Source organism: Cryptomeria japonica, chromosome 2, assembly GCF_030272615.1.
Source record: "Cryptomeria japonica chromosome 2, Sugi_1.0, whole genome shotgun sequence".
NCBI lineage: Eukaryota > Viridiplantae > Streptophyta > Pinopsida > Cupressales > Cupressaceae > Cryptomeria > Cryptomeria japonica.
Window position 1 is genome coordinate 152523411 of NC_081406.1, and position 72089 is coordinate 152595499.

Sequence of the window (72089 nt, forward strand, 5' to 3'; positions counted from 1 at the left end):
AAGTGAGTAGTTGCCAACCGGCAAGCTTATGACCAGTGTACATTAAGGATGAGAAAGATGTTGAGCTCTTGATTGTGATGAAGAGGCAGAGTGTTTTCTAAATCACATCAACAAAGGAGGAGAAGGATGTATAAGTCACCAGTATGTTGTGTGGTGCAAAACAATAGGACTCCCATCAGATAGAGATGCAGTCACCATGTGAAGAGATGACTGACAACAAGTGTGCCCCAAATGGATCACATGTGCCTGTTTGAAGATATGTTGCACAAACAAGGAAGCCACATGAATGCATTCTAGGATGCAGATGACAAGGATACACTGCCACCAGTAAGTGGCACTTATCTCCTATTATGCATAGTGTGTATGATAGTTCTGTGAGATAAGGAAGAAGAGGCAAAGACAGGTGATTGAAGGCTCACATTGGATCTACCAGTGAAACAAAAGGATGCCCCAGATGCATGAGATCAGGAATATGCACCGGATCAGCCCAGTAGAGAATGATGAGTTGTCGTTACATAGATTGAAGGATATTTTTGTCACTTTGACAAGCATGTTGATAGCAGAACCGATCTAGTGGTGAAGAAAGGTGTTACCACAGATGCAGAAAGATGATTTGTGATGGGTTTGTCACTTTTAAAAACTGGTTGAGATATGGTCTGGGCTGATGAAGAAGAAGGCAAAGTTTAGCAACTACAGACATAGGACAATGGATAGAATGAAGATGGAGTCAGCTAAAGGTTGTTGACATGGTGTCATCAAGGTGTTTACCGGTAAGTATGCCCACTGGTAATGTTGACAAATTGCAGATGCAGAAGGCTCCCATTTGATGAAGGTGATCATGAGGTAGGTTGGCACATGTGCTAACCGGTTTTGGTGCTCACTGGAAGAGAAGCAAAGTTCAAGGTTGAAGGCAAACTGGTTAGGGTATAATCAGTAGGGCCTATGAACCGGTAGATGAACCCGGTTGTGTGGTTGGTTGATGATCTTATCTAGACCGATATAGAAGACATAGCAAAGGTGGATGCCGACAAAGGATGTCGTGTGGAGTTGAAGTGGCAAGCTCACAGAGGTCAATGATGTGCCGTGTCAGTGAGGTAGCTGGCGGTTGGTTGACATTAAATGTTGACTGTAATAATCACATAGGAGTTGCAGAGGCTTTGCGGCTTGATGCAAACCGAAGATCCGAGTGATGCCATGATCGATGAAAAATATTCTACTATAGATCAGATTTGGTAAAGGCAACTGCAAGATCACTAAATGTGATTGACAGAAGTAGGTCAAGGAATAGGGTCGTGTTTGCTAAATAGAGAAAACGTGTGGAATGCACGTTAATGGCCATGATGTGCAGGTAGTTGTCTTGGAGATCAGATCGAATGAAATCTGATTGAATTCGATGTGCCTCGTGATCAGTGGAAGAAACCCTAAAGGTGCCAAGTTCAAACTCACATCTTGGCAGGAAAATCTGGCTATAAGAATGCGAGCCAAAGATATTGTTTGGGCTACTGAATGAGGGATTGTTGTTGCATGTGAGAAGAAATCACTCAAGTAATCAACGAGTATCAGAAGAGAGACTGAGTGTGAGAGAGTCTAGGGTTGAAGAGTTCAACCAGCAACAATGAGGTAACCGGTAGTGAAGAGTTGTAGAAAAGTGTAGATTAGGCAAGCAAAGAACCAGCAAAAGATAGTACCAGTGGAGGGAAACAAAGAAGTTGAGAGAAGAGAGAACCAGTAGAGAAAATCGACAAAGAGAGAACCGGTAGAGAAGGAGAAGAGGTTGAACCGATAAGGTTGTAGCAGTAAGAGGGTGAGGTAGAGAACCAACAATGAACTGGACAAGAGATCCAGTAGTGAGATTTGCAAAAGTGTTACAAAATCCATTTGTAACAAGGTTATTAATTTGTAAATGATTATGTTTTGTTTTCACTGAGTTGTAGCTCGGTGCAGGGGTTGTAGCTCCTTGAGTTGGTGCCCTAAAATTAGGGGTTGTAGGTCCTTGGTTTGGTGCCCTAAATTAGGGGTTGGTGCTCCTTGGGTTGGTGCCCTAAAATCAGGGGTTGGTGCTCCTTGGGTTGGTGCCCTAAACATTGTAATCAGAGATTCATTGCGAGGTTGGATTGGAGCAGTAGTCTCCAACAACATTTCTCACCAAGGTTTTTCCCATCTTGGGTTTTCCTTGTATATGCTAGTCTTATGTGATGTCCCTTTATGTGTGAATGTATTTGTGACTAGTCTCCCCACTAACCAGTAAGTCTACATTGAGTCAGATCTGATAACCGGTATACACACATAGGATAGTTAAAGGGAAAAGATTGAGAACCACTGATTCACCCCCCTCTCGGTGGTACATTGTGTCTAACACCTTAGATAATAACCAAAATGTCCATTGAATCTTCATGCATCGATCTAAGTTTTTGAGCTTCTACCTTTTGTATTACTTCAGTCTTTTTCAAATCAAGCTTAATGCCCTCAATAGAGACATGATTCCCAAGACAACCTCTTGTTCAATCATAATGTGATATTGTTATGACCAAGGGATAACCCGTATTGTTCACATCATATGAGGAATCTATCTAAAATTTGAAGCACCTTTTCAATTGTGTTGCCATGAATCATAAATTCATCTATGTGTAGACGTCTATATAATGATTAACAAGTTCAAAAAAGATGGCTAACATTTCTCTTTGAAAAGTGGCTAGAGTATTGCATTGCCCAAAAGGAAGGAATTGATATGCGGAGGTCCTCCATGGGCATGTGAAGGTAGTTTTATGATAATATTGTAGAGCCATTTATATTTGATTCTAACGACTAAACCCATCTAAAATGAGAAGTACATTTTTGTGGCTAGATTATCAAGTACTTGGTCAATGAATGATAAATGAAAATACTTTCTATAGGTTTCCTTGTTAAGCTCTCCTAATCCACATGTACTCTCTATTTCCACCTTTTTCTGGTACAACCAAAAGGGATGAAACCCATTTACTTTTAATGATTGGATATATGAACCTTATTTGTCGAATTTTTTCAATTTATCTTAATTATCTCTCAAAGTGTAGGGTTAGTCCTATGTTGTGGTTGGCAAAACAATTTGACACATTCTCAGTAAAAATTTGATGAGTGCAAATGTTTGGATGTGTCCTCCCTAATGTCCTTAAATCCAAGAAAAATCAATAATCTACTTATGAACCCTTTGGCTAATTTTTCTCTTTCAAAATATGGAAGAACATTCCATTCGCATCCCTCCCCTCTTATGAGGCCTTTGGTGAAGTTAAGTTTCAAATCACCCTTATTGTCTTGGCTTTGTTGTTGGTTTTGGGTTCTTTCCAAAATCAATTTCTGGTTCCATGCTCTTGTCAAAAGCATGTGTCGGTCTTCATTGTCCCCTTTGTTTTGTTGTTTTCTTCCTCCTTTCTTTAGATTTGTTTTGCTCACCTTTTGGATTGATGTGTAATTGAGTTTGGACTCTTCTTGTATTTTCCTGTTCATACTTCCAATCAAAAGTATTTACATCAATCAAAACAACTCATGCTTCAACATTTTGTATACATTTTTATGAGGCCAATTACAATTACAACATTTGATAAATTTCATTGTTCTTATGGTTCTACATTAATCACATTCTAAATCAAATTTTCCCTTCTTGTTATAGGTCATGAGGTACTCAAAACAAATATAGAATACAACTTTACATCTGCTAATTGCATTCTTTTTAAAATTCCTTTAGAAATGACACCTAACAAATTCATTTTGAGCGAATCTCCTATGATTGAAGTATGCATGAGATGTTGTTTCTTTCTTTCTTTTAGTCTAACACTTTACATGCATTATAGTTATTCATATGCCATCTAGAAGATCCCATTTTGGTGCAAACAGTGGGGTTGTCTGGCAAGGCATGGCTTAAATCACACACTCTAAGCTTACACTTCTAGGCTTAAAAGTGTTAAACACTCAGAGTTGACTGACACATTCTAGGCTTAATATGTTACTTAAGGTGTGTGGTCACACTAAGAATAGACTTGTAGACTTAAAAATGTTAAACGCTCAAAATTGACTAACATTATCTAGACTTAATATATTACTTAAGTATGTAATTTAAAACTGACTATCTGACAAAAGCCGAAAGGTTCCACTTTACACCCTCAAATAACATTTAACTTGAACGTTTATAGAGTTCTTCCAATATATCTGTTTCAAATCCATCGATAAAGAATAACCCAAAAAGAAAGAAGACAAAGCATACCTAAGATTTCACAGCAAGTCAGAGGACTCGGGCTTTCAAATTTTTACTTGACTTAGAAAGTAGTGAACTCAAATGATAAAAATATCAATCCTGAGATTGTGGTGAAACACTCACAATTATGGTTATGGTTGAGTGATACCCATTACAGAAATCTCTGTCATTTTGAAATCAAAATGGACAAAATAAAGTAGGCTAGCTTCTACATAAATGAATGGATGGCAATTATAATTTGTCTGATGACCAGACTTATAATAGATAATGCACTGCATGCCAGCTAATTCCTACAAGTCTGAAGTCTTATCAGACTTATAATAGATGATGAAGATGACTTTATGATGAATATATATCACATATGATAAAAGGACAAACAGCTGAAAGCTGCTTGTATGCAGGCCACATTTCAACCATTTTATTTTGTGTTGTTTTCTTTTCAGAATGAGAGCAAAACCAGGCTTTTCCTTTGGACACATGCCACATAAAAGCAAAAGCATTACATTTGTTGAAAAGTTTCAGTGTTTGTATAATAATTAAAGGTGGGATTTATATGAATTCTTGTTTTCTTTTCTAAATATGTTTTGAGCTTGGAATAAATCTACACCTACTCTACGCCAGTTATCTGAGCCATTTTAGTGAGCATCACTTTTTTCTGTCAGAAAATGTAGGTAGTAAACTGCTACAGCATGATCTTGTTTGGAGTTTCTACAGTGAGTTATCACAATCATCCTACACATAATTTAACTCTTTTATATATTCTGTGGAGTTTCTACAGTCAGTGGTGAAAAGAAATGAGCAGGCAAAAAGTTAATATGCCTTTAATAATGACTTGCCACCTACTTTGATGTAGTCATTTGGCCTAAAGATAACATGGCTATTTTTAATGGAAATAAATAAATGTATGGGTGTGAATGACAGGTTACAGAAGTATTTCTTTAAAAAGAATGGTGATGTCAAATTGCCAAAAGATAAAGAAGAAGATATACAGAAGACGAAGGTTTATTGAAATATTTTCACATCATTTGAAAATATCTGGTTTAGGGTTTCAAATTGATCACTTAATAAAAGGGTTGTAGTTTAATTGGTCCAGTACAATTGGTAATAGTACATTCTTTGGTTATGTGATTCATTAAGATTGAAATCTCTAGAGGTATGATATAGAAGATGAGGTCGGCATTTTTTGTAGAATGGATATTTCAGTCCTTAACTCTTAAGCAAAGAGGTATCAACATAAGTTTGTGCTTCCATATCAAATGGCAAAATGGACTTGTCACTAATATAAAACCATCCATTAAAGAAACGAACATGTAATATAAAGCAGTTAAAGTGACTTGGGTTCAACCTCTGACTTTAAACAAACCATATGTTTTATGTTAGGATAGGCGGCATTAACCTTGTATTCCTAGGTCATTCTCTTTTGCCTACATGTTCCTTTGAAAGTGTTCTAGGGTAAATAAGAGTTCAAATATTTAATATTTATTTTTTATAAAAATTGTAATTGCATTCCAAAGAGGTAGACATGTCCATGATAGTTTGAAAGCATTTTGGAGGAATATTCCATTATGGCATGCACTTCAAGAGTGGGGGCATTTTGTCTTGCATGTCAATGCATGTTGATTATTGTCATTTTCATGTTCTAAGTGGAGCACCCAAGTGTGCATGTTACGTTTGTAGAACCAGCAGAGCCATTAGAGAGTAATGGTTTTAGGGTTTTATAGTTTTGATTGGCTATGGGCTAGGTGCCCATGTGAGAGCCCTTTGATATTAATTATTATTTTACTATATTTATTGGTTGCTGATTATGTTAGTGTGGGTTTCTATAGGTGGCTTTTGCCTCTTGTTTTGGGATACTATAGTGCTTTTCCCTCCCATAAATATCTATAAATTGGAGTCTTGCGATATTAGTTTCATAGTTGAGTTGCAAATCCAAGTGTTGATGAATTGCTTAGAAAAGTGAAGTGAAGAGTATTATTGTACAAGTCTATTTGAAGACTAATAATATTCTTTCCCTCTTTCTTGTCTAGATTTTTTTTCTCAAATTGGTTTCTCCACATAAATATGATGTTATCTTTGATATTGTTGTTTATACTTTTATTTTGAATGTGCAATCACTATAATCATCATATTGGTTTAATCTTGAATCTCTATTTGTAAATGTGCAATCACTTTGCATAAGTTAATATTACAATTTACTTCACCATGCTTTTCAACATATAGGGCTTTCTTATACATATGTTTTTGTTTTACTAATATACAAAATTGTATGTTTGCATGGCTTTGTTGTGAATATATATTTATTTTATCAATGTCGCCTATATTTGTTATAAAGTGAGTACGCGGGTGGGTAATTTCTTGCACATGTTTGGAGAAGATTTTGAGGGGAGTAGTATCTTATTTTTAACTTGTATATTATAAATGTTACTATTGCATATGGTTGAATGGATGCATGATTGTTTTTGGTATATATTTTTATGTTTTAGTAAGAGTTTAAGTCCTATTTTAATAAGAGGACTTCCTAAAATGGTTTCCAAGGGTATATGCTATCTTATGTGAACTTTTTCATTCTACTTATTTTCATTTTTTATATTTTCCTTACACACTAAGATACTCTATTTTCCATTTGAGATTAGGGCTACGATACTTGTGGATGCATACAAATGATTAATTAATTTCTAGTTTTAAACCAAAAAAGAATGGACAAAAACTACCTTAGAATGAGATTGATCACTCAAATAATGGGCAATAGTATATGACCACCCTTGGATCTCTTGTCCCCAAGAAATGAACCCACTTGAAAAATGGAAGCTCAAAAGCCAAAAACTCTTTTTATTCTATATTTTGTTTATGCCATGACAAATTAAATAATTCTACTTGGGCCAAATACATGTTCCTCATGGAATTTACATACTTTGGTACCTAATGAAAGTGGTGATTCTACCATAATTTTTCTAATTCATGTTAAGGTTTGCATAGTTTCACCAAGACTCACAAAGATGTCTCATTCCATCCTTTGTCATACCTTTTACATCATAATATCTCATTTTTGTAGCATAGCCCACCAAAAAGTGTTAAACCTTCTTTCCTAGCTCTTTGAAAATACTCTAATAAACATAAAACACTATGATTATAATGGTATAGTCGATATTTAGCTTGATATTTTTGCCAGAGTGTCAAGTTTCACATTTTACTCTTGGAGATGAAACAATTTAATTTTATTTAGAATATCTATTCTTTGTCTATGGTTGGCAATTTGGGGTGGCCACACATTTTTTAAAGAATGACCCTTAGGAGTTAATATGGATCTATGTATCCAAATATGGAGTTGTGTGTTTCGGGTGCATGTATTTCTCTATCTTGACATTTATTTCCAACCCACATACAATGTGTAAATTTTATCATGATATATGTGCTTATTATAGAATACATTTATAAAATTATTACTTCACATAAAAATATGCCTAGTTTACATTTACATTTCATGTTCTATTTTCCTTCTCCTAGAATTCTTTGCATAATTAAATGCAACCAATTATAGGGGAAATATATTGGCACTAACATTCCTATGTTGAGATTTTGGGTAGTGTCATTTGCTACATAGAGACTCAACACCATGACCAAATGGATCTTCATCTCATGAAAACTTACAACCTCATGCACCTTGGTTATTCCATGACCACCAGGCATGGTGGAGCGTTTACTATTTTCTCAAGCCATTTCTATGTGCTCTTTTTCTCATTTGGAAGAACGTATTCATGCATGCACATATTGACAAATGATCATCTTTGTGAATTTGGACTTATTCCCTATAAATTTAACCTTATCTTATCCACATATGCACACATTTTGATGTATTCATCTAGACCATACATTAATGATCCCTATTCATGCACCTATGTTAGTAAATCTATTAACCATCCTAATTTGATTATTTTCACTCTCAAGTTATTTGTATAGACACATTGGTCTATTTCGGTCTCATATATTAATCACTTGAATTTTAAAATTTAAAGATTCAAATTCAAATTTAGCCAACTCTTGACCATTCCACTCACCATTATGATTGAGTAAAGATACCTTTTGAAAGTAAATGTGCTTGTAAAGGGAATTCATGTGCATCTAATTCAAATTTTGGGGTATTTTACTATCCTCTCTATCTTAAAGAACAAAACTTTTGATATTGGTACACTAAAAGAGAATCTAGTTCTACATATTCATCATAGAAGCACTTGCATTGCTAAGACTTGTCTATAATTATTTACATAATCTTTCTAGTGGTTGATATTGGAGAACATGTCCCTAGTGACTAGCATATATCATGAAAGGATTGTGATATAGTGGGAATGAAATGATGCCTCTAATAGCAATGACCGACCCACTTAATATGTTGACACTATTAGTTTGGTCCTGAGGTGTGGAAGAAAAAATATGCCTATAGAAACCTTTACTCTTCTCTCAAATGATGCATTTTACAATAATGTATTAACTATTGGCCCATGGTCAAATTATCTAGACTTACCAAAAATGAGGTAGGGTACTATAGAGGGATATAACATCCACCTCTAGATGTAATGAGACATTCATAGGTTTTGGGTTCTTTCCAAAACCGATTTCTGGTTCCATGCTCCTGTCAAAAGAATTTGCTAATCTTTGTTGTTCCCTTTGTTTTGTTGGTTTCCATCTCTTCTTCAGATACGTTTTGCTGGCCTTTTGAGTTGTGTGTAATTGAGTCTGGACCCTTCCTGTGATGTTTTGTTTATAAGTCCAATCAAAAGCATTTACATTAATCAAAACAACTCATACTTCAACATTTTGCATACATTTTTACAGAGCAATTGCAACTACAACATTAATCCATGCTCTATTTCAAATTTGCCCTTAGTAGGTCATGAGGTAGAATTCAACCTTACATCAACCAATTGCATCTTCTTGAAAACTCCTTTAGAAAAATCACCTAACAAAATCATTTTGAGCGAATCTCCTATATTTGGAGTATCCATGAGATGTTGTTTCTTTCTTTCATTTAGTTAAACAGTTTACATGCATTATAATTATTCATGTGCCATCCATCTAGAAGAAGATCCCATTTTGGTGACAGTGGGGTTGTCTGGCAAAGGCTGAGAGGTTCCACTTTACATCCTCAAATTCCATACATCTGTTTCAAATCCTGCAACTATGACATGCCATAGATCTTGTTTTCTAACAGAGATGTTTTGGCCTCGGAATAAATCTACACCTACTTTACGCCACTTATCTGAGCCATTTTAGTGAGCACCACTTTTTACTGTCAGAAAATGAATGTTGTAAACTGCTAAAGCATGATCTTGTTTGGAATCTCTACAGTGAGTTATCACAATCATCAGTACACATAATTTAACTTTTATACATTCTGTAGAATTTCTAGTCAGTGGTGGTGAGAAATGAGCAGGCAAAATGTTGATATGTCTTTAATCATGACTGCTCACCTGCTTTGATGTAGTCGTTTGGCCAAAAGATAAGATGGCTGTTCTTTAATGGATATAAATGTGTGGGTGTGATTGAGAGGTTACAGAAGTATGTCTTTAAAAAGAATGAGTGATTTGATCTTACGGTCTGCAGGTGAAATGTCAATTACCAAAAAGATAAAAGAAGAAGATATTCTGAAGACGAAGATTTATTGAAACGTTTTTATCCTCAAATTAGGTAAATTAATATCAGTTAGTTTAGGGCTTCAAAATGATCGCTGATTAAAGGGTTATAATTTAATTAGTCGATTACAATTGGTGAAAGTGATAGTATATTATGTGGTCACTACGATTAAAATCTCTAGAGATGTGATATAAAGGATGAGGTAGGTAATTTTTATGAAATGGATAGCATCAATCCTTAACTCTTAGTCAAAGAGATATTAGAATTTGTACTTCCATATCAAATACCAAAATGGACTTGTCAATAATATAAAACACTCCATTAAAGAAAAGAACATGTAATATAAAGCAGTTATAAGCGGCTTGAGTGCAACCTCTGACTTTAAACAGGCCATATGTTTTATGTTAGAATAGGTGAGATTAACCTTGCATTCCTAAGTCATTCTCCTGTGCCTCCATGTTCCTTTGAAAGTGTTCTAGGGTAAAATGAGAGTTAAAATATTTAATATTTAATATTTATTTCTTATAAAAAATTGTAATTGCATTCCAAAGAGGTAGACATGTCGATGGTAGTTTGAAAGCATTTTGGAGGAATATTCCATTATGGCATCCACTTCAAGAGTGGGCACATCTCGTCTTGCATGTCAATGCAGGTTGATTATTATCATTTTCATGTTCTAAGTGGAGCACCCAAGTGTGCATGTTGTTGCATGTTATGTTTGTAGAACCGTTAGAGCCATTAGAGAGTAATGGTATTAGGGATTTATAGATTTAATTGGCTATGGGCTAGGTGCCCATGTGACAACCATTTGATGTTAATTATTATTTTACTATATTTATTGGTTTCCCATTGTGTTAGGTGTGGGTTTCTATAGGTGGCTTTTACCTCTTGGTTTGGGATACTATAGTGGTTTTCCCTCCCATAAATATCTATAAATTGGAGTCGTGAGATAGTAGTTTCATAGTTGAGTTGTAGGTATCCAAGTGTTGACGAAGTGAAGAGTATTATTGTACAAGTCTATTTGAAGACAAATAATATTATTTCCTTCTTTCACGTCTAGAGTTTTTTTCTCAAATTGGTTTCTCCACATAAATATGATGTTGTCATTTTGTAGTTTTATTTTGAATGTGCAATCACTATAATCATCATATTGGATTAATATTGAATCTCTATTTGCAAATGTGCAATCACTTTGCATAATTTAATATTACAATTTAGTTCACCTTGCTTTTCAACATATAGGGCTTTCTTATACATATGTTTTTGTTTTACCAATACACAAAATTGCATGTTTGCATGGCTTTGTTGTGAATATATATTTATTTTATCAATGTTGCCTATATTTGTTATAAAATGAGTATGTAGGTGAGTAGTTTCTTGCACATGTTTGGAGAAGATTTTGAGGGGTGTAGTATCTTGTTTTCAAGTTGTATATTGATAAAGGTTACTATTACACAAGGTTGAAAGGATGCATGATTGTATTTGGTATATATTTTTATGTTTTATTTAGAGTGTAAGTCCTATTTTAATAATGGGTCTTTCACAAAATGGTTTATAAGGGTATATGTTGTCTTATGTTCTTTTTCATTCTACTTATTTTCATGTTTACATTTTCCTTACACACTAAGATATACAATTTTCCATTTGAGATTAGGGTTACAATACTTGAGCATGCACCAAAAATGATTAATTAATTTCTAGTTTTAAACAAGAAAGAATGGACAAAAACTACGAGAGAAAAAGATTGATCACTCAAATAATGGGCAATAGTATATGACCACCCTTGGATCTCTTATTCCCAAGAATTGAAACCACTTGAAAAATGGAAGCTCGAAAGAGAAAAACTCTTTTTATTCTATATTTTGTTTATGATATGATAAATTCTTTAATTCTACTTGGGGCAAATACACGTTCCTCATGGAATTTACATAGTTTGGTATCTAATGAAAGTGGTGATTCTGCCATAATTTTTCTAATTCATGTTTTAAAGGTTGTATATTTTCACCAAGACACACAAAGATGTCTCATTCCATCCTTTATCATCCATTTTCCTTCCTAATATCTCCTTTTTGTAGCATAACCCACCAAAAAGTGTTAAACCTTTTTTCCTAGCTCTTTGAAAATACTCTAATAAACATGAAACAATGTGATTATAATGGTATAGTCGATATTCAACTTGATTTTTCTACCAGAGTTAAAAGTTTCACTCTTTGAGATGAAACCAATTAATTTTATTTAGAATATCTATTCTTTGTCTATGGTTGACAATTTGGGGTAGCCACACAATTTTAAAAGAATGATCCTAGGAGTTAATATGGATCTATTTATCATATGGAGTTATGTGTTTTGGGCACATGCATTTCTCTATCTTGACATTTATTTCCAACTCACATACAATGTGTATAATTTATCATGATATACATGATTATAGAATACATTTATAAAAAATTTACTTTACATAAAAAGTATACCTAGTTTACATTTAGATTTCATGTTCTATTTTCCTTCTCCTGGAATTCTTTGCATCTTTAAATGCAACCAATTGTAGGAGAAATATATTGGCACTGGCATTCCTATGTTGAGATTTTGGGTAGTGTCATTTTCTACAAAGAGAACCAACACCATGATCACATGGATCTCTATGTCATGAAAACTTACAACCTCATGCACCTTGTTATCCCATGACCACCAACCATGATACCAACCATGGGGGATCATTTACCATTTTGTCAAGCCATTTCCTATTTACACACGTAGGTCATTTTCTATTTGCTTTTTTACTCATTTGGGAGAATGTATTAATGTATGCACATATTGACAAATGATCATCTTTGTAAATTTGGGCTTATTCCCAATAAATTTAACCTTATCTTATCCACATATGCACACATTTTGATGCATTCATCTAGACCATACATTAATGATCCCTATTCATGCACCTATGCTAGTAAATCTATTAACCATCTTAATTTGATTATTTCCACTCTCAAGTTATTTGTATAGACACATGGTCAATCTCATTGTCATAAATGGATCACTTGGATTTAAAAATTTTAAATCAAATTCAAATTTAGCCAACTCTTGACCATTATACTTACCATTATGACTAAGTAAACATACCTTTTGAAATTAAATGTGCTTGTAAAAGGAATTCATGTGCATCTAATTTACATTTTGGGGTGTTTTATTATCCTCTCTCATCCTAAGGAACAAAACTTTTGATGTTGGTGTACTAAAAGAGAATCTAGTTCTACATATTCATCATAGGAGCATTTGCATTGCTAAGACTTGTCTTTAATTATTTACATAATCTTTCTAGTGGTTGATATTAGAGAACATGTCCCTAGTGACTACCATAATGCAATGTATCATGGAAGGATTGCGATATCTAGGGAATGAAATGATGCCTCTAATAGCATTCACCCACCCACTTGAACATGTTGACACTATTAGCTTGGTCCTATGAGGTGTGGAAAAAAAAAATATGCCTATTGAAACCTTCTCTCTTCTCTCAAATGATGCATTTTATAATAATGTATTAACTATTGACCCATGATCAAATTATCTAGACTTGACCAAAAATGAGATAGGGTACTATAGAGGTATATAACATCCACCTCTAGATGCAATGAGACATTTGCAAGTTTTGGGTTCTTTCCAAAGCCAATTTCTGGTTCCATGCTCATGTCAAAAGCATTTACCAGTCTTTGTTGTCCCCTTTCTTTTGTTGGTTTGGACCATCTCTTCTTCAGACATGTTTTGCTGGTTTTTTGGATTATGTGTAATTAAGTCTAGGCCCTTCCTGTGTTTTTTTATTCATAACTCCAATCAAAATTATTTACCTTAATCAAAACAACTCATACTTCAACATTTTGCATACATTTTTACCAGGGTAATTGCAACTAGAACATTTGATAAATTCCATTGTTCTTTCTGTTTCCACGTTAATGCACATTCTATTTCAAATTTGCTCTTATTGTTACGGGTCATGAGGTACTCAAAACAATTATAGAATTCAACGTTACATCTCCCAATCGCATCTTCTTGAAAACTCCTTTAGAAAATTCACCTAGCAAATTCATTTTGAGCGAATCTCCTACATTTGGGGTATCCATGAGATGTTCCTTTCTTTCATTTAGTTAATACAAAAAGGGGTAAAAATTTATTCAATCAAAAAAAGAGATACAAAACAAGTAAGGCCATATGCCCAACAAAAAAAGGAACATTACACAACCGTATAAATTTCCACTAAATAAACACTTTACACGCATTATAATTATTCATGTGCCATCTAAAAGAAGATTCCATTTTGGTGCAAAGTGGGGTTGTCTGCCAAAGGCTGAGAGATTTCATTTTACACCCTCAAATAACATTTAACTTGAAAGTTTCTAAGTTCTTCCAAAACATTTGTTTCAAATCCTGCAACTATTACATTCTATATTTCATCATGTTCCGAACCAAAAAAGAAAGAAGACAAGCATACCTAAGATTTTACAGCACTTCAGAGGACTGGGGCTTTCAAATTGTTACTTGACTTGGAAAGTAGTGAACTCAAATGTTAAAAATAAGTGGAAAAAATATCAATCCTGAGATTGTGGTGAAACACTCATAATTATGATTGAGTGATACCCATTACAGAAATCTTTGTCATTGTCAAATCAAAATGAACAGAATATACCCATTACAGAAATATTTGTCAGTCAAATCAAAATGGAATGGACAGAATAAACTAAATGCATGGATGACAATTATAATTTGTGTCATGACCAGACTTATAATAGATGATGCACTGCATGCCAGCATACTCCTACAAGTCTGAAGTCTTATCAGACTTATAATAGATGATGAAGATGACTATATGATGAATATATATCACATATGATAAAAGACAAACTCAGGCCACATTTCAAACATTAAATAATGTGCATACAAGTGTTGTTTTCTTTTCAGTGAATGAGAGCAAAACCAGGGTTTTCCTTTGGACACATGCCACCTAAAAGCAGAAGTAGTACATTTGTTGAAATGTTTCAGTGTTTTTATAATGATTAAAGGTGAGATTCATATGAATTATTGTTTTTTAACAAAGATGTTTTGAGCTTGGAATAAATCTACACCACTTATCTTAGCTATTTTAGTGAGCACTACTTTCTTTTGTCAGAAAAGATTGTAAACTGCTACAGCATGGTATTGTTTGGAGTTTCTACAGTGAGTTATCACAATCATCAGGACACATAATTTAACTTTTATATATATTGTGTGGAGTTTCTACAGTCAGTGGTGAAAAGAAATGATCTGGCAAAAAGTTGATATGTCTTTAATCATGACTGCCAACCTACTTTGATGTAGTCATTTGGTCAAAGGACAAAAAAAAAAAAACATGGCTGTTTTTAATGGATATAAATATGTGGGTGTGAATGACAGGTTACAGAAGTATGTCTTTAAGAGAATCGGTGATTTGATCTAATGGTCTGCAGGTGAAATGCCAATTACCAAAAGACGAAGAATATATACGGAAGTGGAATTGAAATATTTTAATATTTTTTGATTTTTTTCTTCTGTGGGTAAGTATCCGTTAGTTTAGGATGATTTGGATTCTCCACCTCCTTCCACTGCTACTGTTTTAGTTGTTCAGGCTTTTTTTAATGTTTATGACATTGTAAGTTGTTTTGAACCTGTATAAAACCCGTATACAGAATCATTTACATTGGTTGAACTAAAAGAGGGGTAATAATTTACATTGGTTACAATGCACATACTCATAATATCATTAGAATTTTTATTTATTTTGTTATTAGTGGTTATATTTTTTTTTTTTATTGTAGAGGTTTAGTAAGGGTATAAAACCATAACAATAACTTAGAGCTTGGGCCATCTTTATCACTCGAATAACTTCTTTAGAAAATATTGCCCCTTGTTTCTATTATTTTAATTTGATCTTTCAAAATCATTTATGTGGAAAATGGATAGGAGGTAGAGATTCATAGAATGCATTAGAATAGAGAGAAATTTTGCAAACGAGAATGAAATATAGAAAAATTCAATCTTATGTAAATACTGTAAAAATATAAATGTATGTCATGTTGTAAAGGATGATGAGTTTTAGGCACTCCAACATAAACGTCATTTGTCTATCTAGATATTACACTTTATCACACCATGAAAAGTCTCATAGATGACAATGATCATTTTGTTGTGAAGGGTGAGGAGAAGGTTTTGGGAATCCAATATGAATATCAAATATCCACCAAGTATGTTCAACCTATGCAAAAGAATCAAGACCAACGTTAGAAGAAGAATGTTGAGTGTAGCCAATCTTCTTCATAGAGTCCATGCTCATGTCCTCCCCTTCCCTTCTCCACTCTAAGAGAGGGAGATCCTCATTTATAATTCACCCTAAAAATGAAGTGAAATACATAGTCATTGATTTACAAAGATTCTAAGGATGATATTTCAAAGCATGTTAGTTGTCGTCATTGCCCACCTACCTATATGTTTAGGAGGGGTGCCTCTTATTAGATTATTGTACTTGTTTAAAAAGCTCACTACAAATCATTTTTTCTTAATATGATATAGGGGAGAGGACCCAGTAGTTGTGCACTCTAACTTCGTGATGCTCAAAATCTTAGGTGGAAATTTCAAATCACTCCCAATCTTTTACAGCAGCTTACTTGGCAAATCCCTTGCTTATAAGTAAGGTTTCAGAGCCACATCATCAAATATGATGCCACATCAGCATGCTTTTTGCCAAGGTGTCCAAAACAGTCCCAAAAAAGGTGAGACCAATAGTCGTGCAAAAGAGGCCCCCATACTTGTACTGAAACATATCGATCCTGAGATTGTGATGAAACATTCATGATTATGATTGAGTGATACCCATTACAGAAATCTTTGACATTGTCGAATCAAAATGAACAAAATAAACTAAATGCATGGATGGATGACAATTATAATTTGTCTCATAACCAGACTTATACATCAGACTTATACATGATACAGTGCATGCCAACTAATCCCTGGAAGTCTAAAGTCTTACAAAGACTTATAGATAATGAAGAGGACTTTATGATGAGCATATACCACATATGATAAAAAGGACAAAGAGCTGAAAGCTGCTTGTATGCAGGCGACATTTCTAACATTAAATTATGTTCATGCAAGTGTTGTTTTATTTTCAGTGAATGAGAGGAAGACATGGCTTTTCCTTTGGACCCATGCTGCCACACAAAAGCAAAAGCAGTACGTTTGTTGAAAAGTTTCAGTGTTTGCATAATAATTAAAGGTGAGATTCATATGAATTATTGCTTTTTAACAAAGATTTTTTACCTTGGAATAAATCTACACCTACTCTACACCACTTATCTGGCTCATTTTAGTGAGCACCACTTTCTTCTGTCAGAAAATGAAGGTTGTAAACTGCTAAAGCATGATATTGTTTGGAATTTCTAGTGAGTTATCACAATCATCAGTACACATAATTTAACTTTTATATATTCTGTGGAGTTTGGTGTAAAAAGAAATGAGCAGGCAAAAATTTAATATGTATTTAATCATGACTGCCCACCTACTTTGATGTATTCATTTGGCCAAAAGTTAACATGGGTATTCTTAATGGATATAACTAAATGATAGGTTACAGAAGTATGTGAGGCTTTTAAAATGATCATAGAAATTTGATGTTTGGGTTAGTATATCTAAAACTTTTCATCTATATTTCTTTATATATATATTTGAATTTTCTTTTATTCTTATATAAAAATTACATTTTCAGAAGGTAAGGATTCAAAGAAATGTATTAGAATAGAGAATGAGAAATTTTGTAAATAAGAATAAAACAAAGAAAAGTATAATCTTATGTAAATAGTGTACAATTGTAAATGTATCTCATATTATAAAGGGTGAGGAATTTACGATTCTCTAATGTTAACATCAAATGTCTATCTATATATTACACTCTGTTACAACATGAAACTCAAATATGGGAACGATACTTTTGTAGTCAAGGGTGAAGAGAAGGTGTGGATTCCAATTTGGACATCAAATGTCCACCAAGTATGCTCAACCTATGCAAGAGAATCAAGACCAATATTAGAAGAAAAATGTTGAGTGTAACCAAACTTCATCATAAAGCCCCTGCTCATGTCCTCCCCTCCTCTTCTACACTCTAAAATAGATCGTTCACCTTAAAAAGGAAGTGGAATGCATAGTCATTGGTTTACAAAAGATTCAAAGGATGAGATTATGGAGCAGGCTATCTATAACAATCACCCATCTATGCATATTTTTATTAAGGGGGCTTTTTATTAGATTATTATATTTATTTAAGAAAGCTGTTATAAATAATCTTTTATTAACATTTTATATGATCTACTAAAAATAGTAAAGAATATGTTTTGTTAAATTGAAGTGTAGTGGAGAGCATTTTTTATGATCTATTAGGAAAGCTTACCCACAAGTGCCAAATATGGAATCTAGTATCTTGATTCATTCAGCATGGAGTTTAAAAGATGCATACTTAGCTAATGCAGTCCTCACTTGATAATTTTTACTCAACTAGATTTGAAGTAGGGGCTTGTTGACAACAATCAGTAATAGAGTCAAGGGGTGATGTCGCTTGCAAAGTTTGGGTATAGTAGCTTAAGAACACTCCTTATAATGATATAAGATGGGATTGAGGGTAGCACCCTTTGATGCTAAGAAAAATTAACCTCTAAAAATATATTGGGATGAAAGAGGCTCTAGAATGTATTTGAAAAAATTATGAGTGAATAGAACACAAAAAAAAGTTGAATTTCTTTAAAAGAAAGACAAAGGAGAACTAGAGGAGCTGTCAAGGGAAATTTTCTTGAAAATTACTTCCCTAAGGAAAAACAAAATATTTATGATGCCATAATAGGGACCACCAAAGGAAACCCCACTCAAAAAATCCAAGCGAATTCACTTCTAAGCAAAGTGAAACATATATTGTTTTAGCACGGCCCTCTAAAGAGAAACCCACTTGGAAAGGGTCAAGTAAATTTGCTTTCAAGAAAGAGAGTTAAAAAGTGTCCCAAGGATAAAATGTACTTAAAATATTTTTGTCCAAGGCAAAGTCATAAACACTCGATCAACTCAAGAAGAGTCTAGTTGAAAGCAAGCAAACAAAAATAGTATTAGAGTTAAGTTCATACAAGAAAGCCTACTCTACAGAAAAGTTGAAACAAGAGAATCTAAGTCCATGACCAACCCTTGTATTATTGTTGTTTGAAGGATTTCTTGTTGGGTTTCTTTCTCAAAGCTTTTGATACAGGGTATATGTATGTGTACATACATACATACATACATACATACAGACACACACACACACACACACACACACACACACACACACACACACACACACACATATACATACGTACGTACACACACACATGCATATATCACAAAAGAAATGAGAGATTAAGTGTAACTACCTAAAAAAGATAGGAGTTATATTGATGAAAGATGACCCTAATTGTAGAAGAGTAGGAGGATTTTTTGCGGGATGACAAATTCTAGATGGGGTGATGATTGCTACTGAGGTCATTAACTCTATGACAATGTCTTTAAAGGAAAGATTGTGTCAATCAAACTCCACATGGCTAAGGCCTATGATAGGGTTAAGTGGCAATTCTTGTAGAAAATGTTTATAGCCTTTAGATTTCATAATGATTGGGTGAATTGGATTATATGTTGTGTTACTTCTATTTCTTTTTCCATCATTGTTAATAGTGAGCCATGCATTTAACTTATTTGGAGCTTCTAGGAGCTTTCACCAAGGGGATCCTCTATTTCCCTGCTTGTTTATTCTTATGGCAAAGGGTTCAGGGGGATTCATTAAGTCTCAAGTTGATTCAAGGCTAGAATTGGGGTAATGAAATTCAAAATGAATCCCATCTACAGTTCATGGATGATAATGTTTTAATGGGTGTTGTATGAATCCATGAAGCTAAGAATTTCTAAAGAACTTTAGATATTTGTTTGGTTGCTTCAAGACAAAAGGTCAATGAGCATAAATCTTCTATCTATTTTTTAATATTCCTCGGATTATTCAACTAAGAAATTGCTAATATTTTGAGATTTCAAGTTGGATCCCTCCAATTGATTTATCTTGGTGTTCCTATTGTAGTGGGCAATCATCTTAGAGGGTATTGGCAAGCATTGTTGGATAAGTTACATTTGCGAGTACATCATTGGACTCATAGATGGCTCTCCACGACTAGCAGGGTGACACTTTTGCAATCAATGATTCAGGCTCTTCCTATTTATAGGAGCTTTATATGGGTGGCCCTTCTATATTTCATTAAGGAATTTGATGTTCTTTCCCAACAATTCCTATTGAGTGGTAATTTGCTTCCCTCTAAGTGGAGTTTAGTTAACTGGGAGTCAGTTTGTTGATCGAAGCAAGAAGGTGGGCTTGGTCTTCGGTCAATGGCTTTGAATAGGCAATTTCTCACTACTAAATTATATTGGTGATGGTGCACAAGACAGGATTAGCTCTGGACTAGAATACTTATTACTAAGTATCTAAACGAGGTTGATAGGCTATATCTTACATGTTGTCACCTAGAAGGGAAGGGTTCAATGATTTGGCAAACTATGAAGACTAGGGCACAACTTAAAAAATAAGGACTCTTTTGGATTTGTAACAAGGGCTCAACAACTTTCTTTTCGTTGGACTCTTGGGATGGTCACCCTCTAATCCTTTCAATGTATCCACACTTATAGGCCCTTTGTGATAGTTTTATTGCAATTGGCTAGTGTAAGGTGGTAGATTATAAGACTGTTTGGTATTTGGGGGAGTTGGAGGTTCGTAGATGGAAAGATCCTCAAGAATGACCACCTAGATGGACATATGGAGATTGATAGCAGTTAGCTTGAATTCTTGCTAATACAGTTCATTTACAAGGGATGATATATTGGCATGGGGTCATGATTTGATAGGGAAGTACTCAATGGTTGCAAGGTACTTGGAGCTTGTTAGAGGAATTTATGGTAGAGTACAAGTTCCATGGTGGAAACAGGTGTGGAATAAATTTTCTTGGCCCAAACAAAATTTTTTCTTGTGACTACTTGTTCAAAATCGATGTCTTACTTGGGGTAATTTGTGCAAGTGTGGTTTCCAAGGTCCGTCCATTTGTGTAATGTGTCTTAATAGTGAAGAATGTGCTCCTCATCTTTTCTTTCAATGTCCTTTCTCTCAAGAGATTTCGCATCTATGGTGCAGACTCTAGAGTCAAGCTTGTTTGCATGCCTCTTCATTGGTAGACTTTTGGGATAGGTTGGGTCAACCTCCAATTAATCTTCAGGTAGCCTAAGTTATTGGGCCTAGTTTTATTTTATGTCATCTTTGGTTGGAAAAGAATAGTAGGATCTTTCAAGGAGTGAAGTTAGTTGTCCAACAAGTGTACTGCAAAATTGTTTGCAAAGTTCAAGAGACTATTTCGAGTAAGTGTGATCTATCTACTATAGTGGATCCTAGTGATGTGGATATTTCTAGAAGGTTGAGTTTCTCTGCTCAAGGGACTGGTACTTCTATTAATGAGCGACGTGGACAACCAAGGTGGAAGATTAATCGTGTGGAAATGGCTTCCTCCTCCTTAAAGGAATTCTCAAGATGAATATTGATGGATCATCTAGGGGGAATCATGGGCATGCTAGTGTTGGTGGTGTTGGTAGAGGCAGTGTTGGGAAGTTCAATTCTTCTTTTCCATATATAAAGGTTTCCAAATAAATAACTTCATGGAGGCTCTTGCTATCTTGTATGTCATGGAGAGAGGAAAGTACTCTGTGATGGAAATGGATTATTTGTGAATCTGATTCACTATTGTTAGTGAATATGTTGAATGAGTTGCAATTGGATGTTGCTAACTAGCATTTAGTTTTGGTTAATAGGCAAATTCTCAGCCTAGGTGGGTCTTTTGACTCTATTACCTTTTTTCACATTCCTCAAGAGTGGAATAGAGTTTTGGTCAAATGGGGCGTCTGGACGATTGCAGGGTTGGATGTTGCAGATAGTGAACATTTGCATTTGGGTTTATCTCCTATGTTTGAGCAATTAGTTGGGGAGGATAAGGCTGAATAATTGGTTGTTATTTGTTGGCTTTGTTGGACCGTTGGCCAATTTTGTTCTTGTATTTTTTTTCTATGATTAATAAATTTTTATCCCTTTTGTGAAAAAGAAAACAAGATAAAATGATGTGTAAAGTAGAGAGATGGGGAAAACGACGTTCTTTACTTTTGGGCTTCTATGCAGATTAATTTGTTGGAGAGCAGTCAAGTTTTGGAAGAAGGTGTGTTGCCATTTGACCATCCCACCAGATCAGCCGACGGTGCCAAGGCAAGTATAGCTGAACATGACTCAGATGTGCTTGATACTTTATTACTGGAAAACTATACTATCAAAGTTCTAGACAATGATTTGGTTTTACCTGTAAATTTGTCAATGTCTGAGGAGAAAATACTCAGATGTGCTTGATACTTTATTCCTACACTCTTGAACTTTACAGCAGCAATATTGGAGTTCGGCACATCAGTGAGGGCGTGGTTGTATGGCAAGTTCATACATATCATGTGTACCCCCTTGGAAACTGGGTGGAAAACTTGAAGCCCTCCAATGACCTAAAGCTGAGGGTTGTAAAAGGGGCATGTGTACAGTCATTAGTTGAGGCGCAAAAATAAGACTTAAAACCACATAGAAAGATTTGAAATCCATATGGGAAATGGCTGGTGAGTGAAATCAAAGTAGAGATAAGAGAGGTTGGTGAAATTTCAAGAGAGGATATAATTTTATTTCTGAGCTCAGACATGTTAAGGTGTTGTAAAGTTAATTTGGTGAGAGATGCAACATTCTCTATCATACTATCATGTTTCATTCTTAAATTCACAAGTTTGATGTAACTGATATGAAATTAGTGATAGTGAATGTTCATCTCTCACCAAATTTATTCACTTGGCATGTCTTCGTTGTAGGTCTTCTCTTGGAAACTTAAACTCCCAGTTCCTTCTCTACTTTGATTATAATGATTTCACTAATCAGCCATTTCCCATCTGATTTCAAATCTTACATCTTTGGTTCTCCTCTCACTTTACAATTGCAATTTCCATGATTCGAGATGTGTACAGTTATTGTTAGAGGCAGAGGACTTTGGATAGTCAGGTTTTGATGGAAAAACATCAAAGACAATTCCGTGTCTTTTTTTTTGATGTACTTCTTCTTCCATTTTGAATAAATTTTTACCCCTCTTTATTGTCAAAATTGACGCTGACTATGAACCCATTAACATTGAGTGCTGGTTTGATGCAATGAAAGAAAAAATGCCACACTGTTGCACTGGCTGATGTGGATTGTAACAGGGACGAGTTTGCCAAGTTGCACACATTTCTGACTTTGAGTCTCGTGACTCCAAATAAAAGGGAACATGTTCGTGGGTTGAGAGACTCTGTCGCCTGTTATTCCAAAATGGGTTTCCACCTGTGTATGTAATGAAATTGGATAATGCAGTCATTGAGTTATTTCCCGTGAAACCAGGTAAATCCCATTGACATATCTAATATTATGTTGTTTATGTTTGTTTGTTTTAATTATTTGCTCCCTAGTTAGCACAAGTCCACTATACAAAAATGCATGTAGATCATTTAGGGCATACTTTCGACAGATGCTTGTGATGTTGATCTTAGGTACAGTTCTGTTTTAGTAGGTTACCTAAGTCTTGGACCAGTTCATCAGTTGTTTGTTCAAGATGCTTCTGATGTTTGCTTTGGTGCAATTTTTATTTTAATTTGTTGAAGATTTGCATCATTCACGGCCTCAGAAGATAAACAATGATGAATGAAGTGGATTCCTTATCTTAAGTTTTTATCCACAGCTATAACACCTTCAAATTTGTCTACTGCTAACAGACTCTTAACATTTTTGAAATGTCAGCAAAGCATGTATAGCTGCAATTTATTACTAGGGCTTCTAATATGATGTTTCACTCCTGGTGTAGTTGGGATATGGATCCTCCTCGTTTTTACTCAGTCTACAACTTAGAAATCAGCTCATCTGTGTCACCTTCAAAGATTCTGAGTTTTAGATGAAGATAGATCCCATATAGCATGAAATGGAACAAAAAACAAGAAATATGTCACTATGATTCTTTTATGAAGTACAATGGGCTTTTTAGTTTGTTCTAGGAATTTTATCGAAAACTTGTCACATGTCAATGTCAGTAGATTTCCACAATCTATTAGTCTAAATCTGTGTATGCTTCTGGATTCAATTGTGTGAGTTTTTTTGCATCAACGTTTTGAATCACACTCTCTGATCCATCATCAGGATGATAGTAGAGAGCACAAAGATAATTTTTCTTCTGATGATGGATCACAGAGTGTGATTTGAAATGTTGATGCAAAAAAACTCACACAATCGAATTCAGAAGCATACACAGATTTTGTCACATGTCCTCATGTTACTAGCACATTTAACATTAATTTGATATTTTTTCTTGTTATCGTTCTCTAGTACAGTTTGGAAAGTGACAACTGAAAAATAAACTATTAAACAATTTGCAGCTCAAATATATTGCAAATTAACATCAAATAGGTGAACAACAATGAGAATGGAAATCTTTTGTTTAAGTGTGTAAAAATATAAAAATTTAAATACATTTTCTATATTATAATCAATTCACAATAACATAAAGCTATCTGCGAACATCAACACCAAAATCAACTGTTGGTATGGTGGAAAGGACTTAGAAAATATAATAATAGATTTTGCACTCTCCTGGTCTATGAAACTCTTTTCCTTACTCTTTCACACAAAATCAGAGGAGCCTTACCTGTGAAAAACTTACAAGAAACTTTGACAAAGTGCATTTGACATGCATTTCCCTGAGTTTTTCACAGAATGGTTTTGAAATAGTTTCATGTATATGTATCTTTCTTTTGGGCTAGTTTTTACTCTGGGAGGAAAAATATAGAGCACTAGCAAACTGAAAATATTTAGCTTTGGGTTAGGTTAATGCAATTTACTCATTGTTATTTTGCATTTCATCGCCACTATAACATTTGAAAAAAATTCATTATTCTTTGTGTTTCTATAGTAGTTCACATTCTATTTCAAGTTGTCTTTATTAATAAAGAACTTATATATGCTGTTGGGTTGCGGGTCCTTCTTGTAATTAATAAATTTTTTACCTCTCTTTTATTCAAAACAACTCATGTACTCTAACCGTGCTTTGACATTTTCTATAAATTTCAACCAAAGCAATTGCAACTACAACATTTGATAAATTCCACTATTTTTTGTGTTTATATAATAGCCCATGTTGTATTTTAAAGTTACCCTTGTTGATCAACATCTTGTACTTTGACTTTTGTATACATTTCTACAGGGGTAAATGTAACTACCCTATTTGATAAATTCCATTGTTCTTTATGTTTCTACCAGGGAAGATAGACATAAATGCAATGCGGATGACAATTATAATTTGTCTCATGACCAGACTTATAATACATGATGCAGTGCATGCCAACTAATTCCTACAATTCTAAAGTCTAACCAGACTTAAAGATAATGAAGAGGACTCTATGATGAATATATGTCACATATGATGAAAGGACAAACAGCTGAAAGCTGCTTGTATGCAGGTGACATTTCAACCATTTAATTATGTTCATGCAAGTGTTGTTTTCTTTGGACACATCCTGCCACACAAAAGCAAAAGCAGTACAATTGTTGAAATGTTTCAGTGTTTGAATAATAATTAAAGGTGAGATTCATATCAATTACTGTTTTTTAACAAAGATGTTTTTACTTTGGAATAAATCTACACCTACTCTACACCAGTTATCTGGGCCATTTTAGTGAGCACCACTTTCTTTGTGTCAGAAAATGAAGGTAGTAAACTGCTACCGCATGATATTGTTTGGAATTTCTGCAGTGAGTTATCACAATCATCAGTACACATAATTTAAATTTTATATATTCTGTGGAGTTTGGTGTAAAAAGAAATGAGCAGGCAAAAAGTTAACATTTCTTCTACTTTGATGTAGTCACTTGGCCGAAAGTTAACATGGGTGTTCTTAATGGAAGTGAATGTATGGGTTTGATTGAATGACAGGTTACATAAATATGTCTTTAAAAGAATGGGTGATTTGATCTAACGGTCTGCAGATGAAATGTCAATTACCAAAAGACATGAATATGATATACGGATTGGAATGTTTTCACATGTTTTGAAATTTTTTTCAAGTTGGATAAGTTAATAGGGGAAGAGCGCCATTTATCGTCATAGCTAATTTCGTGCACCCATAGATCTTAAACAGTATATCAGATTTTGAATTATTTTTTTTGGTTATCTTCGTATGCGACTTACTGCTTAAAGCTATTGATCTGGCTTCTAGGTAGTGTTGATGTGTCTTTTGTACACATACGAACACAGATAAAATACCTAAAGGTACCTTATCCTCTCTTGAACAAAGTTTCCCGACTGCTGAAGATTTCGCCGAAGGATCAATTGAGGCAACTCCAAGGTTCTTGTATGTAGGTTCTCTACGTGTGGATAAGCTTCTCGTGGTATGATGTGATTTTGCTGGAATCACAAGGGAACTTACGTTTGACTGCCTAAACGTTTGATTTGCTTTGGATATTGCTGGAACGTGAGATTTTACTGGCCATTGATTTTGAAAAAAAAAAGGAAAAATGAGAAAGGTTGAAACGGGATCTATTTCTAATACTAAGAATGTAAGAGGAATGAATGACCTTTGATGAAATTCTAACTAAGTCTTGCTTTGACATCCTGTTGGTGTAAATAATTATTCATCATGGATATTATTACACTTACTTAAGTTTACTTAGGATAATGCATTTCATAGTAGTTTGGATATGAGACACTTGGTGTTTGTGCCACATTGGGATAGTGTGTGTAGGAGAAATTCCACCTTTTATGGTGTTGATCTTGTTATTACACTATCATATCCACTTATTGTGGAGTGATAATTCCACCTTCGGTGGGTGATCCACCTCATGTGGAATATTATATTATTTCTCCTACCTACCCACACCTATTTCCTACCTACCCTTGTTTCTTATTGAGCCACATGTCATGTTTGTGTGCTCATACATATCCCTAGCCTTGCCTATATAAGCAGGTTCATCTACATTGTAAAGAACTATTGAACAACTATTGAATCATTGTTGTTGATCATTTCTATTGATGAGAATACAGTTTATTCTTGTCCCATATTATGTCTCTATTTTGTACATTTCATTGACCTCTTGATCTTGGCAAAATCCAACATGGTATCAGAGCCATTGGGGCTTCATTGATTCGTCTTGAAGAGGCATTATTGCGACGTCAAGAGGCAGATCTGAGGAGCAGCATCTTTTGGAGGCGTCATAGACCAGATCCGACCCCGCCATTGCGTCCAAAAGGCCGTTTCCATGAATTTTGGTTATAAAGTCGGCCTATTTTGGTGATAAATTTTTTTTTTCCCAATTTTGCTTATATCGTACAGATTTTCGGAATATTATTATATTTTTCGAAAAAAAAAAATTCCTTTTTCAGAAATTTTTTTTCAAAAATCAAAAAATCAAAAAAAAATTGGAAAAAATCAAAAAAAAAAAAGGTTTTTGGGGGGTCCGCATACCCCCCCCCCGTGCCGAACGTACCTGTGCTCCGCAGGTTGCAGGTCTGACCGCTTCGTACCTGCGCTGCGTCTCTGTCGCCACACGTACTCTCTGTTGCCGTTGTCCAAGCCGCCGTCGAGCCTCACACCGACCGTACTCTGCCCACAGCTCCGCTCGCGGCCGACCCCACGCCGCTCCGGTGCCGCCCGCGTCGCAGTCCAGGCACCACCACTGGCACGACTCCCACAGACCGAGACCCACACTGGCTCCCGCGTCGCAGTCCAGTCAACAAGACCGGAGGACCGCGCCCGCCACGTGGCAGGCGGCCACTGGCCCGCGGATAAAACACATTCGTACGGTCACCACATCATCGCGCCCAGTCACCGTGCCACATAAGCATCCGTACAGTACACAGTCAACTTTTCAGTACTTTCGTACAGTGACACGCAGGCCATCCGTACACACAGTCATCTACCACGTGTTTTATCCAGTCAGCGAATCCGTACAGTACGAAATACACAGTCACTTGGCCACGTCATCCGTCCGTACAGTACGGATGCCCAGTCAGCAAAGGGCGAAGTTTTTGCGACGGTCATACGGCCGTCAAATTTAACCCAGTGACTCGCTGACGTCAGCGCCACATCAGCAGGGTTTGAAATTTTTTGGACCCCCTCTCATTGAGCATTTTGATTTTGCAGTTCAACTTCAAATGGCCATAACTTGCTCATTTTTGCTCCTTTTTGGGTGCAATTTTTTTTGAAATGGCCTAGAATTTCGTGCTCTCCGTAGTGGTGAAGAAATTTTTTGATTTTGATGCACGGATTTTTTCAAAAAATGTAGTTTTTGGTGACTGTACCTGAGTAATCCCAGTTTTTGCAACTTCAGAGGCTTCATTTGAGGTCATACGACCTCCTTTTCAGGTGTCATTTTTTTTGAAAGTGCGTATTTTTTCGTTTACTTTCACATGATGCTATCAAATTGATGCCATTGTAAGTAGAAATTGTACTTTCAGATTTTGGCCATTTTTGGCTCTCTTGGTACTTGCATATTTGCTTGAATCTTGGTTAGATTCATTGCACTATTGATTGAAGTCTCTTGTATCTCATTTGAGAAGTTGTAAAATTTGCATCATAAGTCCACTTTGCCTTGTTTTGCAAGTGGCTCATTGTAATCGCACTAAGTATAAAGTGCCAAAATCATCACTTTAGGGGGGTACTTTGATTGAGTGAATTTGGGGGGTGTCTCTTGTGCTTTTGTGCTCTTGTGTTCCTTCCTTTTTGCTGCTATGGGTTCTTCTAAGTTTCCTCTCTTAACTCCACATAATTATGCTACTTGGAAAATTGATGCATGGAGTAAACTTATGGAAAAAGGACTCACTCATTACATTGATGGAACTATTGTTGCTCTAGCTGATCCTAAGACTGATCCAGTTGGTCACTTAGATTGGCTCACTAAAAATATCATGGCAATTGGTACCTTAAGAAAGTATGTATCAAAGGATCTCATTTTTCATATTGAGAAATGTACTCTAATCAAGGATGCTTGGCAAAAGTTTCGAGACTTGTATGGTCAAGTTGATGAGATTAGGGGATATCAAATTGATAGTGATCTCACCATGTTAGATCCCAAGAACTTTGATACTATACAAAATTATGTCACTAAGGCAAATGAGTTGAGGGCACAACTCAAAGATTGTGGCATTGATAAGAAGGATACTCAATTGATATTCAACCTGATAGGCAAGCTTCCACAAGAATATGCAGCATTTGTTTCTAGTTTCCAAACCCATAGGATGACAATGGGTTCAAGCTACAAAATGCCTACATTTGATGTTTTCAATGAAATGTTGATGATGGAACAAACTAAGTTGATAAGCATGGGCATTCTTAAGGCTTCTAAGTCTCAAGCATTAGTGGCAAATCAAGGGAACAAAGGAAATCAAGGAAAGGACAACTCAAACAAGAAGAAATGGCAATCAAAGCCTAAGGAAAAAGCAACATCTTCTCCACAACAAGGAGATTCATCCTCTTCCAAGAGAGATAATTCACCAAAGAGGGAGAGACCTACTTGTGCTTATTGTAAAAAGATTGGTCATGAGGAGCATCGCTGCCATTCTAAGAAGATTGATGAGCTTACACATATCATCAAAAAGCATAGCATTGATTTGCCTAAAGTCTACAAGAAGGATGATTCATCAACTTCCACTTCCTCACATTCAAAAGGAAAAGGGCAAGCATTCATGGCTTCTACAAGTGGAAAAACTCACTCTTTTGGAACAAGAAAAGGAAAAGCTCTATGTGCTACTATCAGTCATGATTCAGAGAAATGGCTTCTAGATTCAGGGGCTTCTCATCATATGGCATCTTTGTAGTCTATGTTCTCTACATTTGAGCCTTGCACCATGCCACAAATTTTGATGGGCAATCATACATACATGGATGTGATTGGGAAAGGATCTATTGACATTGGGGATAACTCCTTCAATGATGTGTTGTGTGTACCCCACTTGACAAACAATCTCCTTTCTATCTATCAAATCACACATGGCGCAACTAAGAAAGTTGTGGAGTTCACACCTGACTCAGTTTTCATTAGAGACATGGAGACTAGAGCTATCATTGCAACTGGGGTGGTTGATCATGCATCTCGGTTATACTCCTTTTCAGATTTTGTTGATGATGATGATGATTTCACATTTGATGATTCTACACATGATGATCACACTTATTGTGATGGTTCAGATTTTGAGGGGAACTTTGGACACTTGAACATGGGGATTCTCACATGTGACCCCATTCTTGCGTCTTGTATTTCAGCTCCTCATATTGATATCACATCACCTATTGCACCTGATGATGCAGATAGTGCGACAGTTTTGCCTTCATGTGATTCAGTGCAGCAGGATATTCATTGTCTTCCAGCTTCAGATTCATGGGATGATTACTTGACAGACATTGCAGGTTTGTTTGTGGAATCCTACATTGCAGATTTGGAAGACATCATTGATGGCATTCATCTTCTCTTTGATGAAGGTGATCCTTCTTCGATTGTTGCGAGGGCACACTCTGACCCTCTTGTTCATTCTCTACATGATCATTCTTTCGAGGTTGATATGATTGTGGATACTTATGTACAGCAGTTGGAGGAGGTCTCTTTATTTTTTGAGGAGACATGTGAATCTTTGGGACATGTTCTACATCCATCTCCACTAGATCTTGGAGTGCCTTTTTCAGCAGTGTGGCACAGTTTACCACCTTTGGAAGGGGTATCTGTTAGCATCGACATGGGGACACTTGAGCAGTTTTCAGAGATTCCTTTCATCATGAGTTTTCTTCATACATCTTCCCTTCATGATTGGGGAGACTTCATGGATACATCTTTGGTTTTGTTTCTTCCTAAGGGGAGGAATGTTGTTCGACATTCGTGGAGCAGTTTCTTCATATATCGAGCTTCTTCCATTGGTGCAGATTCTTCATTGAGGGAGGATCACAGTTTGATTTCTCTTCTTCTCTCATATGGGGGGGACTTTTTCCTCACATGGGGTTTTGTTCCTCACATTCTTCTATGAGAGTTCTCTTGTATAGCTTTCATCTCTCTTTTTGGGGGAGAGTTTTTTCCCATTGGGTTTTTCTCTCTTTCCCCACTTTGCGAGAGATTTCATTGCATTGGTTTATATGCATTTGCATTTGTACATGGGTACCTAACATGGCCTCGTAGCCGGGACCCATCTTGCATTGCTTAGTTGCATTGTAGACTTAAGTGCATTCCCCTAAGTTGCACTTAAGGGGGGGTGTTGGTGTAAATAATTATTCATCATGGATATTATTACACTTACTTAAGTTTACTTAGGATAATGCATTTCATAGTAGTTTCGATATGAGACACTTGGGTGTTTGTGCCACATTGGGATAGTGTGTGTAGGAGAAATTCCACCTTTTATGGTGTTGATCTTGTTATTACACTATCATATCCACTTATTGTGGAGTGATAATTCCACCTTCGGTGGGTGATCCACCTCATGTGGAATATTATATTATTTCTCCTACCTACCCACACCTATTTCCTACCTACCCTTGTTTCTTATTGAGCCACATGTCATGTTTGTGTGCTCATACATATCCCTAGCCTTGCCTATATAAGCAGGCTCATCTACATTGTAAAGAACTATTGAACAACTATTGAATCATTGTTGTTGATCATTTCTATTGATGAGAATACAATTTATTCTTGTCCCATATTATGTCTCTATTTTGTACATTTCATTGACCTCTTGATCTTGGCAAAATCCAACACATCCCAAGACCATCTCCACAAGGTTAGTGCGATCTTCTGAGGAAAGATTTATGATGTTTAGATCACCACTACAAGCATGGACACCATCAGTTAACCAAACCAAGGAAGAAAATGAGGTTTACAAGGATTTTCGCTCTGGACCCTTTGGAAGGGTCAGGAGCGAAAATCATGTTCTAGGCCAAAATCCTTCACATTTTCACATTCCATCACTTCAAAACTAGAATGTTGGTCTAAACAAGGGAGAAAATGAGGTTTATAAGGATTTTTGCTCTGGACCCTTTAGAAGGGTCAAGAGCGAAAATCATCCTTGGGCTCAAATCCTGACTTCATTTTCACATTTCTTCACTCCAAATAAGTGTTTTGCCTTCACAAATGCCTGGGAATGAGCAAGTTCATGACTTTAGGCAATGTAGAATGTCTTGTGGAGAATTTCGCTTTGGACCCTTTGGAAGGGTCAGGAGCGAAATTTGACATTTTGGTCTCTACGTCAGGATACATGTATGGAATATAACATTTAAGTATAAGTGACATTTCTTTATATCTTTCTTCTTTCTTATACTTTAAGTTATATTCCATATATACTATCAGGATGGCTGAGAGTGGTTTTGGACCTCCAGGAGTTATAATGCAAAATCTAGTTTTTGGAGGATTCTTCAGTTTTCCAGACTTGTCAAATTTTAGGATCAGGAAGACATTCTAGACTTAGCCAAATTTCAGGGCATTAAAAGATCAGGATGACATTCCAGACTTCATCACTCACCAACTTGACCTAGCTCAGACCTTCAAGGATGATACTCACTCACCAAGCAAGACACAATTAGCAACAAGAGCAAAACCAGGCCCTAAGGAAGACTCTCAAAGAAACCCTAATTCTGGGGCCCCGTGGACTCACTCTAGCTCAAGCAGAGCCTGCCATCCTAGTGATCCCTCTGGCAACACTCAGCATGCAAAGGCTAACAAACAAACCCTAAAAACCTAGAAAGCAAACCCCAAAAAGTGAAAAAGTAGGGGTCCCCATTTGCAATGGGGCGATGTGTGAATACGTCACAATAGGTAGTAACAAGGCATGTTGTGGAATCAATTATGCACACAAAGGTCAAAAAGAACACATTTCAAAGTGTCCACTGATACCTAACTAAAAATGTTTCAGTAACCATCCACTCAAAATCCCCAGTACTTGTGGACAAATGTCCCAATAGTTTTGCACAAATGTTCTAATAGTGGTGCACAAATGGGTCAATTATGAACAAAAAATTACAAAAAATGACAAAAAACGATCAGTTATTGGTACAAAACAAATTTATCAATGGTGTTTTCACTATGACGGCTATTAGGGATCACTATGACAATAAGATGGCGGAAATGATCATCAAAATTTGATGTTTACGTTGGAATATCTAAAACTGGGCTCATCCTTTACAATGATACATTAGTAGTGTGTTTTTCTATTTTTTTTAATTTTATTTTGGCTTGTAAATGTTTTTTCAATTCTAATATAAAGAATACATTTTTAGGAGGTAGGGATTCATAGAAATCTATTAGAATAAAGAATGGGAAATTTTGTTGACGAATAAAATATAGAAAAACATATCTTATGTAAATAGTGTAAAACTATAAACGTGTCTTATATTATAAAGAATGAGAAGTTTAAGTATTCTAATGTAAACATCAAATATCTATCTAGAGATTACACTATGTCATAATATGAAACTCGTAGATGGGAATGTTTTTTTTTGTAGCCAAGAATGACAAGAAGGTGTGGAGACTCCAATATGGATATCAAATGTCTCCTAAGTATGCTCAATCTCACAAGAAAGTCAAGATCAATATTAAAAAAAAATGTTAAGTGTAGTCATCTTCTTCATAGAGCCCATGCCCATGCCTTATCCTCCCCTTCTCCACTCTAAAAGTGGGATATCCTAATTTATGTTCACCCTGAAAATGAAGTGGAATACATAATCATTGATTTACAAGAGATACAAAGGATGAGATTATGGAGCATGCTATCTACAATCATTGCCCACTGTGTATATTTTTATGAAGGGGGCCTCTTATTAGATTTTTGCATTTATTTAAAAAGGTCATTATAAATCATTTTTTGTTGACATGTTAATGGTCTATTAGATTTTAGTAAAGGATATGTGTTGACCAAAAATTGGGGTATAGACATCAATCGAAAGATATAAGGGTGTAATATAGTAACAAAGTTTCAGAATATGTAACTTAGGAAATAGAGTAGTCTTTAGAAATATCATCTAAGGGTTGCATCCCTAATAGGAGGTATAAGTTGAGATTAGATATCTAGTTACAAGAGAGGGAAAATGAATTGAAAATGTTATATATATATATATATATATATATATATATATATATATATATATATATATATATATATATATATATATATATATATATATATATATATATATATATATATATATATATATATATATATATATAGAGAGAGAGAGAGAGAGAGAGAGAGAGAGAGAGAGAGAGAGAGAGAGATCATTCAAATATTATATAATAGAGAAATTGCAAGAAGATAGCATATGATTTTTAATTTTCTAATTATTCCATTTTTAAGGATTGTGTACATGTGTGTTCAAAATGGTAATTAGCACATGTCTTAATTTTCTTAAGAAAAAGTTGTTAGAATCAATTAATAGTCTTATAATTTTATAAGATTCTCATTTTGTAGAAAATAAATTGTGATTTTATGTTTCATTTCATAGTAGTTAGCATTTATGATTTTATTTTATTATGAAAAATAACTATTTTTAAATCAATTTCTATAAATTCTAGCAAGAGATTTACCTTCTTTGGTTTCAATCAAGATTTTTTCTTCAAAGTGGACACATATATCATTGCTTCCAACCACCTTATTTTCATGAGCACCCAGGACAAATCATTTCTCACACCACATTGCAAGGTATACACATCATTTCTACATTTTCTTATGCATATTTCTATTATTTAATCATATTGTTGCATGTATTATTTTCCCCAACTATACCAAAGATGGGAAAGACATATTGAAGATAAGTTATATGAAAAAAATGTCATCTTCACTATGATGAATTCTTGATTTTACCAACAAAAAAGTGCCTCAGTTTTTCTTACATTCTTTCTTTACTGTCTTTGCAAGAATAACTTTTTTAATCTTTTGGTGAAATTATTTTCTGCGAGAAAATTACAAGTTTTGTTCACAAAGACAATGCTTAGTAGAGATATTTCTAGAATATGTAATGAGCTTCTCTTTTACTAAGTTTTCATGATTGATTTGATTATCATGCTTGAATAGATCTCCTAAGGGACATTGACCTTCCTTGTGTGGAATTATCAAACAAAGGACAAGATAAACACACCTTCTTTCTCTACTATCCAATGCCAAAAGAGTGTGCCACTTTTCTTCTTTTTTTTTTTTAATATGTGCCCAACTTAACAACTTTTTTTGCAAAATAAAAGAGGGGTAAAAATTTATTAAATCAAAGAAAGAGAAACAATACAAGAAGGGCCACACAGTGAGCAAAGTAAAAATCACACAACTCTGTCAGTCTCCACCAAGTGGTCTAACAAATGAGACATATCCAAAGATAATTGCCCCATATCCACTATATTCTAACCCTACCCATGATTAGAAACCCATTTGGTCAAACAATCAACAACACCATTCCACTCCAGAGGAATGTGACTAAAAATAACATATTCCAATGAGTTACACACCAAAGAATCCACCTAATCATCACAACCAAGTGTCAGCTAACCTCATATAACTGTCACTCATTCAACAAAGTCACTAGTGCCTAAGAATCAGATTCACAAATAATATATTTCCAACCAAGAACACAACTACACTCAATTGCATACAAAATGGCAAGAGCCTCCATTAAATTATTTGTATGAACACCTTTATAAATCGAGAAAATAAACCGAATATCTCCAGAGCTATCCCAGTCGACCCCACCAATACTAGCATGGCTAGGGTTCCCCTGAGAGGAACCATTAGTGTTGAGTTTCAAAACTCCCTAAGGAGGGGAGGACCAGTGGCTCTCCATATTAATCCTCTGCAAAGGATGATGACATCTATTTCTCATGATCTACCCCCTAGGAGAAGGAGCAACTCCTTGTGGTGAAAAATTGAACTAATTATAGATATTAACCTCCCTAGGATCCACACCCCCATCAAAGTAACACTTTGCCAAGATAGTCTCACGAAGAGAATGAAAAAATTCTCCATCACAAATATCGAACAACCATCCTAGCATCATGAAAAATTATATGGTTCCTTTCCAACCAAATGTGCCAAATAATGAAAGAGGGGCCAATAGCCCAAGCAACCTAAAGAAAAGAAATCTTAAACATGAGGCTTACCCAAGTGCACCCTAAATTCAACCAAAGAGGAGGCATGCCAGCAGGTCTGGTTCCCCAGTCCCCACCAGAAGTGCCAAATTACCTTGGAGAAAGAGCATTGAAAAAACATGAGAAACACATACCTTGCTATTGGTGCACTATTGCAACAAACTACACACATAGAGGGACCTTGGAAGCCTCTTGCAAAAAATATCCCAAGTAAGACAACAATTTTGGACAACCAACCACATAAAAAAGTTACATTTAGGCCAAGAAAATTTACTCCACACATGCTTCCACCAAGGAACTTCCACCCTTCCAAAAAACTAACGAATAAGTTCCAGGTAACCACCAGCAACAGAGTACTTACCAGAAGAATCACTGTGATGCAGAGCATCCAACAAACACAAACTAGGAAGATCTTTCTCCCAACTCGCCTATTCAAATAGGTGACAACTCTTCTCAAACTCTCAAGAACCCTCACAAGGTTACTAGGTGCTCATAAGGCTTCAACACCCCAAAAGTGAATCCATGCCTCCCAACCCTTGTCCAACCATTGGAATTCATTAGATTAGGTTCAACGAACTTTCTCTAGGACAAATTGAGTCTCTCCAATAACTAGACCACACCAAACCCTCAAAACCCCACTCGCACAAACTCAACTCCTATTAAGACTCCAACTTGTCCATAGGTACAACTCACAATGCCAAGTGGATATATACCAACCCAAGGGATCTCAGGACACCCTTGTAGAGACTCTTCATCATATTAAAATCACCATTGTCCACCCTCCCATCCACCCTAAAAGCCATAAAGAGAACTTGTTGTCGTATCACTAGTTCATTGTGACAGTCACAGACCTTAGTGTCCATTCATAATAATCTGAGTCGTCTCTTCTCTCTAGGGCTTCCTAACACCTTCAAGGGTTACTATGGACCCCCACACACCTTTCCCAAATTCCCCCCACTCACCAAACCCACTCAATACATCATATTCTCAAAATCTCAGCCCACTAGGTCTTTAGGACAATCATATTCATAGTTTGAGGACAGTCATATAAATTATGAGTATTTTCGCCAATCAAGGGCCACAATGTCTTGAATAGGGTCTAAACTAACCCCTCACACCCCTCTAAGCCTTTTCCAACCTTTGCACACTCACCACCCAAACACCATCAATCCACTGTCGATTTCAGACTGAGATAGAAAAACTCATATTTGTGTCACCTTTGGCGCGTGCCATCTTGTACATGGTACCCTGCAAAGAAGGGAGGATAAAAAATAAATATTTACAAGGGTCATCCCATCCAGTGGCATGGTTTTTTGACGATGGGATGACCAAAAATTACATTACTTTATGTCACTGGATACCCTAGCAATGGTTTGTGACAATTTTTACAAAAACTTTGATAACTTGCTCAAAACAATATGAAAATGAATGAAACCAAAAACCAAAATTCAAGGATTCATTTCTCTTTAATTCCCAATAGGTTTCAAGTATCCACATGAAGTATTTCACAATTAAAAATGCTTGATAACAGACTATAATATCTAGGAAACTTGAGAAAATGCAGGGAAAGTTCAAAATTTCATTGATTATGCACCATTACTTTAGCCAACTGACCCTTGGTTGATGAAATAAATACATTTATAGGCTTTTCCATCCCTCCAATGTCCATAACAACCTTTTGAATATCAACTAACATCAAATCACCCTTAATGCACTTTTTGCAACAAAACTTGCATTGACAACTTTTACTCAACTTGACTCCAAACCCAAAATAGGACCTATATTACTTCAAAGCATCATGAATACATTCAAAGAGGTCCAAATATCCTTTATACATGATGAAATACCCCATTTGATGCCTTTAACACATTTCTACCCTATAATGACAATTTTGACAACATGAGACAATCAGGACTACATATTGGACTCAAGCATTACAAATTGGTCTCAAGGACCTTATTCCATCTTGACATGACATTGAAAATTGAAATAACTCATGATGGCCAAATAGGAGCATATGACCACCTAGGTGCTCCTGCGCCACACTGCCCTAGGCCAAAACATCATGCCCCATTAGGGAGTTACACTCCCGCAAAGAAAGAATCTGAGCCAACTCCTTACAAGCCCTCTCAAACCCATCTGGCAGTCATTCACGAGGGTCCTTCCAAACATAACCATTAACCAATCCTAAGTTTCGAACAGTCTTGTAATGCTCAACCTTATCCCAACCTGTGGTAGAAAAAATATCACAAAGAGGTTGGAGATGCAGATACATAGAAAGAATAGGAGGATTGCCATCCCAAGAATCAAGCCAAAAGAGAGCTTTAGAACCCCTATTACATATCCAGAATAAGTCTCTCTTAACAAGCTGAGCCCCAATTTTCAAAATATTCCAAATCAAAGATCCCCTTTCTTCCAAACAATAACGAGGAACATCCAGAAAGTTAACTTCTCTAAGGTACTTATGCATGTGAATGTGAGCCCAAAACTGATTTTGATAGGTACACCAACACCATTATAATTTGGCAGCAAGAGCTTGCCCATTTAAGATAGCATAACAAAGACCAAGACACCCCTCCTTCCTTAGCTTACACACAGATTCCCACTTAACAAGGCTCCAATAATTTGATTGATGTTATATCAATGTCATTCTCATCTTTAATATTCTTTATTATTGTTCTAAAATTATTATTAACTTTAATATTCTTTAAAAATATTGCGCATGAGATTATCTTAATTCTTATTGTCAATTTATGGCCTCAAGATTAAAATAATATTTTTCGAGATTTATTTTGTGCAGTCATTTCATATTATTTCTTCAACCACAATTCATATATAGTAGACTTATTAGAGATATTTTGTGCACAATGTGTTTCATTTCTCTACACTCTACTTAAATATCAGGCTCTTTAATAATCAAATAGCAATTTTATAGGTCATCCCTACAAAAAAAATGGCAATTAATGAAGTTCATTTTTTTCCTAAAGATTGAATGAACTTACATTTGCTAAGGTAACTCAAATTAATGAATAATGTAAAGATGTAGATTCATTTCCAAGAGCTTGGAGTTCATGCATACCACCATGTACAAGAATTATTTGGGCCTTTTACAAATTTTAATTTTAAATATTTTCTACTAATTTGTGATAAGAATTTTATTTGTTTTGACAAGAAAATATAGTCACAATATCGAGAACATTAGATTGATTGACATTCAAACTTAGAACTTGTTTCAACCAGAGAGATTTTCAACTAGCGAGCAACTTGCCCTTTTTTGGTAAAAATTTTAAATTCTATCAAAAACCGTATTCAACTCTAACATACTTCTAAAATACATTCGTATTGAGATCAACCATAATATTAAATTTTAAATATTAAATATGATATAAATTAATTTCTAATAAATTTCAGAAGAGATAATTATGATTGAGTGATACCCATTACACAGATCTTTGTCATTGTCAAATCAAACTAGGTTGTCTTCTACCAGGGAAAGGAGAGACATAAATGCATGCCAACTAAGTCCTTTTATGATGATGATGTGTATACCACACTTATTGATAATGAAGATGACTTTATGCCACAGCCGACATATCAACCATTTAATTTTGTCCATGCAAGTGCTGTTTTATTTTCAGTGAACAAGAGCAAAACAAGGCCTTTCTTTGAACACATGCCACACAAAAGTAAAAGCAGTACGTTTGTTGAAAAGTTTCAGTGTTTGTATAATAATTAAAGGTGGGATTTATATGAATTCTTGTTTTTAAACAAAGATGTTTTGACCATGAAATAAATCTACACCAGTTATCTAAGCCATTTTAGTGGGCATCACTTTCTTCTGTCAGAAAATGAAGGAAATAAACTGCTAGAGCGTGATCTTGTTTGGAATCTCTCTAGTGAGTTATCACAATCATCACTACACGTTATATATATATATATATATATCATCATCATCATTTGTTTCACAAGATACATTTCAGTGTGAAAGAAGTATACAAAGTAAAATCTTTTTGTAGAGATGGGATGATAAGAAATGGGTTCATAAAGGACATTATAATCATATGCATGGAACGTGTATGATCATTTATGTTATATAGTCAAGGATAAAATGGCGAGATTGAAGAAAGGATGCAAATAGTTCATAAATACATAATGTATCTATGAAGGGAGTCATGAAACAAAAAGCGTAAGGATTCATAGTAAAATATATTAAAAAAAGTTCAATTGAGGGTGCGAGGATAGGAATAGAATATAGATATATCGATAGTGAAGGCTTGAAACCCTGAGCTAATTTGAAATAGAGAATTAAAAACTAAAGATTGAAAGAAAAGCCGGAAGTTGTAGAGTGAAACCCCAGAGGGGTTTACATGTTGAGTTCATCAAAATATTGATAAATAAAAGTGTAGCTTTACCTAATTAGGTTAAAGGAATATAAGAAACAATGTACAATCTTAATTAACTTAATTTAGAGTTGTGATAAATCATTTGAAAGAATTTAGAAAACTAGAAATTATAAGAATTAAAACTACTTTGTTAATTTTATTGAAACATATCTGTAAATTGTTTTGATCATAATTGGGGAATTGTAATTTAGAATTCATCTATTCTTAGAGGTGTTGGAATAAGATTGAAGGAATTTGAATTGGATTATTTTCATATTTTTTCTAAGCTAAATTTGTGAGTGTGGAAACAAACCAAATTAGATCTATAAGTGCATACCTAAACCCTATGTGTTGAAGTAAACTTTGAACCTTGGAAATGAACTGGAGCCTTATAGACCTTATGTATCTACAAACAGAGATTTGCATAGGTATCTTGACCTACTATAATAAACTAATAATGTTGAAAGACACTTTTGAACAATTTGGTGCACAAAGATTAATTCTTATGACAAAACCCCCAAGGTATCAATTTAGTGTCTCTTAAATGCCAATGCAACACTCATACTCTAATTATAAGGTGATGAGATTTTGGAGTGATTTCCAAGTGCTATGCATCTCGAAATGAATTAGAGTTAGTTCTTAAGGGTGTTGGAATAAGATTGATGGAATTTGAAGTAGATTGTTTTCTTCTTCTTTTTTGCATTGAATATGTGAGTGTGTAAATGAACCAAATTAGATCTATATGTGCATACCTAAATCCTATGTGTTAAAACAAACTTTGAACCTCAAAAATGAATTGGAGCCTTGTAGACCTTATGTATCTTCAAATAGAGATCCCACATAAGTATCTTGACCTAATATAATAAACTTATAGCGTTGAAAGACACCATTGGACTTGGTGAGCAATGATTATTTTTTCTATGACAAAACCCCTAAGCTATCGATGTAGTGTCCCTCAAATGCCAATGCAACACTCATGCTCAAAGTATAAGGCGATGAGACTTTGGATTGATTTACAAGTGTTAGACATATTGAAATAAATTAGAGTTAGTTCTTAAATACAAATCCAAAAGATACAAATAAAATGTTTTGCACATTAATTCGACATACGACAATCAACTAAATAAAGATCTAAGAGGTTCAAATTCAAAATTAGTAAGAATAATTTCCATGTAAATCTCAAAATTGAACTAGTACAGTTCCACAAGTGGGGATCTGTATGGTTAAAGGAGGATCTGTGGTGAATGGTTGAATGGAGGGTTGAGTTATTTTGCCCATTGCCGTCACAGACAATGACCATGAAAATTGTGGGGCAATGTAGACGACCTAAAAGAGAAAGGAGAACGAGAGGTGATGGAATATGGAGAAATAAAGAAGATATTGGAAACAAATAGTGGTACAGGATGAATAGATTGAAATCATAAAGGGGTAAAAATCTGCAACCCAGGACGTGAATGGAAGGTGGGTGTGTACTTAGGTATGCTAACACTGGAATATTGTGTTGCTTCTCTTACTCACAAAGCAAACAAAATTATAATTACTAATTCGTTTTGGAAAGGAAAAGCAAGTTCAAGGGTTGTTATCAGTACTGCCCACAACACGCGTCATGGCGTTCAAGGAATTTCGTATTGTTTTTGTTTTGCCACATCTGTAAACATTTACTCCCACATTTCGTACGCAAATTAAAATAGCAGACTTTAAATATAAAGAGCTGTACATTTTGTGTTATCTCTTCGGAGACATCCGATAAAATTAGCACGATACAGAGAAGATTAGCATGGCTCCTGCACATGTATAAAATTGAGAAACGGTCCAAATTACTTTAATCTTCACCATTTCAAAAAAAAAAAATTGTAAAAAATTGCATGTATCTTAAATAGGGTGGAATAATAATAGCTTTTGTAGTCTACGGTTAACTACACTATCAACTAGGCATCCATACCTTACCCTTTTGTGGGATTTGAACTTGTGACCTCTCTTTCAAGAGCACAAGTTCTCCACCACTAAGAATGTCAATTAGAACAAAAAATTGGTCTATTTTTGTATAAATTTGTGTAGTACATGGGTGGAATGTCAATTAGCAAAAACAATTGGTCTATTTTTTGTATAAATTTGTGTAATACATGAGCTCAATTAGTAGGCCATTTAGAAAATGGTATTGTTTGTGCTACAAGGATATCAATGAAGAGATGATTGCTTCAAATCAATTACACATCCACTTAAAGGTATCTAAACACAACTGAAACAAAATTTATGAATCAGAAAGCTAATTAAGCGCCATCATCGAGAGGCTCATGTTGTGTTTACTATAGAAAGAGAAGGAGAAATGTAGATAGAGAGAGAGGGTTATGAAGAGAGAGAGAGAGAGAGAGAGAGAGAGAGAGGTCTAGAAAGAGAGGGAGAAAGAGGGAATAGATAAATAGAGGAAGACTTGTATAAAGATAGAGGGGGAGAGAGGAAGATAGAGGTGAAGATGAAGGTATCTATCAAGAGATGAAGAGAGAGACAAATAGATAACGAGAGGCATATATATATGTGTGTGTGTGTGTGTGAGAGAGAGAGAGAGAGAGAGAGTGAGAGAGAGAGAGAGAGAGAGATTTATGGGAAGAGAAAAAGAGAGATGTACATATATGACAAGAGAAAAGGAGAGAGAGATAGAGAACTAAATAGATAGGAGGGATAGTGAGTGAGCAAGGGACAAAGAGGTGTGTGTTTGTGATAGAGAGATTGTGTGATAGAGAGAGTGAGAGGGTGAGAGATAGATATATAGATAGAGGGAAATATAGAAAGATAGAAGAATAAGGAAAGAGATAGGGAGATGAGTGAGAGGGAGATAAAGAGAGAGGTAAATAGATTGAATAGGAGAGGAGTCCATGAAAGAGAAAGTAGGAGAGATTGAGTAAATGTGAGAGAGAGGATAGGGAAATAGATAAAGAGATGAGTGTTAGGGTTAGGGTTCAATTTTGTTAAAGGTTTGGGTCCAATTTGGTATAAGACCGTTTGAGTTTAATTTGTTAGATGAATAGAGTTCAATTATATTTAGAATTCAATTTAATTTAAAGTCAGCAAATTACCAAATTCAAATTTCCAAACATGATATAAATTAAGTTTTAATAAATTTCAGACGAGATAAAATTACAACTATGATACATGAATTTTTAATTCTAATTACTTTTCTATTGTTTTACAAAAAATTATTTCGCCAATTTCTATCCTATAAATATTTCACTAAATTACATACATTATATATTATTTTTCATATAATAAAAAAATTATAAAAAAATTCTCTTGCCAAAAAAAAAAATATATATTTAAATGACAGATTAAAGGTCTTAATGTACTTTATAATTTTAAAATAAATCTTTTGAAATTATGAAAAACTAAAAACATTTATTCATATACAAGAACAATCCAAAAAGAAAGAAGGCAATCATAACTAAGATTTCACAACAATTGAGATGACTTGGGCTTTCAAATTGTTACTTGACTTGGAAAGTAGTGAACTCAAATTTTAAAAACAAAACCAATCTTGATATAATAGTGGTGAAAAACTCATAATTATGGTTGGGTGATACCCATTACATAGATGTTTGTCATTGTCAAATCAAAATGGACAAAACAAACATAAATGCATGCCAACTAAGTCCTTTATGATAGAAGTGTATACATAATGAAAATGACTTTATGATGAATATATGCCACATATGATAAAAGACAAACCAGGCCACATTTGAACCATTTAATTATGTGTTGTTTTCTTTTCAGTGAATGAGAGCAAAACAAAGCCACACAAAAGGAAAACCAGTACATTTGTTGAAAAGTTTCAGTGTTTGTATAATAATTATAGGTGAGATTCATATGAATTATTGTTCTTTAACAAAGATGTTTTGAGGTTGGAATAAATCTACACCTACCCAGCACCAGTTATCTGAGCCATTTTCTTCTGTGAGCACCACTTTCTTCTGTGAGTTATCACAATCATAAGTACACATAATTTAACTTATATATGAGCAGGCAAAAAGTTAATATGACTTTAATCATGACTGCCCACCTACTTTGATGTAGTTAATTGGCCAGAGATAAAATGGCTGTTTTTAATGGATTTGAATGTATGGGTGTGAATGACAGGTTACAGAAATGTGTCTTTAAAAGAATTACAATGGTCTGATTTGATCTAATGGTCTGCAGGTGAAATACCAATTCTTTTATGACAAAAGATGTACAGAAGAAGGTTTATTGAGAATGTTTCAGGAGTTTTTAAAAATAATCTGAATTTAATATCAGTTAGTTTTTGTTGTTTGATTGGTTGTAGTACACTTTTTATTATATTATCTATCGCTGTCAAATCTTTCATATATGTTATAAGGGATGAGGTTGGAATTGTGGCATTGACAACTTTGATGGAATTGATACCCCATCAAAGAGATATCAACATAAACTTGTAATCTTATATTGAATTTCAAAATGAACTTATCAATAATATAAAATCCTCCATTAAAAACAAACATATGATATAGAGCAACCGATAAAACAGCACTAATTGCAACCTAAAGACCCATATAAAGAACAAACCATGGGTTTTTATGTGGGATAAATAAAGATCCGTATAGAGAATAATGTTGTGGTTTATGAAATTCTTATTGTTACAATGTTCATATCCATAATGTCATTATAGAAATTAACAAACATTTATTATTTTCTATTTTAATGACAACATAATTGTAACTAGTGGATATATTTTTTTAGTTTATTGCTGCGATTTAGCAAAGGTATGGACCACAACCATGAAGAGCTTGGGAAGAAATAAGGGTATTGTCCCTTATTTCATCTATTTTACTATTATCTTATATAGGGGATAGAGGTAAGGATCCGTATAAATGTATTAGAATAGAGAGGGAAAATTTGTAAACAAGAATAAAATATAGAAAAACACTATTTTATGTAAATAGTGTGAAATCATATTGTGAAGGATGAGAAGTTTTAGGTATTGTAACATGGACAACAAATGTCTATCTAGTGATTATACTCTACCACAATATGAACTTGTGGATAGGAATGATCCTTTTGTAGCCAAGGATGAGGAGAAAGTGTAGGAACTTCGATATGAATATCAAATGTCTACTAAGCATGCTCAACAAATGAAATACAATCAAGACCAACATTAGTAGAAAAATGTCAAGTGTAGCTAATCTTCATCATAGGCAAATCCTTATTTATAGTCCTCCCCCCATCCCCCCAAATCTAAAAGAGGGAGATCCTCATTTATAGTTCACCCTAAAAAAGGAAGGTGAACACATAATCATTAATTTACAAGCAATTCAAAAGATGAGAATATGGAGCATGCTATATATAATTGTTTCCCACTTATGTATATGTTTCTGAAGGGGGGCTCTTATTAGATCATTGTATATGTTTATGATGGGGGGGGGGGGGATCTTATGAGATCATTGTATATGTTTAGAAAGGGGGACTCTTATTAGATTATTGCATTTATTTAAAGAGACCACTACAAATCGCTATTGTTGAACAAGTCATATGATCTACTAAATTTTAGTAAAGTCTAGATATTCTATAAAATTCAAGTGTAGTGGAGATATTTCATACATTTTTTGTGACCTATTGGGAAATCTTGCTCACAAGTGTCAAATCTAGAATCTAGTGTCTTAATCTATTGGGCATGTAGTTAAAAAGATACATATTTAGCTAATACAGTCCAAACTTGATAATTTATGTTCTTTTATTCATCTTAATGTAGGGGCCTATCAACAACAATGACTAATGGATTCAATTCTAGTTAACATGAGTTTGTGAATAGTGGCTTAAGTACACTCCCTATCACGATACAATGTGGGATTGAGGGGTAGCACACTTTGTTACAAAGAAAAATCAGCCTCTAAAAATATTTTGGAATGAAAGTCAATCTCTGGAAGATATTAGAAAACATACATTTGAGTGAATAGAAAATGAAAAAGGTTCAGAATTCTTAAAAGGAACACAAATAAGAGCTAGAGGAAGTACCAAGCAAATTTTATTGAAAAATCCTTCTCCAAGGAAAAAAAAATATATGATGCCATAATAGGAACCACCAAATGCACTTCTAAACAAAGTGAAAGTTATGTGATGTTAGAGTGGGGCCCTCAAAAGACAAACCCACCCAGGAGGGTCAAGTAGATTTGTTTTCAAGAAAATAATTAATAAAGGGGCCCAAGGATCAAACCAAGCCAAAAAAAAATCTCCAAGGAAAAACATTGAACACTCAATCAACTCCATAAGAGCCTAGTTAAAGATATAAGAAAAGAAAAATCAAAATAGTATTAAGGTCAAGCTCATGTAAGAAATCTCACTCTAGAGGAAATTTGATACAAGAGCATCTAGGTTCATGACTAATCTTGTTTCACCAAAATAAAAGTATACATTATGTTTTTTTATTTTTTCTTTAGTATTGAATTATTGTTGTTTGAATGATTTCTTGTTAACTTTGTTTCTCAAAGTGTTTCTATAGTAAGGTTGGTGGTTCTAAACTTGTTAACCTATGCTACAAAGCATTTGTAGGTTGTTATAGGCCTCAATCAAGTTGTTCAAGGATAATTTTGTGTGGCAAAATACTACTTTAGAAATATGAAAGGAGCTATGTGTTGTGCTACAAGATGGTTTTATGTGTTGTTCTACAATGTTTTAGCTTGGTGATAGGTTACAATAGGACCTTTTGTAGATGCTTGTGATTGATTTGTATGTTGGGTTGATTAGATAATGTGGTTTTCATTCTTTTATGTAATATAATTGATTATAAATGGACGTGTCATGTAAATAGCCCACAAGTTCCTTTCCAAATAAAGGAATTTTTTCTCCTTTCTAATCTTAGTGACACTAGGGAATATTTTATTTCTTACATCTATTATTATTTTCAACAATATAGTTGGAATGTAGTGAGTTATGGTAGAAAATACTACACTTGGAAATTGATTTAGGATTGTACTTTTTTGTTCCATCTTTATGGAGATATCATGACTTCTCACATTCTTATTTTGGTTTTTTTTTCTTTATTATTGTAGACACTTAAATTTGATTAATTTATTTAATTGAATTTAATCCTTTGACCGCATGTATTAATTAAATAATTAATAGTATTTAATTAATCATTGTTTTTCCCTTCCAATTAGTGAATTAATGTTCTGTGTGAACATTTAATTAATTAATTCCCTTTGCCTTTCCTCTATTAAATAAGATAACTATTTTAGTTATCTTATTTATTTCACTTCCTATTTTCCTCCAAACCTTTTTTATTTGAATTTAAATAATTCAATTAGAGTACATGGCTCCTAATCTTATCCCCTCATCTAATCTCCCATCTAACCCAAGGGTTCTAACCAACCCTATTCTTTCAACCAACTTTATCCAAATCATGTGCACATTCCTTGTTTTAACAAATTTGGAAAAAAATCAATTTGTTTGGGTATTTCTTTCCCAAACCAACATGTGGCTTACCTTTCACTTGTCATTTCTTGCAATGGCATTGCCATCTTAGAAGACACTTGCCACTCCTTGCATTGTCACTTTTCTTCAATTGAGACGAGTGGCACTTTCTCAAGCCTCCTTTCATCTCCATCAATTCTTATTTAAACCCTCCATTTTCCTTTATTATATATCCACTTTAATGCTATCATAATATCATAATGTCAATGTTTTGCTTTCTTTCATCCATCCTTGCATCCATAGTTTATCTTAATTTGCACACCAATTATCATGGAGCATTTTCAATCATCTTTGGAGACGTATCATTGAGCACACATTCAAGTCACAAGACAATCAAATCAAGGAGACTTAAGTTTGCGCTTTCTATTTCTTTTATAATTTGCATAATTTGGTTTCCTTTTCTAATGTCCTAATCATGAGTGTAGGCTTGATAATTGTGTATTTTTAGGTTGTCATTTGCATTTCAATCATTTTAATTTGTACAATTTTATGCTCATAGCTATTAGTACCTGTATGCCAGAAATGTGGTCTTCAACCTACAAGAAGAAAAACACTTCAAACACACCAATGAAGCATTGCATTAGAGTTAGAAATCATACACAAGTTAGTGGATTTAAAACTCCTAAAATCTTCTCATCGTCCTCTATCTCTAAAGATCTTCAAAATTCAAGGTGGCCCTCACTTGGAAGAGCACTCGATCTCTTAGATGACAACCTAGAGAACGAGATTTTAGTGATGTGCTAAGATCAAAATGGATGCAACTAAGATCTTAGCTAAGATGAGATGATAGATGAAGATAGGATGCAAGATGCAAGACTAGATGATTAAGATGTTAAATGTATTCCAAATTGAAGATTAGATGATGCTAGATGAGTTAATTAAACTAGATGAGTATAAAATACTATGAGATGATATGCAATTAACTAGATGATATGCTAAAATGAAGCTAAAACGCTAATGGTAATGCTAAATGGCTTGGATGCTTGAAGATGGCTTGAATGCTTGAAGATTGCTTGAATGCTTGAAGATAACAAGATGAGATCCTTACCGTGCAAAATGACTATAATTTAGATGCACAAGATTGAGATATGAATTGAAGGAGAAATGGGCTCTATTTATAGAAGATTTGGAGAATGGGATGGCCAAGATTGAATTGGCTTAAGGAGGGTCAAGATTGAAAGTTATCAATCCATGTGAGATTTTCAACCCAATCCCATGTTGACAAGTGTCACCATGAGATTTCTTGAGAGGAGAGGGAGGAAGCATTAAATGCTTTAGAATACTTAATGGTTAATCCCATGTGGGCAAATACATGGAATAAAGCTTTTATCTAATGAATAAAGATATTGTCCAATGGACAAAATCTTGTGCAAAGCTCAATGTGTTGAAAATGTGAAGTTTTGTAAGAGCATTAAAAGCTCTTTGGAAACCTTGGAGGTTATCTTGTTGGAAGTTAGATAACCTTCAAGACTTTTTGTGAGAGTCCTACAAATTTGGGGAACTCAACAAAGTTAGCTTGTTGAAAAGATAAAACTTTAAATGCATTTAGAAGACTTTCTTCCAAAATTAGAAGTGACTTCCCCAAAATTTAGGGATGTGACCATGATAGAAGAATTAGACTAATTAAGTGGGTTTTGAGAGGTTCTAGAAGAATGACAAGAAAGTTAATGGAAAATGTAGGAGAATGCAAGTGGGAGAAATGAGAATTTTTAATTAAAATAAAAAAATTTATTTCAACTAAAATGAATGCAACTTGCATTTGGATAGATATTTAAATAAATATTAATTTATTTAAATGTGAATGTGAATTTTGGATTTTATTTAAATAAATCTTAATTTATTTAAATGAGAAAAAGGGGGATAAAGCATTAAATGCTTGAAGACTTTGAGGGAAACCATTAAAGGCTTAAGAAGACTTTTAGGGAAACCATTAAAGGTTTGAGAAGACTCTAGAAGGAAGCCATTAAAGGTTTCAAGTGGGTGGGGATAAATAGGATTTCAAATAAATAATTTATTTATTTAAAATTGTGGTGCAACTTGCATTTGTAGGAAAATGCAAATGGGTGGAGGAAAAATAGGATTTTTTAGATAAAATAAAAGATTTATTTTAGCCAAAAGGAGATGCAACTTGCATATGTTGTAAAATGCAAGTGAGGTGAGGGAAATAGGGATTTTTAATTAAATGCAAATTTAATTAAATGGGACAGGGGATTTTAATTAAATATTGAATTTAATTAAAATGGAAAGGGGATTTTAATTAAATGTTGAATTTGATTAAAATGCCTAGAAGGGGATATTTAATTAACTATTGAATTTAATTAAAATAGCTAGAAGGGGATATTTAATTAACTGTTGAATTTAATTAAAATAGCTAGAATGGGATATTTAATTAAATGTTGAATTTAATTAAAATGGCTAAAAGGGGATATTTAATTAAATGTTGAATTTAATTAAAATGACTTAGATAGAAGAAAGGGGGATTTAATTAAATCTTTAATTTGATTAATAGTTGATTAGAAGAAAAGGGATATTGATTAAACCTTAGTTTAGTCAATAGGCGGATTAGGGTAATTAAACAAATATAAATTCATTTAATTAGTTGTGCAAGTTTTAGGTGTCTACAATACCTATTTCTTCTTCTATCCTACACATAGGTGGTCATTATATTAGCCATTGATCTTTCCCTTTACTACATACAAGATTTTAATTGTTCTTAATTTTTGTCATTTTTCTTGATTTGTTAATCCTTTATATTGTTATGTCAAGAATATTAAACATGTTCCTTGACTACATGACAGTCTTGTAGCTTTCTCCTTGGTTGTTTATATCATCCTATTGGGTAGTTGCAACTCTAATCCATGTGATTGATTCATTTCTTGGTCAACAATGTGATATGAAAGGTTTATTGGCTCAAACTATAGTTATTGGATTCTCTTATTTATTTTCTTGAGAGGAACATAATTTATTTCTTAGAGAGTGTGTGGGACATCTATTAGAAGAGGAAGAGTGAAACTATATTTTAATAGAGGGAAGAGAAAATCAGATACAAGAATGGATACCCTATGAGTGTCAATAAAGGATTGAGAGGAAGTGTATGTGGATAATCCTCATAGTGAGAAGTGTTCTGGGTTACATGAACTTCTATAAATATTTATAGATTAATAAAATTTTATAAGAAAGTTGTATTGTCTAGATAAATAATAAAAGCATTGCAGCATTATAATTTTTTATATTTTGCATATAAAAATTTTGAATGAGTGTTGGGTTACTATATTGGGTCATCTCGCATTAGAATCCCTACTCTGGAATGTGTTAAAAGAGGAAGAACTATAAGGTAACAATGCCTAGTTTTCATAAGAATAATTAGCTCAGATAAGCCAAGCTATCCGTTTTTAAGATAAAGAAGTAATAGTGAAACATTGAGGCCCTAAGTTTCTTATAGAAGTCTACTCCAAGGCAAAGTAGAAAATATATGATATTAACAATTATTCCACTCAACAAAGCATATAAAATAAACACTTGGTATATAGATCCACTTAGAAAGCTTATTTCAAAAAAAGTAGATGGATCTAATTCTCTAGACAAATTTTTGACGCTTTTTGCATCAACTTAAATATAATTTATTTTCACAAGATAGGATCACACTTGCAATATGTAGTGTCGTAAATTGTACTCGCTTACAATTTCATCCTCACCAAGACCTCACTTTAGCATTCTAGCTTATGATTCCATATAACGGCGATGATTCTACTCACACACCCTATCAGACTTACATTTTCATCATTTCCACTATCTCCCCTTCATGTTGAGTGTATATTTTTTAGGACCAAGGCACCCAACGCCATGGCCCTCCTAACCAAGACCCATTTTTAAGTCCTACAACGCTCATCTCAAATGAGCAAGAAATTTGATCCCATGTTAATCTACTCCAAAAATTTAATTTTTTTTCAAGAAGTCAAGTATCAAAGGAAGTCTACCCCTCTCATTTGAAATGCAACTTCTTTTATGATCTCAATTACACTTTAGGGAAATTCAATTCAAGTGAGCAAGCAATCAGTCATTCATCAAACATTGGAGCAAAAGTGAAGTCAAGTTCTAGTATTGAAGATGGCATTCATGATCAATGTTTAATGAAGACATTCTACATGAAACCCTAAAACCTTTGTGTGAAGGTCAAACAAAATTTCATCAAGGTATACATTATTGCTTCAAGCATTCCATTCCAGATCTAGTATTTCCCTCAAAAGGAAATTATTTTGCCATATTCTTTCATTACATTTATCATTTCAATATCATGGTTAATTCCAAAATTGGGGTTTGACCTAACACAAACCCCTATTCCCAACCTATTTCCTATCTTTCTGTGTGCAAGGAACAAGTGCAAGATTTGTACTTGGAATTTTGACAAAGTCGATGGTGACAAACAAGTTCAGCTTTCAACGAAGGAAAATTCAAAGGACTAGGGTGGATTTGTGCTACCTGGTCCCAAAAAATCTGAACAAACTTCTGGGAATAGGTTCTAATCATCTTCTTTTGCCCAGATCTCAGTTTGTGGCTATGTGGGATATTTGTAGCAGTTTGTTTGTGACTTTTTACTTTAATTATTCATTGTTTTGTCCTAATTTACAATTATCAATCAATTTCAACCTAGGAAAGAGGAAAACCCTAATCCAGGTGAATTTAACCAGACATCTAGCCCTTTCCTTAGGTGGATTAAGGCTAGATCTATCAAGTTTGCCCCTCTTTCCACCTTGTAATGGTTAATTTGGATTATTAGTGTTTTATTATCTTAATTGACCCTAATTCCAAATTATACCATTTTACAACCAAAAGTGTCTAGTGCAAAAGTTCTAGATGTAATAATGAATGTGAAACAGTAAATCTCCCTAAGAATAAAACAATATTACAATATTTGCTCAAACTATAGTTATTGGATCTTATTATTTATTTTATTGAGAAGAATGTGATTTATTTCTTAGAGAGAGTAGAGGGGAGTTTGTGGAACATATTATAAAAGAGGAAGAGTGAAGCTCTATTTTAATAGAGGGAAGATGAAATCAAATACAAGAATGAAGACCCTGTGAGCATGAAAAGAGGATTGAGAGGAAGTCTATGTGGAGAATCCTCATAGTGAGAAGTTCTAGGTTACATGAACTTCTATAGATATATGTAGATTAATGTAATTTTATAAGCAAGTTGTATAATGTTATAGATAATTAATAAATGTATTCCATCTTTGCATTATAGTTTCTATTTTGCATATAAACTTTTTGAGTGAGTGTTGGGTTACTAGATTGGGTCATCTCTCATTAGACTCCATACTCTAGAATGTGTTAAAATTGAAAGAGCTATAAGGCATCAATGCTTGGTTTTCATAAGAATAATTAGCCCTAATGAGCCACACTAGCCCTTTTTAGGATAAATAAGGAATAGTGAAACATTGAGGCCCTAAATTTCTTATAAAATTCTACACTCCAAGGCAAAGCAGAAAATGTATGATATTAACAAATTAATCTTGTCAACCAGAAATTTATGTTTTAAAGAAAGTGGACCAACTTTTGAGAAAAGCATATAAAATAAACTCTTAATATTTAGATTCACTTAGAAAGCCTCTTTCAAAAAAAGTAGATGGGTCTCATTCTCTAGACAAAATTTTAATCACTTTTGCATCCACTTTAATATAACTTATTTGCACGAGCTAGATCACACTTGCAAACAAAAGTGATTATGCAAAAGTTAGATTTAATAAGGAACACTAAATACTAAACCTCCCTAGGAATAAAATAATATTAAAATTTATGAAATGTAAATTTAGAAGAAATTTGAAAATGGGACTGCAAATCTCGGTGATTGCGAATTTTGGTGTCTATGAACTTTCGAACTGGCAGTAAGCAAACCTTTCGAGGCAACCAAGTGACATGGACACCTCAACATTTCTATGGAGGGGTAAATCTCCTCCACCCGGTTTGGAATCTCTTCTTTGTTTCTTTATTTTTCTCTTATCTTTAACTTTGCAAATTTAATGCTTTGAACCTCATTTAATCCTAATGTCACCGCCTACCTTGTTGCTCGTGCGACCTAACCCTGGTTCCCTATGGAGCCAGAATTGGATGGCGGTGCCATTAATGGCCTTAAATCCGCCTCTCAAATGAACTCTCCTTTGAAAAAATCCTTCGTTGAAACCGTCACCCCGCTTGCAAATGGAATCAACCCTTGCACGCAATTTCTTAAGGCTCCTGGCAACGAACGACCCAGTGAGGAAGGTAAGTGCCCTAGCATTGCTTCGGACTCCTTCTGCATCTCACCAAATAATGAAATGATGAATGAAATTGCTTCGGAAAAGGTTAGGTTAAGTGACACTACCATTTTCTTTGCGTGTGTTGATATTGAAAAATGTCCGCCTAGGAAATTCTTAGATGATTGGTTTAATAATCTCTGGAATTTGAAATTAGGGCTTAAGATATCATTCTGCAGGCAAATACAAAAGGGTCTCTACCTTATCTTCTTTAACACTCATGAAGCTCAAATTGAGGCACTAAAACGTCAATATTGGACAGTTGGGAATACCTCCTTTCGTGCCCTAGCATGGTCTCTTGAGGCGGTTAATGAGGAGGTTCTTGCGCTATCCTCTCCCAGATGGGTCACCCTTAAGGATGTTCCTCCCTTTATTTGGTGTTTCCTTCCCCGATTAATGGAGCCATTTGGAAAAACAATTCACATTGATGAGATGACCCGCTTGGTGCCAAACCTTGATGCTAGAATGCTTGTATCGATTAAGCCAAGGATTGATATCCCTCTGTCTCTAACCCTAAACATCAATGGAGATACCTTTGTTTTCCCTATTGAAATTCTTGGAGGTTTGAATGTCTTCTTTCTCTACAAGGAAGAAGGACATCTTTGGAAAAAATGTCCAATCATTAATCGCAGAAAACAAAAAATTAACATTAATTTAACTGATTTATCCACAAACCCTAGAACCAATAAAAATCAAGATTCATCCACCCTTCACTCTGCTAACGAAGAAAAATCTGCACCCGACACCAATCTGGTGGAATTAAACCCTATGCATATTGACCACACACCCCTTGTCTCTGAACCCCTCATTCCTGTTTCTGACCCCCCAAATGGTCCTGAAGAATCACCTTCTGACTGCTTTCAATTGGTCACCTCAAGAAAGCGAAGGCAGAAAATTCCCCACCAGAACGCCCCGAATCATATCCGCTCTAGTGTCCCAATCACCAACTAGTTGAGGGGCACTAGAGATTACCCCCTCCCTGCAAATAATGACACACCCACTACCTCTCAAACCCCGGCTAACTCTGTAGTTAAAAAAATGGTTAAAACTCTTGAGAACCCTAGTCGGGGTGCTGGCGATGTTAGCATCAGTGATAACCCTGCAAAAATGATGCTCAGGTTTGGAATTCCCAAAAGATCGGACTCTTCATCACCTACAGGACTTACCCCTGAGGTTAACACCACCAACCCCTTGACAGCATCTATGCTCAATGAGATAGAGGACAATCATGTTATTGAAGTGATCTATGCCAATAAGGGTCTAGAAGAAATTAGGTCTAGCACGATACTCCTTGGCTTTCCAGGCTCCCAGATGTCTGGGTCCGACATAGGAGGAAATGCAGATAGTAAGACTGAACCATCCGAAGTTAGTGAAGATGAGGATGACCTTATGAAAGGATCCTCCTTGGCTAAGAAGAAAGGTAGACCTATGGGCTCCAAGAATAAGAAGAAGTCTAGAGATCCATGTGGTCTCCCTAATAGCCCTTCTTAATCCTCCTCTCTGATGAAATACATTTCATGGAATATTAGAGGCCTTGAGTCGCCTGATAGGAAGTTTGTTATTAAAAGATTTCTGAATTATCATAAAAACCTAGATTTTTTGATGCTGCAAGAACTTAAAGTCGTGGGGTTCCCTCTCGACAATTCACTTGACTTTATCTGGAGAGACGCAATCAAAATTTGCACCAAGCACCTGAAAGGAAAGGGGGGAGTTGGCCTTCTTATTGCTCCTAAGTGGGCAAGTAACATTAGGGATAAGGGAATCTCCCCATGTAATAGAGCAGCCTGGGCTACCCTAGATATTAGGGGCTCCTGCTTTGGCGTATGCTCCATATATGCACCTAATGACTACAAGGAAAGAATGTCCCTCTGGAATTGGCTGGCATCCCTCCCAAGTATCCCCTGGGTCATGGATGGAGACTTCAACATGACTGAACATCAAGATGACAAGGCTGGGGGACTTCCTTTTGAATGGAAGAATTTAGAAAAACCTCACTGGGACAAGTTTAAACAAGAACTACAGTTGTTTGACCCCCTTGAGGGTACCAAAGTTGTTGCCTCTGACCTGTGGTACACTAGGTGCAACTTTCAACAAGGCCCCAATCGAATCTACTCCAGACTAGACAGGTTCTATGTTAATAATGACTTCTTCTCCTTCTCCCCTAATCACTTGGGGAATGGGTGGTTGTCCTACCTGTAACCCTATCTGACCATTTTCCTATCCTAGCTATCATTAACACTAGAAACGCCATCCCTAACAACAACTCCTGTAGTAAGAAGTTTATACTCAACACCTCCCTGCTGAAAGATAGAGATATCCTAGGTGTCATTAAGATGGTTAGGCTCTTTAACATGCAGCCTCAACTTCCCCAATCTCACAACCTCAGGTGGATAAGGAACGTCTCCTCCTGGCAGAAAGTTCTCCAAACTATTGGCTAGAAGAAAGCCAAGGACTTTAGAGCCCTAGAAAAAACTCTCACCCATCGCCTCCATTCCTTAGAACAAGAAATATAAACTCAACCCTCTTCCCCTACCTTGGTTAAACAAGTCTCTCAGGCTAGAGACATCCTCAGAAAACATCAGTAGGTCAAATTCAGGGGCCCCTTCATTAGAGCCCGTAACCACTAGCTCCAATTTGGAGATAAAGGCTCCAAAATATTCTTTAATCTCCTTAAACAGAAGTAGAACAGAGAAAAAATCAATAGAATAATGGTAGATAACAAGGAACTCTTGAATTTCAATGATATCAAAGAGGCCTTCGAAATGTTTTATAGGACTCTTTTACCTCAGAGGATAATGAAGCCTCGAAAGATGGTCGACATAAATGTAGTACTGTTATCCCTAAAAGAATCTCTGAGGATGAAGCTCTCATCCTCAAAGCCAGGATCTCTATACAAGAAATTGTTGATGCCATTAAGGCTCTCAAGGATAATAAGGCCCCAGGCCCCGATGGACTTCCTGCTGAATTCTACAAAGCCAATATTGATTGGGTCACTAATGACCTCTACGACATATACAATAAAGCTCTTGACACTGGCACCCTGAGGGAATTCATAAATAAGGGTATTGTTAAACTCGTCCCTAAAGAAGGAGACAAAGCACTCATAAAAAACTGGAGACCAATCACTCTCCTTAACGTCTCATATAAAATTCTAGCCAAAGCCTTAGCTTCCCGCCTTGAAAAGATTCTTCCCAAGTTCACTGCTCTACCCAAACTGGATTCATTAAAGGCAGATATATCTTGGAAAACCTTGTCAATAGATGGGAATCTATGGAATGGGCCAGAACCTCTAACCAAGACTCAGCCATGTTCCTTGTTGACTTTGAAAAAGCCTATGATAGGGTGGAATGGGACTTCATCCTCATGATGCTCAAAGCTTTTGGCTTCCCTAACGAATTCTATGAGTATGTCTGAATCCTCGTCAAAGATGCTTCCGCCCTGATTGAAGTTAATGGAACTCTATCCCAACCTATCCCTCTCTCTAGATCCATTAGGCAGGGTTGCCCTCTTGCCCCTGCTCTATTTGTTATTGTATCAGATGCCCTATTCTATCTCCTTAGAGATGACACCCTATCTCCTAGAGTTCATGGAATTAAGATGTTGGATGACTCTGAATTGCTCAATATCCAGTTTGCCGATGATACCTTGCTCTTCCTGGAGCTCTCTAGGCTTAATATTGACTCCCTCAATCAAAAACTTGACACCTTTGGTAAAGCCTCTAGAGCCCGAGTCTCTAGCTCCAAATCTATCCTACTTGGGAGGAAAGATAAACCACCAGACTAGCTTCAGCAGTTCAGATACTCATGGGGAGGACCTAATATGATAGTTAGGTATCTCGGTATCCCCTTCTCTGTATCTCCCTCTCTTAGAGACATGTGGATTTGGGTCAAAGAAAAAATAGATAGAAAGCTTAACAAGTGGAACAATAGGATCCTCTCCCTAGCCGGTAGGATTCAAGTCTACTAGAAAATCCTCTCCTCGTACAGTATTTACTACTCCTCGGTTTGGATGTTCAGCAACTACCAAGTTTTTGAAATCCAAAAGGCTATCAGACGCTTCCTATGGTCTGATGGTAAGGGCAAAAGAAAGGCCCATGCGGTAAAATGGGCCTAGTGCCACTTAGACAAAAAAAATTGGTGGGTTGGGCCCTAAGGATCTTAGAATGCAAGGAATCTCCCTCGCTGCCAAGTGGATATTCCATGCATTGGAAGGGCAAGAACCTTGGAAGATTCTCGTCAGAAACAACATACAAAATGGTGTCCCCAAGGTTGCCAAATCATGGAAAGCCCTCCCATTCAGTGATTTAGTTGCTGGTAGTTTATCTGTGTCTGTCCAAGGCACCTGGGAGTTTAAGTCCATCTGGAAAGCCTAGGAGCATGTGCGTAGACTTATTGACAACTCTATCATTGACTATGATAACACTCTCCATGGTGAAAGATCGATATGGTGGAATCTATACCATAACTCTCAGCCTCTAGCCTTAACCCAAGGTTGCTCTGCTAGGTACTGGCATAATAAGGGAGTCAAGTATCTTATGGATATTCTGGAGCATGATAACCTCATTAGCTGGGAGGATCTTAGTAATAAGTATGATCTCCCTGCTTCGCATAAGAGGGCCTACAATATGATTAGAAATTCATATGATACCCTCAACCTTCCCAGAAACATTCATGTAGACGCTCACAAATACCTCTCATTCCTATGGAAGGATGGTTCCCCCCTCCCCAAAATTAAAGCCAAGGCTATTTATAACTTGCTTAGCCAAGACACCTCGATGATCGATCATGTTAATACCTTGTGGTATGTTGACCATAACCCCACCGCTTGGCAGAAAACCTTTGAGAAGCTTTGGAAATCTCCCATCCCCCCTAAGATTAAATGCTTCAGATGGAAACTCTTACTGGATAGACTGCCTATTAGGAATAAATTGGCTGCATACGACCTTTGCTCTGTCTGCAAAAAGCCTGAGACTGCTCGACACATTTTCCTTGACTGCCCTTTTGCTAGAGAGATCTGGTTAATGTTTGGAATCTCTATCACTGGACATGTCTTTACTTTTGATATAGTTACTGGTTTCGTCCATGGGCTTAAAAAGAATGCTAACTTAATCTGGCAAATTTTGTCTTCTTTCATACTCTGGTTTATTTGGAAACTCAGAAATGAGGAGAAGTTTCAAGGTAATGATAGGGAACTTACTGGTTTTTAAAAAAAACTCATACATTACAAAATTGATGTGCAGGTTTGCTTTCTGATGAACGTTGAGAGAAACAAACTGTTGCGGTTCCTCAAAGATGGCCGAGATACCATGTTTATCTACGAAATGCAAGATGGGTATGAATGGGCCAGGATTGCAGAGAACCAAACTGCCTTTGAGGATGCAGTAAAGAAACTGATTAAGGAACTTCAAGATACCAGAGTTCCCCCCTTCAATAAGATAGAGATGTGCACACAGATCATGGAGTAGAAAAAGGTGGTCTGGATGGAAGGACCACAGGGCTGGACCACATGGCTGGAGGATCAGGATGAAATCCTACATTACTGCCTTATGACAACAACATATCTATATTTACTCCTCAGTCTCTCCTTTTTCTGAGTTTTTGTAGGTCACTATATATGCTACTTGTTAGTCTTTTTGGTTTCACTGCTGGACGGTTGAGGCCCTACCTCCCCTGAGCTCTTTTGTATAAACTCTTTTATCGGTCTCTCGATCTCTAATATAAAAAAAAATGTAAATTTTAATCTACTTTAAATTTAACTTTACTTTAATATGAGTTAGATATGAAAATGCCAATTCATTAGTTCATCTAAAGTATAAAATTGATAAAATGATATTTTATTTCATAAATGATAAAATATAATGAACATGGAACCAAAAGGAAAAAAATATTGTCTAAGATTCCAACACATTGTGCAAACATTTGTGTAGCTCATAATATTATAGAAACTCAAGAAAATAAAATTATCTTGGAAAATATACCTCACCTACACAAAAATAAGAAAATGATAGGTGGATGCCAAATAATAATAGGATTGAAAATAATAAAAATTTAAATAATTTATTTAATGAGAAGGATGAAATGGAGAGAGAAGATATCACTAAGATCCCAATTAGTTGAACACCCTCACCCAAAGAAACTTGTATCTGCAAAGAATGGTGAAAAATGTTGGGTTTTTTTTGGGTGTTCTCCTTTAGCTCAATCCCCATGTTTGGTATTGTTACCTCCATAGTAGCCAAGATGGATACAAATATAGTGCATGTGAGTGTTCTTATCCCAAGTGTGTTATGGAATGGTAAGATTTGATATTATGCAATAGAAAAACTATAATGAATAAAATAAAATGATGTGAGGATCCCAAGGTGCTTATAGTGCATTTTCTTCGCACTCTTTTTTCTTAAATTTTGGTCAAAGCCACTCACTTTGTAAAAGCCCGCAATATTATTTTATTGAGCAAGAATGAGAAATCATTTGATCTTTTCCAATCCAATGAAGGGCAAACTTTAGGGGAAAAGAAGATGAGGATTCATTTTCAAATGAGCGTTGTTCCTCCACGTGGAAGGTAAAAAGAGGAAAAAATGTTGGGTCGTAACATTTAAATGAATGGTTTTCGCATGTCATGACCCTGCATAATGGAGAAAGAATAGGTGCCTTTCATGTGGTGAAGGAAGAAAGATACTTTTGGGAGTTGTTCTTTTTTTTTTAGAAACTTCTTGAGGGAGTTTTCCTTATAAAATGAGAGTTTTTCATATAAAAAAAGGGGGCAGGAGAGAGGGAGGAAGTCTTTATTTCCATTTTTTTCAGAATTAGTTGAAGATGGATGGACTATGTAATATTGCCTCTCTCATTTTCATTGTAATATTCTGATTAAGGGAAGATAGTCATTTGTGTCGTGATTTCCTCTCTTTTTAAATCATTCTCTATTCTCTTATTTTATATGTGTAGCCTATTTTTGTAGATCTGGGATTATCAAACCTTATACGGTTTAATGATTATGCATTTTTTCACTTTTCATTATTGTGTCTATGTTTACTCTATCTCATGGCCTTAAAATAATGTGCATAATCAAGCATACCCGAATAAGGGATCGAGCTATGTTGGTATATTGTTGTTTTTTGTTAGGGTTTGTTTCTTTATGTTTTATTTCCCTTTTCCCAAATCTGAAAGCTAAAATTCATTAAAGATCCAATGAAGAGTTGGCTTCTAAAGTTCTGGAGGTTATCCCATAAACTACGGTCCCACACTTGTGAGATTTTCCATTGATGGTGCAGGTTTGTATGCGAGTGCAACAGTCAAGTACAAATAAACCGTCAACAGTGCTCAAAGGCACAAGAACAAGAGAGTTGCAATAATAATAAAAGGAAATAAAATTGACAATAAAAGGAACAATATTAATTGAGATGGATTGAGGAAGAAAAGAAGATAAGAGAGCTTGAAAAATAATGTTGTATATGTGTTGTTGTGAGTTACAGAGCTTGAAATATTTGTGTGAATGCAAGAGAGAGTCCAAATATTTTCAAGCATGATAAATTTGGTTCCAAATGAAAGAGGAGGAAAGAGGAAGAGGTTGACAGATTGTTTGGAATAATCTTGAGTAATTTTGATTGACTTGGGAAGGTGGAAAGTGTTGAAAGACTCATAAATGGCAAAAAAAAAAGAAATTGTCATGAAACACTAGCGCTTCACATGGACATCTTCTCATCACACTACTATCTATTACTACTTATCAAGTTGCCATTAGTTTTTATATTCAAAGTCATACTATATATTCTAGTCGGTTAGCACTACCGAATCATGTAGTCGGTATAAACAGAGAAGTCAGTATGCACAGCCTAGTCGATCACAGAAGAAAGCAGTCACAGAACGCAGTATACACCAAGCTGTCTACCGAGTATCTTTTTATGGCTACCGCGTAGTAAATTTAACACACCGAGTTGATATTCACCGAGTGAAACGTGTTACCAGATACATTGAACCTAGACATGCATATGAAAACGTGTTACAAGATCGAGACACATCTAACCGTTATTACATTGGAAATTGCACTAGAAGATTGTGTATGATTACGAGGTCAATTCAACCAATGAAATATTTTGATTAGTTATTCATTCGAGGAATCTTGTTTGTAAGATCAAAGCAATGAATTAGATCACCGTTTTAAGAGATCTATTTAAACAACATGAGAAAAGAACAAGGTGTGTGCATGTATGTATGAAGGAAGACTGTTACAAAGACACAGAGGTCACCGAGAAGGTTTTCAGAGAACAGTCGAAGAACAGAGTAAATAGAAGGGTTTACCAAGTTACAATATGAGTTACCGAGGTATGCTATAAGCAAGGTAATCTTATTCTGAGCACATAGAATCTACTATAACATTTCAGATGTAAAGTAGCAGATATTTGTAATGATTTTATTGTAATATTATGAAGCTGTAAGAGAAACCTTTAACAAGGTAAAAGACTCTAACCAAATCTATAAATTGTAAAGCCTCTAACCAGGTGCAACATTCAGAATAAATGTTGTAAAATCCTTTAGCAAGGTAGATCTAATAGATCTTGTTACTCCTGACAGGGTAAGCTATCAGAAATAGCTAAATGTAGCTCTAACCGAGCATCTTTATTATTGCAGTAGTGAAGTTGTGGGTGCCATCCACACCACAGTTTTTCTCTCTAACCAAGAGTTTCTACGTAACCAAAATATGTGTGTTATGGAGTGAATCATGTATGATTCTTATCTGTTTGTTTTAACTTTATTTTATGTTACTGCACTATTTTGTTTATGCATAACAGGAAGGTTATTATTAAAGAAAGGTTTTGGAGTACTGATTCACCCCTCCCCTCGTAATACATTAGCTTTCCATATTGGGCCTAATACTATCCATTTAGTTTGGGATGAAACATTAAGAGACACTAAAAGAACACAAGGAAAATACAAATATAACACCAAAAAGGAAACACAAGAAATAAGGCCTCAACATCTCAAGAAGGAGAAAGGCCAATGCAAGATCAACAATGATCCTAGAAACACATTAAGGAATGGAAAACAAAACATATCATGGAATTGTAAGGGTATGCAATTCTTGACATGACACAATCAGATAAAATCGAATGCAACCAAAGTCAAGAATTATAAAATTATGATCTATTTTTATTCATTGATCATGATTGAAAGGAAATAAAATTCAATATGTATCCTTTGGGTGAAAGAATCAAAATATCAAGTTTTCAAAAGAGTTGAGTCAACTATAGTGAATTAATTGATTTCCTAAACTTGTGTCTTCAGATAAGACAAGCCATATTAATATCAAAAATACAAAGAAAGGAAGACTGTCTCCCTTAGAAGTATGTTTCTCCTTGAACTAATGATGGAATGATATCAAATGATAATAAAGGTTCATTCTCACAAAATAAAATATTTTACCTTAAGAAATTTAGTATGTCCAAAGGTGTTTATAGAAGGTCTTCCTAATCTAAGAAGGAGAATGAGGAAAGAAAACATAAAATATACTTCTCTAAAAATTGTGTGATGGTCCCCATGTTAGTAATGAATGGCGCCAACATTAGACTAAGTCTTGTTCCTAACTCAAGAGGATGAACACTCAAGGCCACATGAAAATTAATGTACAATAGGAACCCAAAAAATAGTATATAGAAGTGAAATATCAATGCATGTTATGTGACTAAACTACTCATGGCATGAGATATCTTGTGACAAGGAATCACTAGATTCCCCATGTGAAGTGACTCTAAAATCAATATTCTCATCAAGAGGAGGTGGTGGAATCACAATTCATGACATATGAATAAACTACTCATTTCATAATATTTTCACATTAGATGCTTTAATATGAAAAATTGATGAAGATTTTAGTGCTAGAGGTGTAGGACTATGATCATTAGGGGAAAAAAATTTGTCACCACAATTGTAATGTAGGGATAAAAGAAATTTAAGTTTAGAATGCTTCTTTATTCTCTAAATTAATAAAAAATGTTGGAGGACCAATACTTGTAAAAGAAAAATTATACCCATTAGAAATGAAAGTTAAACTTATTGTTTATTTTATCTAATTAAAATAACACTTAGAATGTTTACTAGCATATATGAACCTTGTGTAACAATTTTCAGTTCCTAGTCCTTAGAGAGTGAGAAATATGAAAAATATCACTAGATACTTAGGAAGAGAGAAAATATGGAAATCTCAAGAAATAATATTGATACATGTAACTTAATACCTACCAAACCAATATCTATGGTTTGTGATACATAATGATGACCCTGCTCAAAATTCCACCTAGAAAAGTGTAAAAAAACATCTTAATAAAGTGACTAAATAATTATATTAATACATATAATGATTTTAAATATGGACTAAATAAAGTGATCACCTACAAGATACAAACACAATGTTAAATACTAATAGAGAGAAAAATGACCAACCATTGTGGAGTAATTGATATGTTAAATATTCTTGAATGAAGTGATCTGTAATTCATTGACCTCGCACATAGATACAACAAGGTGTCCTCAAGGAATCATTAGAAATGTAAACTATTTGTACTTTCAAATAATGAAGATTTCAATCCCCTCAATATTTAAAATGGCTCAATCTTAAATTTTAGAATAATTTATAACCTAGCTTATAATAACTCTTAGTTACATATGTTCCAAGGACTTAGGTTCCCTATAAAGGTCAATAAATTTTCACATAAATATGTGTCTATTCATTGTTTTCCTAAATCAACCTTGAGGGGAGACCTTAAAGCTATTACAATGCCAATTCAAATACATAATATATTTTAAAAGATAGTTATCAAATAATTTATGTTTTCTTTTCATTTATTATATTGATGACAAATAAATTTAAAAATATAATATTAGACTAGATTCTATAGGACCCCCTACCTAAGAAAATAAGACACCAAACAAAATACAATAAAATCAAATTAAAAAATTCAAAGTTAATCTCAATTAAGGTGGGTAGAAAGCAACCAAGATAAACTAACAAAAAATAAACCTAGAAAATCCAAACATATGCAAGGGAGTGGCCAACGATTAAAAATAAAATTAAACAAGAAAGAAGGTTGCATCAGACACCAAACTTTAACAAAAAAACAGAACCTAAAATTTGGCACACTATAACCCAATCAACCTTAAGAAATCTCTAAGATGTCTTATCAACTAAAACCCTCCATAGCACCAACACTTGAATCCATTTTTATGTATTTTTTTACTCAAAACATTATCAATGACCACCAACTCAATACAACCACAAGTAGAATACAAAAAGCTTCAAAATTGATGCCATGAAAGGTCCTAAACCTTTTGTTAGCCCTTTTCAACTTATGCCTTTAACTAAAGATGATATATTGTAAGCACTAGTCACCTCTAGGGTCCCTTAGTGATTGAAAATAAAAAAGATATTTTAGCATTAGTCAAAGGTCTTGGAAAAATGATGCAAGCTCTTCAAAATCCACTTCTACAAACCATAAACTTTATCTTTCACAGGAATTATAGATTTTATGACTCAAAAACTATGAGGATGAATTGAGTAGAAGTGCCAACACCACTCTGAAACTCTTTTGCATTAACATCCTCATTTTCTAATTATACTTGCTCTATAAGGAGTAGTGGAAGCTCAATCCATTTTCAAACCTCCTCAAATAAAATAATCATTTCTAATTTTATACAAAAATCCTTCACAATTAATGTGTGTAATCTTAGACCCATTATTTTCAATATCATTACTCCCCATAATGTTCTTAACCATATTTAGCAAAATATAATCTTAGCGACTAAAACAATCTTACAAAGCTACTAACTTGAAACAATTTCATATGTTGCAACCCATCAATTATTTGAGAGCCATAACATTAAAAGACAAAATTGGTATAAACAAAAAAAATTCCATAACCACCACTGGACACCACACATAACTACCGAATCCAATGCACACCAACAAATAATGAACTATAAAGGAAGTGAATGGGAAACACCATAATAAAAACCATCTCCTACACATTACTTGGTGCAGGAGCACTCACAGGGCTATCATGCCTCCAAGAGTCAAAGTTTGATTTTTTGTCTTTTTCTATGTTATTTCATTTTAGTAAGGTCATTCTAGATCATTACTGATCATTAGGAGTCATTTTTGAAGTTTTTGGGTCATATGGTCAAAAGTTGTAAAAGTTGCTCAAAAGTTGTCAATGTTGTCATGACAACTTTTAGATTGTAATGCCAACTTTTTGCAAAGTTGTTAAATGTAATTTGAGGGTTGGTTGGGGGTTCTAATTGGTTTGTATAGGCATAAATAGGCCTCATACACATGACCCAAGGGTTGAATGTTTGTACTTTGAAGTTTTGAGCAATAAAAACACATTAAATTCTACACTTTTCAAACATATCAATCTGCAAATCTGTTTGGTATAGATTTTACTTGCAAGCTAGAGTACTAAGTCTGGTTGGAGATGAAAGCCCTCTGAATCTAATTTCTATTACTTTTTGTTTCATTCAGATACATTAAGTATTAAGAAATTTACTGTATTTTTATCCCAGACTGGTAAAAACCCTAGGTAGGGTAACTAGTGACCAAGAATAATGTGTATTGTGGAATGGTGTGTAATTGTATGCATTTCTATATTCCAAGTTTATAGGGTTGGCATGGAGGTTCACACGTGTGATGATGCAATAAGAGGTCTAATATATTCATGTATCAAACAGAGAAGGATAGCAAAGTTGAAGAATTTGCTTTTGTAAAGACTAAGTGAATGATTTTCCTTGTAAATCGTGTCAAGGGGAATGTGTGGGGACCCTACTCACCCAACTAAAGTCTTTGGTTGTCATCCAATTGAGTGATAAATATTGTAATGATTACTGTTCCAAGAAGGCAACCTGTCATAATCTATCTTACCAATGCAAAATACAATAAGTCACATTCCTGATGGGAAGTTTTGGTGTTGTAAAAATAAAGGGTTGTTCATAAGCCTTGTGTAGGGTCCTCCAAAATAGGTTGAGAGTTTTATGTAAAGAGACATTTATTTGGCCTTTGACCATCTATGATTGTCAATTCTAATTGTGAAAGCCAAGTGGTCATCTACTTTGGGAAGTGTGGCATTGCTGAGAGCCAACACTTTAGTGTTATACCTGGTTCCACAAGACAAGACCTTGAGGCATGATGTTTAGTATGTCCTCATACTGCTGGTTCAAACCCTCATTGAATGTGAAGCCTAGAAACCAAGTGGTGTATCTAAGAGCCTTTATGAAGATAGGTTGTGTAAGTAATCTCTTAGTGTGTTGAAGTTCTTAGCATATGCCCCTACCTCTACATCATTACTTGACCCTAAATTAAAAAAGTTAAAATATTTTCTTAGACTATGAATAAAATTAATTGCATCTCCTTAAACAATGAGATTAGAAATATAATATGTTGATTTGTGTTGAACACCTGACATGACTGAGAAGGGGGGGCGGTGAATCAGTCCAAAACTTCAAAAAAAATTATTAATAAACAAAATTAACTAACTTGGCAATAACACATTAATCACCAATACACGAGAATCAACCATCGACATATGAACACCAGATTTATGTGGAAAACCCAAACAGGGAAAAACCATGGTGATAATCTAACTCACAAAATGAATAATAATGATTATAATGTTTTAGGCTTACTGCCAAGGACCACCAACACGTGAAGGACTTGTAGAGCTAAGGCGCACAACTTTAGGCAAGATACAAAGATGCCTTTCTCAACTAAAGATCACTTCTTTAGAAAAAGGTACAAACTAATGTTGGAGGACTAACTGTTAGTCGACAACGAATGAAATAATTGAATTGTAATTGAGAAGGATTCTCCTAAAAATGAAATTGTCCTTGAACAACTGGATCAAGCGACCAACATCATGACAAACATCTTTGATAATTGTCACTATCACAACACACCGTCTTGCAAAATATATCACCTTCAAAACTCTTCCCAAAGTTTCACACAACTACAAACTCAAATATGCTTGCATATCATTCGCATACACTTCTCCAACAATCCACTTTCCATCACATCACAATTCATCCATCTACACATCTTAAATATGAGCTACAATATTGAAAACCTGATTAAGGATTGGCCAAAACAAAATATGCAATATTACACAAAATAAGCTACCCAAACCTAAAATACTCAAATCGGTCCACTCCAGGAGAAAGAGGGAACCAAAACATATTTCAATACATCCTTCCATGATTAATCCAATAATATACATATGCTAACACATTCTCTAAACCCATTACCAAATGTAACATGTATAAATAACAACCAGTCAGCCACATAACCTCTTATGATGCAAAGTACTCTATGTGGATCTCTACACGCCATGATGAGACCCAAAACAATATCTCAACATAACTTCCAACACATATCCGGACCAAAAGAATATGATCCACTAAACCATAACACACTCACCAACATATCCATAAGGGAACCGTCTTGAATACAAGATGTCGCAACCAATACCAAAAATATTAACTGCAATACAAAACAGAATCTGCAACAACAAAGAGCATATCCAAACCAGCATACATCTGGATAATCATGTTTGACATCAATGACAACCATACAAGCTCATGCTTCCAACAATCTAGCTTCCTTTTTCATTGATGACAACACCAACACTAACACTTGATCATAACAATCTCACAACAACTCTCTCCCATCTCAGAACAACTCTATCCCCCTTTGACAACAATGAAAAAGGGCATTGCAAAACATATTGACTAAATCACACCACTGGTCCCCCTAAGAGAAACAACATCATCAATTCAAGAGATGAGGATAAGCATTGAGTCTCCCCTTGGAAGGATGCACCACTGAAAATGCATCTAGTTAGAAAAAGTAGGGGCAATAACCCCTAACTTCTGCCTGAGATACTCAAAAGTATCCTTCGTCAATGCCTTAGTAAAAATGTCTGCTACTTGCTCTGTTGTAGAAATGTATTTTAGTTTAACCTCTTTTTCTGCAACCTTCTCTCTTAAGAAATGATAAAGGATTGAGATATATTTAGTTCTTGAATGCATAACCATATTCTTTGAAATGTTCATAGCACTGGTAATATCACACATAATAGGAATAGCTTCATCATATACCACTCTAATATCCTTAAGAGTTTGTTGCAACAATACATTTAGCTTTTACAATGGATAATGACATTGATTCTTGTTTCTTTCTTATCCATGAAACCATTGAGTCTCCCAAAAAGAATGCACCACCTCTAGTACTCTTCTTGTCATCAATACTTCTAACCCAATCAACATCTGTATATGTATTCAACATGAAATATTCATCCTTCTTATACCATAGGCCAAAATTATGAGTTCCTTTAAGACACCTAAAATCCTCTTCACTACTTATTCATGAATTTGCTTTGAACTATCTTGAAATCTTACAATCAAACATACAGCCTACATAATATCTGGTCTAGAAGCAGTAAGATATAAGAGTCCTCCAATCATAGATCTATACTTCTTCTGATCAACATCCAGATATGTATCATCTTTGTCTAATTTACAACCAACAGCTAAAAGGGTAGTAACAAGTTTACAATTCTCCATATCAAACTTCTTTAACATTTTTTTGACATACTTAGCTTGAGAAATAAAGATTTCATCATCCAATTGAGTAACTTGAAGACCAAGAAATAATGACATCTCTCCAAACATAGACATCTCAAATTCTTTATGCATCTCTTCTGCAAATTCTTTACACAAGTCATCGCTTTCTACAAAGATAATGTCATCAACATAAACAACAAACAATCAACAACTTAATGCCTTCAATCTTAAAATAAAGACTATCATTTGTAGTTCTTTTCTTGAATTTTCGTTGTAACAAATATCTATCCAATCTCACATACCATACTCTAGGTGCTTATTTGAGTCCATACAATGCCTTATTTAATATGCAAACTGTATTTGGGTCTTCTGACAATCGAAATCCATATGGTTTCTCAAAGTATACTTCTTCTAATTCTCCATTCAAAAATATTGACTTAACATCCATTTGATATACCTTGAAGTTCTTGTAGGCAAAAAAAACAAGACACATTCTAATAGCATCGGTCCTAGAAACTGGAGCAAAATTTTCCTCAAAATCAATACCTTCTACTTGAGAATAGCCTCTACATACCAATGTTGCCTTATTCCTTGTGACTTGCCCTTGTTCATTTAGTTTGTTCTAGAACACCCACTTAGTTCATGTCACATTTTTTTCCACTAGTCTAGGTACTAGCTCCCTAGTCTTATTCTTCCTTATCTAATTCAATTCTTCTTCCATTGCTTTTACCCAACTTTCTTATTTGATCACTTCTTCATATGATTCGGGTTCAAAGAGTGAAAGAAAACAACAATTAGTTTTCTCATTTACCTTTGTAATACTTCTTCTTATCTGAACTCTTTTGTTCTTGTCTCTGATTATTAGATCTTTTGAATGATTCCTCTGCACATATTTCAAGGTCTTGATTGCTTTATCTGGTTCTTCTTTATCTTATTCAGTTTCATCCGATTATTCCTTATTGTTTCCTTCCAGATCTATCTTTTCTTCTACAACAACAAGAATGATCTCAAATCACTCTCTTGAACAAATTCAGGGGCAGGCTGATTCCATACCTCACATACTTTCACATTTGTACTCTCCACTATCTTGTTTAGTCTTTTATTGTAACACCTATATGCATTGAATCCACAACTCATAAGGTGTCTTAGTATGATTTACTCTTATCTGAACCCTGTTAAGAATGTAAACAATAATATGCACAACTTCTTTCCAATACACATTAGCCAAGTTAGCATCCTTCATCATAGTTCTAGCCATCTCAATAATAGTCCTATTCTTCCTTTCTATCACACCATTTTGCTAAGGAGTTTTTAGAGAAAAAAGATGTCTCCTAATACCATATTTCTCACAAAAAAAATTAAATTCATTCAAAGTAAATTCTCCACCTCTACCAGATCTCAAGCCCTTGATTCTAGTATCAACTTGATTTTCTACCATTGACTTAAAAAAATTAAATCTTTCAAAAGCTTCAAATTTTTCTCTCAAAAATGTAACCCATGTCATCCTCGAATAATCATCAATAAGTAACATAAAATACCTTTCTCCATTATGTCCTCTTTTCCTTGTAGGACCAGACATATCTGTATGAAATATTTCCAATGGATATGATGTAGAATACTTCTTGTTCTTGAAACTTCTCTTTGTCTACTTCCCTAACTAACATTCCTTGCACATGGTGTCAATAGGCTTGATAATCTTTGGTAAATCTCTCATTGCCTTAGTGTTACCAATCTTCATCATATTATCAAAGTTAACATGTCCCATCCTCTTATGCCATTACCACCATTCATTGCTCTGACTCAGATAACATCTATTTCCACTTTTGTCCTTTATGTAATAAACATTTCCACTTGTCCTAACACCTTTTATTACCAACTTTTTGATTTTCCCTTTTCTGATTATACATCTAGTATTAGTGAACACAACTTCATAACCTCTATTGCACATCTGACTAACACTCAACAAACTATGTCTTAGGCCTTCTACATAATAAACATCATCAGTTTTATGCTTACCATCAATCGAGATACTTCCTATTTCAGAAATTGGTGTAGCTTCCTCTCCTACAAATTTCATTGATCCACCATCATAATTCTTGAGACTGAAATAATTGGCTTTATCTTCAGTCATGTGGTTTGAACATATGGAATCAATGATCCATGATCTTGGTTCAACTTTAGCATCCAGTAATCTTCTCTT

The 72089-nt window shown here is 34.7% G+C and overlaps 1 long non-coding RNA gene and 1 pseudogene across 1 annotated transcript; both read left to right on the top strand.

The window, feature by feature from the left end:
* Window positions 1-22217: 22217 nt before the first annotated feature.
* On the top strand, window positions 22218-25645 carry LOC131071373 (uncharacterized). The gene is made up of 2 exons (XR_009112506.2): window positions 22218-23402; window positions 25308-25645. It is a non-coding gene; the product is annotated as an uncharacterized LOC131071373 (long non-coding RNA).
* Window positions 25646-42252: 16607 nt separating this feature from the next.
* On the top strand, window positions 42253-42347 carry LOC131071399 (U6 spliceosomal RNA; annotated as a pseudogene).
* The last annotated feature ends 29742 nt before the right edge of the window (window positions 42348-72089 follow it).